This window comes from Marmota flaviventris, chromosome 13, assembly GCF_047511675.1.
Source record: "Marmota flaviventris isolate mMarFla1 chromosome 13, mMarFla1.hap1, whole genome shotgun sequence".
Lineage (NCBI taxonomy): Eukaryota > Metazoa > Chordata > Mammalia > Rodentia > Sciuridae > Marmota > Marmota flaviventris.
The window spans coordinates 57,196,916-57,269,004 of record NC_092510.1 but is presented as its reverse complement, the minus strand read 5'-3'; the positions used below and the strand labels follow the sequence as shown (position 1 = coordinate 57,269,004).

The window sequence follows — 72,089 nt, the reverse complement described above, 5'->3', positions numbered from 1 at the left end:
AACAAAGATATCAAATTTTTTAAAAATTTATAATAGCTTAAAATATCAAACACTTGGGAGTAAACTTGTGAAACTGAAAACTGCAAATTTTATATAATATATTTACAGGAATTCAGTGCACATCAACACTGGATGCTCTTTTAGAAATAACAATCATAAACATTCATCTAGGGACCAAGTACATGAAAAGAAAGAAGGAGAAAGAGGTGTTAAAATAATTGAGATTTTCATTCTGAACAGTTGAGAGGGTATAGATGCCATCACTTGACATTACATGTCCCTCTGTAAACTTTAGGTAACAAAATGCTGGCATATGGAATTAGTCCCATTCTATGCTGGTTGCAAACTCAGTCCACATTATGGCAGGTTTTGCTTTATAAAACACATCACTGATCTTTGACCACTCAAGTTATTGTACCTCAAGTAAGATATCAAATGCTGTCAGGACTTTGATAATGAAAACAAACAGTCCAGTTGTATTAAGGAATTTGGAGCCTTCAAATATTATTACATTCAGGAACAAATAAGAAGTTTTAGAAATAATAATCAGAAAACAATGGCTCAAATGATCCAAACAATCATCAATCATAATCAATGATAAAACTATTTTATCATGGATGAAATCATGGATTTTATATTAATATAAAATCCGTTAATGATTAATGTGCAATCCCTTCGGTTTTATAGTCTATGAAACTTTTTCTCAAAGGCTCTCTCATTGAATTCTCAGCTAATCTGGTAAAGTACATTTTATTATATATAGATGCAGAATAGAGTGCAGAGAGATTAAATGGTTTGTTAAATTATCACATAGATTCTGATTTGAAGTCAGTTTCAAAACCAAAGATTCACCCTACAAAGCATTTTTTTTTTAGTCTGTGCTTCTATGACATAATGAAGACTTTGAACAGGTCTTTAAAACTTTATTTTCTGGAAGATCAACACTCTGTCATGTCAACATATTCAGTCCCTTGAAATTCTATTTTAATTCAAAAGTGGGGCTGCAGAGGGTAAGTTAGATTGGTTGGTATGATGACATATTCTGATCATTTTGTAAGTTTGACAATCACCACTAGCTCTGGTTGTCTCTTGCTGTTTTTTCCACACTAAAATATCCTAAGCTCTTGAGATGCAATAAAATTTGAATGTAGGGAGAAAATGAATTTTTGTGTGTGTTTATGATTCACAATGCTCTGTACAAAAATAGCCTTAATGAAAGAGGATCAGAGTTTTTCATATCAATACAACAAAACGGAGCATTTATGCAAATATCCCCATTGAGTGTTTCCATTATCAGACTATTCTTCATTGATTCATGCAACAACAATATCAACTTGATACCATAACGACTCAAAAAGAGCAGCTCTAAAGTATGCTTTTCCTTGAATAAATAGAACTCAGTGACTAGCTTTATTACAAGATACTCTTAGACCCTCTGAATATCTTACAGCTGCTTCCATTCATAAAAATAAAGGTAAATTAGATCAGATGTAGGAAGATGTAAAGTGTTTTCTCTGGCCTCATTCAGTATGACAGGTCAGCAGAATCAGCACATGCAATATTAGTTCTCCAGTTGCCATAAACTATAGCTCAGTCATTTTATTAAGATGTTTCTTCTGTCACTCTTAGATTTATTTTAAGCTATTTATTGAGATGCAAAATTCTATGGGCTATCAAGACTTACAAAGATAATCAGAAGATACTGAGCAAATGATTCAATTATGCTTGGGGAATCTTAAATTAAAATATAGTACAGCACAAAAAGTAAAGTAATTAAAGTTACTTAAGGGGTTTCTCAAAGGAGGGCATATACAGGCTGTGTAGTAAAAGATCAAAAGGAGTAAGTATAATGAACTTGGAGAAATTGAAGTGCAAAACAGTCTAAATGGGTATGTTCTGGGAACTGGACGTATTCAGCAAGTGTGGTGTAAATGCATGCCCATGACAGGAGGCAGAATCAAAGAGGTTAGCAGAGGTTCAGATCATGGGAACTGGAGGCTGCAGATCAGATGTTTGAGAACAGTCATTTCCCAAATATATGGATAGAGTAGAGCTTGGTGAGAATGGAAACAATGTGAGTTTGAACATTTCAAGAGCACATATTCAATACATGGTAGGCCTGAATTAAGGTAGCAACCACAGACCTGAGGAGAATGAAAGGAGGTGAAATACCAGAACCTACAACCATGAAATCATTCAAGTGCTCATCTAGGTGGCCTTTGAAGAGTTAACCCTTTGAAGGGTTTTCTTGCTTATTTGTTGTTATGGTTGTTGTTACTTTATTCTAAAGTCAACTGGGTAAAACCTTACAGAGAGCAAAGTTTGATTATGAATTTCCTCCTATTTTCCAGTTACCCAGTATTCTTTTGACTTGCTGCCTACCGAGTTTTCCTCAAATTAGTCCTATATGTTCAAGACTTTCTCCAAAGACCTGAACAGGATCTCCGCAACTTAAGCTCAAAGTTTCTTCCCCCTAATCAAGTTAACTGTTTTTTAAATGCCTCTTCTACAATAGATGAAAACAATAAGCAAGCTAAATCAGGGATTTCCAAGATTGACCTCTCATTAGAATCACCTATGTTACTAAATTGTGGGAAAAAAAAAAATAAGAGTCTGCTATAGGAGTGGCATGATAGCCAAGTGTGAGACTCACTCTTTAAAACCTTTAGATGTTAATTACCCAGCAAGTCATTAGGATTTTAATATAATCATCACCACAAAGTAAATATTGATTTGTCAGGATAAACCCAACTACTACTCTGCATAACCATAAAGATCTAATTTTTTTAAAAAAGTAAATACTGGCTTACAAGCTACCATGGATGCTGCTGTATTTCCCTCTTTAAAAATCTATTTCACTTGGAAATCATGATTATTTATTTGAAGAGTACATAAGGTAGAAGAAACATGTGTAAATTGAAGGAAGGCACTGTATTAATTATCAAATGTGAAATCAGGTGCCTGCTCTGTTGGGGTACAGGTGGTGTCCCGGATTCTGCCACCTCACTTTGTCCTTCACTGTTGTTTTCTCCCTTTTGGTGTTAAGATCAACCACTCTGTCTTATTGCTAAGGCTTGTTTTCTACAGATTATTTTGGGTTTCCACTATTCTTAACTTCAATTGGCTTCTCTCTAGAGCAAATCTAAAAGAAAATTGATATCAACTGCAATCAAGAATGCAGAGTTACAGTTTCCTTTGTTTCCAGAGTAACTAATGGATGTGCTCAGGAGAAAGCCACAGTGAAAAGCCTAATCTCTTGAAATCTTCATTAGGGTGCTACAGCAATAAAGCCCTGGTGTTTTAAAGCATTGTTGATATGTTTTGAGGGTATTGGGCATATGTTATTACTGTCACCATTTGTACCAGCTCCTACTAGTCTGCAAAAGGACTTACTTACTCTTCAACCATCCCCTTAGTGTACTTCCTCAATGGAAATCAGTCCCATATCGTTATGGAAAACTAGATGTAGTCTGCAGATTCAGTTCAGTTAGTTGAAACGATAGTTTTTCACCTTACATGAGAAAGAAAGGAAATGGGCTACTTAACAAGGGCCTACCACATTCCCACTATATTCGCAAAACCCCCAGAGTATCCTTAGATTATCAAAGAGGAAATTGGGCTAAATGAATGGATAGTTTTTTTTCCCTAAAGTTACACAAAAAATAAAGCAATGATATTTAATGTTTGCCTACCTGCAAAGCTGTGTCCTATCATCTGTAGGGAAGCCTTGTATACACTAGCCCAGTGGCTGTTTTCTATTCGTTTCTTGCAGTTTTCGTCTTCAGGTTGTTGTCAGGATCGTCTGCCCCATGATGCATTAATCCTGAACGTCTTCACCTGCTCCTTCAAACCCTTCCCCTAATCAGATGAACTGCTTAGGAATTGTAAGGTTAGTTTCTCATGATTCTCTTGGAATGGATCTCTGATTATATTTTTGGTGGGGTAGAGTTGAGAGGGAAAGCTGTCAAGGCTATGCCAGCATTTCCCACAGTGCCAAGATTCCTTTTAACTCTCCTTCTTCTTGGTTCCTTTTCTGCTGATGTTTTGATAAAGCCATGCTACATTGCAATCTATAAGTCAACCACCCAATTTCAGCTATCCATAAGAGTACTTAAGACAAAACAAATATGAAGACCTGAACACAGAAGTATTTCTATAGATTCATTAAAGCAGATGGGATAGTCTAATTAATCATACTTCATAAAATATAGCATTTGCTCCAGCAAACTCTATTATTAGTTTTTTCCTGACAAAGTGTTTTATTCTGTTAGTGCTGCTACAATGAAATACCTGATGATTTATAAAGAACAACAATTTGTTTTCTCACAGCTTGGCGACCTGGGAAATCCAAGATCAAGGCACTGGCAGGTTTAGTCTCCATCGAAGGCTCATTTTCTGCTTTCCAGATGGTGCCTTCTCACATGGCAGAAGGTGTAATGCTGTATCCAATACTGCAGAAGGCAGAAGGATGAAAAGCCTGAACATATTCTCTCTCAAAACCTTTAGTAAGGATACTAGTCTCATTCCCGAGGGCATAGGCCTCCTGGTCGAACCCCTCTTAAAGTCCCCACCTCTTAATACTAATGCACTGGGATTCATTCTCAACATGAATTATGAGGTCTCAATGTTGGTCCCACCTCTACAGTTCTACTAAGCATTGCCCTTTTGAGGACTCTCTGAAGTGGTTGCAGTCCCATGGTAACATCTTAGTAGGTGCTCTTAGTAGCAGCCTTGGTCCTGTGACATTTCTTTCCCTGGGTCTGGAGTCTCTGCAAGGCACCCTTTGAAGTCTAGGTGGAGACAGCTATGCAGTCATGGTTTGTGCACTCTACTTACCTGCAGAGTTAGCACAATGTGGATGCTACACAAAGTTTCCCTCTGGTACCATCTGGATTGGTGGATTAAGCCACACCTGGGTTTACTTGAGCCATAGCTGAAGTAACCAAGGAGCACTATACCAGAAGGTATGAAGCAGAAACTTGATACAGCCCTGGACAGTGAGCCCTGAGGTCTTCTGGGTCCCCTGGGTCCCTCCCTTGAAACTGTCTTCTATCAGGACTCAAGCAGTCTGGATCTGTGATGGGAGGGACAGGATCCAGGATGTCTTTGTGGTCATCTTTCCATTGGCCTAATCATAGTATCTGGCTTCTTTCTATTAATACTAATTTCCTTACCAAATATTCACTTGCCACACCCTTATTGTTTTCTTCCTAACACATTTTGTTATTACTTACAACCTAACAGGCTGAGAATTTTTCCAAGTCTCTCAATTCTGTTTTCCTTTGTATGATGAATTCCACCATTAAATAATCTATTTTCTTACATTTAACTAAGTCCATGCAGCTCTTTTTGGTGAGATATCTCTTCCACCAAATATCACTCACAATTTCTGCCTTCCTCAAAGTATTTAGACACAGGTACAAGTCAGCCAACTTCTTTGCCCCTTTATAATAAAAATGGTCTCTTCCCCTATCTTGTTTCTCATTTACATCTAAGATTCCATCACAATTTCCTGTACTGTTCATACATCTACCAACATTCTGAACACAAAAATTTAAGGAATTTCTAAGAAAATTCAAGCTTTCCTTACATCTCTCTCCTTTTTCTGAGCCATCACCAGTATCACTCTTTATGGTCTAGATTCTACACATTATCCTGCTCCAAAGTCACTTCCAAATTTTTCAGTATTTGTTATAACAACACCCCACTTCTCAACATCAACTTTTCTTAGTCTGTTTGTACTCCCAGAATGAAACACCTGAGACTGGGTAGTTTATAAATAATGCAATTTTATTTCTCATAGTGTGGAGACTGGAAGTCCAAGATCAAGGTGCTGAGAGGCTCAGTGTCTGAAAAAGATCTGATTTTTGCTTCCAGTATGGTGCCTGTTGCTACATCCTTGAATGGTGTAATGGTTTGATGATATAACCTCACTTGGTGAAAGGCAGAAAGGCCAAAAGAATCTGAATTCATTCCCTTAAGTTCTTCTAAAAGGTGGTGATTCCATCCAGGAAAGCAAACCCCTCATGGCCTATACTCACTTAATACTATTGATTAGGGATTGACTTTCTATATGAATTTTGCAGGGTTCACAAATATGCAAATAATAGCATCAAAAAAAGGTAATATATTTAATGTTTTTTCAAATAAACATGGGCGGTTAGGTACTTGCATAAATTGACTGTTTTTCATATCTAAGTAAACTTCCATTGAAAGAAATGAACTGAATTTTAGATATGATACTATCAAGTTCACTCAAAACTAATTAAACAAATTGTTGATCACTTGTACTTCATTGAAAATGTAAATGATCTTCTGGGATTTGAAAATTCTCTAGGGATCCAGGAGAGTCATGATGAATGTACTTAGTAAAGATAACTAAGCATTAGAGGTAGAAAAGAATGACCCATATGATTCTGAAATAAAACATCAATTATTTGAAGTAGTTTATAATCATTTATTGAATTATCAGATAGTCATCATAACTTTATCCTTCACATTGACTCTTCATTCCTTAATTCATATATTTTTCATTCATTCATTTATTCTTTTAATTAGTTAATAAAATGCCTGACATAAAAAACTTTTGTTTCCTCTGTATCATAAACTAAATTAGGGTTTAGTAATAGAACAGTCAGTAAAATAGATATGGTTTTCACTCTCACAGATGCTAGAGTCTGGCTGAAGAGAGACATTAAAGGAGTAATGATATAAAAGGCTACACAATTATAATTGTTAGAAATGCCATGGTAAAAATGATTCCTGGATGCCATTAGACTATATAATAGGGAAAACAAATCTAAATGAAGATGGGTGAATTAGGCAGTTTAATGCATCAAAATGGTGATGGGTGCTGAGAGAGCTCAGATCTAAAAGATCTTAGTCAAGCTATCAGTATAACAGAATCAAATAATTAGAATACTGGGTAGTGGACATTAGAGTAGAGTTAAGTGAATGATCAGGCACCATATTGTGATTGAGAGGAATAGGACTTTTTATGGGCATCTCAAATAAACAGCAGAATTTAATCATGTGAAGAAAGGGATAATTGATATTCCAGTCCTGGAGAAAATGGCAAGAAGCACAAAGGTTAAGACAAGGCACTGTAAATGTCATATAGCACAAGTGCTCTTCACAGAACTGACAAGGAGCACTGCCGGAAGGCAGGCAGGCAGAGACAGAGAGTGTGAGTTTTGATGTCTAGCTTGACTATGGAGGCCAGATGTTCGTGGTCTTGCTATATCATCAGAGTTGTAATGTGTGTTCCAATACATGGGTCTCAGAGGGCAACTTAAAGATGGGTTTTTCACAGGATTCTGAATTCCCTAGAGTATTTAGCCTTATCACACACTGATCTTGGTATAGCAGAAATTTCCATTGCATGGCGATACAAAGCATTTGCCAGTTCTTTCCCTTGATGTAATAGCTACTTACTGCCACCATGTGGAAGTCTTCAAATTTAAACAAACATTAAGGTCTGACATGTTCATTCTTTTAGACCTACAATATGAATGTTAATTTTTAAAGAAGTAAGGAAAAGTCCTGTGGGTTTTTCAACAAGGATCATCAGTGTCATTTGAATGTCTGAGATTTAAATCTTCAGTATTAGGTATCATACTAGGCTACTCCTAAATCTGCAGTAGAGTGTATTGTGTGTGCTTAATACACAAAGTAAAATTGCTTTCTCAAAAATCTTTATTTCTTACCCTTTTTACTAATATAATCTTTGAGCTATTTAATAACAAATATTAAGTGAGAGACACATAGGTAATTAAACCTGAGGTACATTATGACCAAAGGTTTAATTAATTGAAAGCAATTGACCAAAACTGTAACTAACAAAGAACATAGATATATAGAAGACTATTTAAGACCTAATTCTACAAGTCTAAGTTATGGTTTGGTCTCAAGTGTCCCCAAAAGGACGTGTGCTAATGGCTTTGTTTGTCAGCCTATGGAAAGGTGATAGAAACTTTCACAGGTGGGGTCTTGTTGGAGGAAGTAGGTTCCTGGGGGTACAACCTTGAAGGGGGTATTCTGTCCCCGGTCCCCTACTCTTCTCTCTATTTGCTTTTGGGCAGCCATGAATTGAGCAGCTTTGTACTTCTACACCCTCCTTGCCATGATGTTCTGCCTTGCCACAGACACAAAACAAGAGGGTCAAGTGATCATGGAACTGAAAGCTCTGAACCTGTGAACTGAAATAAGTCATGCCACTTTTAAGTTGTTTATCTCAGGTATATTGTCACAGCAACAGAAAGCTGACTAACACAATTTATGTAGTCTATTTACTCTAGGACCTGAATCTTATAATGGTATTATCTTATTAAGTCTTCCTTGTCTGGGAATCCCTGCATAACAATGCAACTGTAGGTGCACATTAAAATAAATGCAAGCATTTTAAAAAATATAATAAATGAATAGTCCATACTCTAGATCAATTAAATCAGAATTCTGGTGTCATTGTTAATTTCTAACTATTTCCCAAGTGATTCTAATATGTATTAAGAGAAGCACTGCTTTATATCAAAAGTCTTTAATTTAGAATATTATGTAATAACAAAATGATTGAAAACAATTGGAAAAAAATATTGAATGATATTACATAAAATTCAATATTGTTAGTGGAAATCTATAAATGTATGATGCAATAAAGTATGAATTTCCTACTTTTCCTTCCAAGAAATTAGAAAAACCCCTAGAAACCAGTAACTAGTAGAACTGATTCAGTTTCAATATATTTCAAATTTACCTTACGATTATATTAGATTATATTATCCAGATACTGTGTATCTGTTCACTGAGTTTCAGTGTATTCTAGAATTGTAGAAATTTGCTGTTTCAGAATTAGTTCAGTTTATAGAAGCCCTCATTTCTACTTAAAATTGTATCCTTCTGCAGTAATTACAAGTTTCTATTTTAAATGCTCTAGCACTGAGACCTGCATTCTCCAAAACGTATTTAAAACATGTCAGCTGCTTCTTTTACACAACGTAGGCATTTCTGAGCACACTCTGTACATAGGTTACACATTTATTGTTCTTGACCCCATTTGGAGGGGGATCTGATAATAATTCTCCTTTTGCAATAATTGTAATTTCTAAATTTCATGTTGAAAAAAGAAATACTTTCTCTGTCTCACAGGCTGACACATGGTTGCTATGATATTGTCTAACTCATATTTGAATCACTCATACCTACAGATATGTAAAATCTCACTAACCAAATTCTTGTCATTTGGATGTATATGCAATAACCACTAAATTTTTCATCTCTAATTAAATATTAATATCAAATAATTTGTTGTTTGCCTTTGGAATGCATACTTTTATCTTGTAGTCCTCTAATTCTCTCTTCCATCTGTTTATGTCACCACAACTGAATTTAATGTTTAAAAAAATTCTGGTAAATTAATTCTAAAGTATTAGGTGATAATTAGAGCATTTCTTCTGGTAGTAGTATAATGGGCTCTTACAGACCAGCGAAACTTTGATTATTAAAAGAATGAATCTGTAAAAGTAGAATGTACTTAGAATAATAGGATGGTTAGAGCAGAGAGGAGTTACTTTGTTATGAAATTTTTATCACAGACCCCTTTATTCCTAATAATGCTCACTTAACCCTTAACTCATAATTGGATCCCCAAACATTTATAGATCATTTAAAACATGTCATGTACTGGGAATCCATAGCACAGAGATCTGCTATTGAAGATACATATGTTAAAAGACAACTAAAATAATAATAATAATAATAATAATAATAATAATACACAGTGTGATATAGATACAGCTCAGATTTATAGGAATGCATGTCAGCCATTTAGAGTTAGAAAAGATTCATAATAGAATACACATACAGTATATCTTAAAAGATAGATAGAAACTACTCCAATGAATCAATATAGCAAAAGCAGAGATAATTCTGAAAAGATACACTATCTTTCAGACACTACTAGTAATTTGGGCTTTACTGAAATGTAAAAAGAAGGCAGAAAGTTGCTAGAGATAAGGCTACAGGGGATATTAAAACTCACAGGCCACGTTAAAGAACTTGAAATTCTTGCCCTCTCCCCCATTTTTTTTTTCCCTAATCATGACTTTTAGTAACCCATTCAAAGACATCAACAAATAATGAGCAGCTCAATTTTTGTGTGTTGGTATTCATTTATATTGACACCTAATATTTTACATAAAGCTTGTGGAAACTAAAACTGGAAATTCATTCCTATGCTGTCAACAATAAGGAACCAGATTTAAAAAAAAAACAACAGAGGATTATCATGAGGTTTAAGCAATCTCTCTGGTAGTCTTTGTAGATAATTAATTCAAGGTCAAGATATGTGCTGGGAGATCAGTTAGCAGATGAGGCTTAGAACATTAAGGGACTTGCCTAAATGGCCAAAATCACCACAAAAAAAGTTAAGATTAATTTTCCAATTTATCATTTGCTTATTATTCCCTGAAAAGTCTCTTCTCCTTTGTTTAATAAGGGATATGTCTGTAGTAAAATCAGAATTGAATCAAGATGATTATGTTTCTGTTTTTACTATTCTCATGTTATCTAACACCTCTAGGCTATGACCATATTAAATGTGTAATTTTGACTCCTATACTTTGTATTACAGTGCTGTCTCAGTACAGCTTGGTCCTATTCTGAAGAGCTTCACTGAATAGGGCAATGGGGGGGACTGGGCACATGTCTCTAGCACCTACTAGACCAGTTGTGGTTCTTCACCTGGTTCTAGCGTCCCAACAGCAAGAGTGCAAGCCCCAATGCACCAGCCTCTTGTGTCAGGTTTGTTAACATCATTGAACAAATCCACATCAAATAATCAAATTCTAATAGAAAGGGATAGGAAGAGGTAAAGAAAAAGATTTCACAGTTTATAGGAAAAATAACAGTCACATTGCAAAGGAGACACATTCAGAAATGCAAAGAATTTGTGGCTTTTTTTTTTTTGCAATCTTCCAGAGTATGTTTTTGTACAAATGTTTCATTTGAAATTATTTCTTTGCAAATTATTACTCAGTAGTCTTTTTTTTTTTTGCTTTTCTTTTTAGAATACTTAATATTCTTTGATGTGCAGATAGTAATATTACTAGTTTTGAGGCACTAATATTCAGACTATTTGTTTTGATTGTAGTGGCTAACCTTGATTCTGATTTCTTCACACTTTGTCAAGTCTTCACAGACCATCTACTTATTGATAAGTGGATTAAATTTAGATTAAAACCACAACCTTGACCTCATCAAGCATGGTTCTCAAAACATTTGCAATTTCTGTCCTAACTTGATTATTGACATGAATTAGGTTATGATCATCATAATTTTGAATATGACTCTGAACATGATTTTGATATCCTTACTAATAATCTAAAGATTGCATTCATGCAATACTCTTTAAAAACTCAAGTCTTTTAACCACTCTGTCATTAAAAGTGTCAAATTACACTGTTTTCTAAATATGTCTCCATGGAATGTCTCCCCTTTTCCCTCAGCCCTACTCATGAATCTATATTTACGTTTTTAGTAACAAATTAAATGTTATGCTAAGAAAAAAAGAATGATATAACCCAAAGTTATAATATTTTGATGAAGAAACTCAAGTTTAAATAATTGACTTACCCAAAGTCACACAGATAGGAGACTGTAACTGGGCTTTCTCATTTCCTTCTCCAGCATTTTTCTTGTAAAGCACAAGCTTCCTCTTTTACGTTCACTAATGCAACCATAGCAATATTTAATCATGGCAAGCTAATAAGGATATAGGGTATAAAAGTAATAATTTGTATTCAAGAAGGAAACCTTCCAGAGTGATTAAAGTGTGTGTGTGTGTGTGAGTGTATACCCTTTTTACCATTTAGATATGAGGTGTTCCCCAAAAGTTCATGAATGAGGTAATGCAGGAAAATTAAGAAGTGGAATGATTGAGTTATGAGAGCCTTAACCTAATCAGTATGTTGATCTCCTAATAGGGATTAACTGGGTGGAAACTATAGGCAGGTGACTGAAGGAAGTGGGTCCCTGAGGGGTTTATATTTTGTTCCTGGTGAGAACGAGTTCTTTCTCTCTGCTTCCTGATTGTCATGTCGTGAGCTGCTTTCCTTCAAGATGCCCTTCTGCCATAATGTTCTGCTTCACTTTGGGCCCAGAATAATGAAGTTGGCCATTATGAAGTGAAACCTCTGAAACTATGAGCTCCAAATAAACCTTTTCCCGTCTACAGTTGTTCTTGTCAGGTCTTTTGGATAGAGCAGTGGAAAAGCTGCCATATATACATTATACGTATACATATATAAATATACACAAATGTGTAAATATATAAAATAAAGTATGTAAACTATATATAATACACATACTTCCTGATTAACTAAATTAGTCTCTCAAATAATCTGTATTTTATTTAAATACAAAACTGTATTTTATATATTGTAGTTTCCCAGTGCAAGATACTTCCCAAAGCATGAAAGTAACATTACTTAGGCCAGGTGCTGTGGCACCTGCCTGTATCCCAGCACATAGGGAGTCTGAGGCAGGAGTATCATAAACTCAAAGCTGGCCTCAGCAATTTAGTGAGGCTCTAAGCAACTTACCAAGACCCTGTCTCAAAATAAAATAAAATAAAATAAAAGGGCTGGGAATGTGGCTCAATTTTTAAGCACCGCTGGGTGCAATCTCTGGTACAAAAAAAAAAATGATTATTTTATTTGTAGATCGTAAAATTACTCCTTGTTTTTCAATCACTTAGTGTAAGGCAGGTATTTAAAGAGATTAGGACTTTTGTGACGTTTTCTAAGATTGAACACATTCTTTGATCTCCAAAGCATCTAACATTTGTTGAACATCACATATCAGGCTTTCTATAATTTAGGCATTAAAGCCCAACCTCTGATAATACCTATCAATATATCTATAATAGTAGAGTATCTGTGGTTCAGCTTTTACTGAAAGCCTCATTAAAATAGTAATAATTGTGAGGAATTACCTTTTGGACATGCAGTTCACTTCACCCACTAGACAATTTATGTTCATTGTTGGATCAAGCTATACCAACTGAGAAAAAGGTTGGAGTACTTAGGCTTGGAGTCCTGCAAAACTCTGTTTAATAATTTGCATTTTAAGGAAATCGTAAATTTCTTAGAGCATTATTACACAGTACATTCTTGGCATATCCTGTCAAGTGATTCTATGTAACTTAGTGCCTCCGCATGATAGATTTCTGTTGAAAGAAAGAAAGAGAGAAAGAAAGAATTGTGCTGCTATAAACATTGATGTATTTGTGTCCCTATGATATGCTGTTTTTAAGTCCTTTGGGTATAAACTGAGGAGTGGAATAGCTGGGTCAAATGGTTGCTCCACTGCCAGTTTTCCAAGGAATCTAAACACTGCTTTCCAGATTGGCTGCACCAATTTGCAGTCCCACCAGCAATGTATGAGCATGCCTTTTCCCCACATCCTTGTCAACACTTAATGCTGTTTGTATTCTTAATAGCTGCCATTCTGACTGGAGTGAGATGAAATCTTAGGGTAGTTTTGATTTACATTTCTCTAATTGCTAGAATTGTTGAACATTTTTTCATATATTTGTTGTTTGATTGTATAATATCTTCTGAGAAGTGTCTGTTTAGTTCCTTGGCCCAATTATTGATTGGGTTATTTGGTTTTTTTTGTTGTTGTTGTTAAAATTTTTGAGTTCTTTATATATCCTAGAGTTAGTGTGGTAGTTGCACAACATTGTGAACCTACTAAAAACCAGTGAATTGTACGATTTTGGGGTACACTTCAAAATCGTGCATTTTATGGTTATTTGAATTTCTTTTCAAAAAAGTAAAAAAATAAAATGCTTTTCAAGGGAAAAAAGATAGCAAGTATGAAAATATTTTAGAGCTGTGTCAATAAAAAATGATACAGTTTTTCTTTTCTTTTTTTTTTTTTTGGAATGACTAATTAGAACCATGAAGCTAAATATGCTTCCTTTTTTCACCTTAACTTTCAGGAAATAAGTGAAGCATATGACTAACGTGTGTGATTTTATTAGTCCTTAAGACCTGTTTAACTGTGTATTGTTTGACTCTCCCTAACACAGTCTAAATTTCCTGATCTATTTTTTATTTCCCCCAAACTTAATATTCTGTTCTTTCAATTCATAAGGGCCGTTTCTAGTTTGTTGTAGAATAAGCAGGGTTGAATAAATGAATGGATTCTCAAGTTCATATCAGTAAAAAAAAAAAAAAAAAACAACTCAGGGTTACTAATTATAAATCTGTTTTATTGTGTCATAATGCTAAAAAAAAGTTATTGTGAATTAAAGTAAAATCATTGACTGAGGTCGAATGCTTTCAGTAGCATAAATCCTATGCAACACAGCAATTTGAATACAATGTCAAGTCTGTGGGTTCTGCTTTTCCTGTATAGAATTAAGATATGCTTTAAAATTTTGTAGTACAGTATGTCATTAAATGTATATTTTAATTTTCAAGTTCTAATACCAAAATTGATTTTATGTGTGTGTTTTTCAACTAGTAGAAAATATTCTACCAAACACTTTTTCTATTCTTAAAGAACACATTAAATTAGTTTGTGGTTTTATGTAACTTACTGATCTAATTCTTAAGTTTCTAAAGCTTTCAGATGAAAATTATATATCTTGTAGTTGAAAAATCAAGTTCTTGACTAATAATAATGATGGTAATTATGATAGCAATAGTGGTTAGAGTTTTCTTTATGCTTTATGCCAAACATTTAAAATGTATTTTCTCATTTAAAAATTATTAATAGATATTTGTTGTCATTTTAAATAAGGAGAAACAGGTTTGGAATGGCTATATAATGGGCTGCAACAAACAGATTTGAATCTGTCTGACTTTAATGTTCAAATCAGATATATGAGGGTTTTCACTAGTACCACTAAACATTATAGAATGCTTACCCTAGCCAGACATTGTTCTAAGAGATTTGTGAACATTAACTTATCATATTCTGAGCATAATCAAAGATTTATCCTCACATTCCAGAAAAGAAAGTAGATATTCAAAGAGTTTAACTACTGCAAAATTTCAGTTATTCAGTTACAGAACTTATATTCTAACCTTTGCAATCTGACTTCAGAGAATATTCATTTAGCTACAGTTCCTTCTTTCACTGCCTAAAGAATTGCTGTGTCATGATTGATTATCAGAAAGAACTATGTTCTCATTTCATGATATGCAGACCAGTTATAAGCCATCTGGCATATTTAATCCCCAAATTCCTCATTTTAGAAAATTTTTAGTAAACAATATAGTGTTATGTTGTACATTAGATTTCCAGAACTTGTACCTGAAATGTTGTAACTTTTGACCAATATCTTCCCATTTCCCCCACCTACCAGCCCCCATCAACCACCATTTTATACTCTGCTTTTATGAACTTGACTTTTTAAAATTACAAATATAAGTGAAATTATGCAGAATTTACCTTTCTGTGTTTTTATTATTTTACTTAGCCCAATGTCCTCTAAATTCAGCCATATTGTTAAAAATGGCAGGATTTTTATTTTCTTTTTTTCTGTGGCCCAATAACATTCTATTATAGGGTACTGTTATGGTTTAGATATTAGGTGTTCCCTAAAAGCTCATGTGTGAGAGAATGCAAAAATACTTAGAGGAGAAATGATTGGGTTATGAAAGTCTTAATCCAATCAGTGAATTAATCCCCTGATAGGGATTAATTAACTGGGTGGTAGCTGTAGGCTGATAGGGTATGGCTGAAGAAGGTGGGCATTGGGAACATGACTTTGGGGTGTATATTTTTTATCTGGCCAGTAGAATCTCCCTCTATCTGTTTTCTGATCATTATGTGAGCTGCTTCTCTCCACCACACTCTTATGCTATGATGTTCAGCCTCACCTTGAGTTCTAAGGGACAGCTGTCTATGGACTGAGCTCTCTGAAACCATAGCTACCCTATAAACTTTTTCCCCTCTAAAATTGTTCTTGTCAGGTCTTTTAGTCACAGCAGCAAAAAAGCTGACTAAAACAGCTACAAATGGTCCCCATCTTAACCATGACTAAACTTAGAACTTTTTGATTTTAAATGGTAAAAAAAATAATATGCACTTATTAGAAACTACACTTTGAATATTTTTCTTTTCCTGGACTTGCAATATGTGATAAGATTCCCTCTCAAGCAAGTATGAGGGTTTCCACTAGTACCACTAAACATTAGTGGTACTAATATTTAGCAGGATTACCTTCATTGGGTATATGATTTATAAATATCTTTTCCATTTCATGAGCTACTTTATTATTTGGTTATTTATTTCCTTTGCCATTAAGAAATTTGGGGATTGATAAAGATTCATTTATTTCTGATTTTGTTGCCTATATTTTAGTGGCATATCCAAAAAATCACTGCCAAGATCAATGACAAGAAGCTTTTCCCCTATGTTGTCTCTTAGGATTTTTTCGGTTCCAGGTCTTACATGTAAGTCTTTAATCATTTCAACTTAATTTTTCTGCATGGTGTAAAACAAGGGTCCAGCTAATTCTTTCACATGTAAATATCCAGGTTTCTCAACACCACTTATTTGAAGAACTATTTTTCTGTATTTTGTGTTCTTATAAACTTGATCAAAGATAAGTTAATTATTTACACATAAGTTTATCCCTGGTTTCTCTATTCTGTTAGTTTATGTGCCTGTTCCTATGCTAGTACCATAATATTTGTATTATTATAGTTTTGTAATGTAGTTTGAAATCAGAAACTTATGCCTCCAGCTTTGTTCTTCATACACAAGGTTTAAAGATATTTTTAGGATATAGAATTATGGGGTAATAGCTTTTTACTTTGATACTTTAAAAATACCATGCCACTTCTTTCTAATCCCATAAAAATAGGCTGATATTTTAATCATTGTTCCATATTAGTATGATGTCATTTTTCTGGATGTTTTTCAGTACTTTTTTGTTTTCCATTTTTCAATATTTTGATTATGCTGTATCTAGTAAGGAATTTCTTTGGGATTATCTTATTTAAGGTATTCTAAAGCTGTTGAATCTATAAGCTTATACATTTTCTAAACTTTGCAAGTTTTTTGTTTTCTTTTATTTGTTCTAATTAGTTATACATGATAGTAGAATGAATTTTGACACATTATACATAAATGGAGTATAACTTCTCATTCTTCAGGTTGTTCATGATGTAGAGCTACACAGGTCATGTAATTATATATGCTCATAGGGAAGATCCATCCTACTATCATTCCTACCCCCATACACGCTCCCCTCCCTCCACTCCCCTCTGTCTAATCCAAAGTACCTCTATTCTTCCCTAGCCCTCCCCATTGTGAATTAGCATCCATATATCAGAGAAAACATTTGGTTAACTTTGCAAGTTTTAAGGCATTATTTTTTCAAAGTTTTTTAGCACTATACTTTTTGTTTGTTTGTTTGTTTTTGCTTTTCTTGGACCCTGTTAACACATTTTTTAAAATATTTTAATATTAAAAAGTTTGTGATATTTTGCTTATTTCTTAAAACCATTATTCTCTCTGTTGTTAAGGTTTGAAAGTATTTATTGATCTATCTTCAAATTTCCAGATTATTACTTTTATTTTTCTGCACTGTCCTTTCAATGAGTTTTTTTTAAATTTTATTTTTGTTATTATATTGTCAGCTGGTGACATATTTTGATTTTTTTATATCTTCTACATTTTCACTCTTTTATTTTAAATGTGTTTCAAGGCTGAACATCATTGCTTACACAGCATTTTTTAAATAACTGCTTTAAATTCTTTCTTTGATAATTCTACAATCTGTAGCATCTTGTCATCAGCATCTGTTGATTATCTTTTGACATGCACATTGAGATTTTCATGATTCTTTGTATGTTGAATAATTTCTAACTGAATCCTAAACATTTTGAATATAATATTATGAGATGTAGGGTCCTATTGAAATCCTACAGATAATATGATGATTTTGTAGGCAGTTGACATGGTTAGGTTCAGGCCACAGTATCTGACTCAACTCTGTGGGTCACGTTTAAGTGTGTCCAGCTATTGAGGATAGTCCTTGATGCCACTAGACTTCATCCTGAGAACCAAGTGAATAATATATACATTAATTTGGTTTCCAAATTCTTTTCCAATTAGGATCAGATCCATTCATTAGCAAGTCATGGACTTACTTTGGTTTTTCTGACTTTGGGCAGATGTTTACATTTATCTTGCAATCGGAAAGAGAATATGAAAGAAAAAGAACCTGATTGGTTCTAAGTCTAATATGTTAAAATCAGGACATGCAAGCATGAGAACATAAATGTTTTGAAGAAATATCTAAGTGTAAATACATATATAAGCATTTGGAATTGAATATCTATATTGCAGGAGAAAGCACAGTACTACTCTTATCCTAAAAGAATTTATATTCCCAGAAAAGTAAAGAGTATTCTTTCATATACAAACCTCTGTGTTAAAATCTGATTTGGAGCAAATATTTGAATGTGTGCTTCAAGTGACTGATTTGAATATGGCAGTAGTAATGTATTTCCAGAGTCCCTTTTAGGTCTTAATGAAAGGCCTTATTTGCTTGCCAATAATAATTAATACATGTTTTTTTGACTCACCACCCTTTGGGGAAAAGAAATAGTCTGTCCTGTGACCACTGTGCTATTGCTGTGCTTTTGAACCAAATGGCAAGTCTTTGTAAAAGCTGGAGGAGTTACTGATTATGAATCTCAAGGGTTCTTGTTCACATTTGGCTCCTTTGAAGTGCAGGACATATACACACACAGCAGGCCCAGTTATTGGATGGAGACCACGCTGAGTGGTTAAGTCTCTGCTTGCTGTGTCTAAACCATTTGGCAGGCACAACAGTCTTCTTTTTCTTCACAAGCCTAAATGTGTCCCATTTGGCAAACAAATAGTAGACCTCCATCAATGCAGAAATTCATCCAATCATGCTTATTGGCAACTAAAAATAATCATACAAAGGTGTGAATCAATTTAGCATCTGGAATTTCAGTTACAAGCCTTGAATGCCTATCTCAATTATCTTTCCAAATATGTTGGAAAGATTATATGTCAAGGAAAGATGAACATTCTTACTAATGCTACCTATTGTAGTTTGGCAATGAATACTTCTAAAACTTAATGTGCCTTTATTTGTTCTCATACATTTTAGTTGTTAAGTGATAAAGTTGTCCTCCATAAAGATGCAAAAACAAAGTTTTTTGAAATACAAATCTGACTGTATTTATCTCTTGCTCATAAGAATTCTTGAAAAAAAAAAAAAAACAGCTATTGTTACCTGCGGGGTTGTTAGAAATGCAGAATATCAGGCTCTTCCCCAAACTTTTCAAAGCGGATCCTCTTTAGAAGGAAAATCCTAGGTAACACACATGCACATTAATATTTATTTTAATTTTAATTTATTCTAATTAGTTATTCATAACAGTAGAATGCATTTTGACACATAATACATAAATGGAGTATAGCTTCTCCTTCTAGTTGTACATGATATAGAGTTATACAGGTCATGTAATCATATATGTGCATAGGATAGTAATGTCTGATTCATTCTACTAGCATTTCTACCCCCAAGCCCCCTCCCATCCTTTCACTCCCCTCTGTATAGTCCAAACATGCACATTAATATTTGAGAAGCACTGCTATATGATCCTGTAGAATCTTTCCCTGATTTGATACTTCTGGATTAATATCTAGTGTTTTTCCTTCATATTCCCCAGCCTAGCCTGACTAGCCAAACTAATTCCATCTTTTTTTTAATTCACATATGTCAGCAAAATGCGTTACAATTCTTATTACACATATAGAACACAACTGTTCATATCTCTGGTAGTATGCATAGTATATTCATACCAATTCATGTCTTCATATATGTACTTTGGATAATGATGTCCATCTCATTCCACCATCGTTTCTAACCCCATGTCCAGCACATATCTCATTGGGTTGTTATGACATTTAATTTACATTCTGAATACAGGGCACAGTACATGCCACCTAATAATAAGAGAATAGTTCTCATTTTCACCATGACTGTGAACTTACATGCGTATGTTCTCACTGCATTGTGTAAGACTAGGAGTTCTTTAAGGAAAAATATTCTGTGTTAATCATTTTTTAACCCCTCCAACTCTGCTCCAAATACATAGTAAGCCTTTAAAAAAGTGAAAAAGTAGGAATAAGTGAGTTGACAAAAAAAAAATGTTGTAAAGCTATGAATAGCATCAGATCTAGAATCCATGTCAAGAAACTCCTAGTTTAACATTGAAAAGAGAACCTAAAGTCTCTGCTTAATGTTCTTCTTTCCCCTATACACTCTATACACAGTGCCCATATACAGCATATATGCATATGAAAAATTAGTAGTTCAGACAAGACCCAGCCAAATATGTAGAAATAGCTGAGAAATAAGCTGTCCTAGATATTTTTTATTATACCAAATTCTGTGGGATAAGGGAAAGATTCAATTTGATAATTCATAGATGAGATAATGAAGATAATAAGAGTAAAACCAGGGTAAAAACACATCAGGAACAAGAAAGATGTGATCCCAAGACACTGCCATTGTTTGACACTCATCTTATGGTATGACAGGGAGAAGTAGGTGCTGGGGGTTCCTGGTTTGAACTGCCTAAACTGGCATTTTGTCTGCCTCTTATGTAAACCTCTTTTGGATTCTGGACTTCCCATGATTACTTCCATCAGACACTAGGAAGGTGAATTAAGGAGGAAAGTTAAAATAAGTTGACTGTTTGCTGATAGTTCTAATAAGATGTCTAGATATAGACGAATATGTGCATTTTATTCTGCATAAGAAGATTTCCTGATGAACCTCATAGTCTGGTTCCAGTCCCTGCTGACATATAAAGAGACCGCACTTTTTCCATTAAGATCATCGTTACTATTTGCTATTAATACACTGAAAATTTAAGTACTCTTAATCAAAGGGTTTAAATATAAACAGTGTTTTTATAATCAGCTGGTTTTCTTGAACCGTAACTCCATTTTCTTAGTAAAATACATGATTGATACAACTCAAAATTGAGAGAATAATAATAGTTTGCATTTATTAAGTACTTACTAGAAGCCAGAATGATTTGAGTTCTATTGATCTTCTATGGACAGAGATAATATGTAGCTTTGTTGTTTGCTTTTAAAGGTAAAAGAAAAATGCCATTAACCCATACTGGTAATTCAAATTCAAATTCAGGACACTAGAATTTTAATTAATCTCAGCAATCCTGTATGTTCTTTCTTTCAAGGTAAGAAATTCAAGAATCCAGAAACACAACATAACTATTCATTCATTCTCTTCCATTTTACACATATAACATAATTACTAAAAACATAACATAATTGTTAAAAAATTAGTAAATATTAAAATTAGTAAAAATTAGTAAATATTAATTTGTGTATTTTGAAAATATACAAATTTTTATGTCTTAGAATCATTTATTATACTATTTTCTATGTTGTCTTGTCACCATCTTGAAAAATAAGTTCACTTTATTATACTTCCAACTTTCATTTTAGAGATTGCTTTTGTACATTTAATTTTCTTATGAAATTATTTAAAATATTTTTTATGGTTCCAGAGTCAAATCTATAAATCAATTTAATTAAGAGAAGACCTACTTTTCTTCAAACTCAATCACCTTCTCTCTTCTATAAGTAACTATTTTTTTTTTCAGTAAAACAGCATTTCTAGCCAGATGCAATGGGGCATGCCTGTAATCCCAGCAGCTCAGGAGTCTGAGACAGGAGGATCACAAGTTCAAAGCCAGCTTCAGCAAAAGCGAGGTACTAAGCAACTCAGTGAGACCCTGTCTCTAAATAAAATACAAAATAGATCTGGGGATGTGGCTCAGTGGTCAAGTGCCCCTGAGTTCAATCCCCAGTACCCTCTCAAAAAAAAGAGAACAACATTTCTAGTGTTGATTTTATTTTTTTCTTCTTTTAAAAAGATACATAATTCCTACTCTCTAGACAGATGCATATTTGTATTCTTTCCTTTTTTACTATCATAGTTTATTATACATATCTTGTATATAACATATGTATAAATACACACACATATATATGTATATGTATATGTATATATATATATATATATATATATACACACACACACACACACACAAATACACACACGCACACACAAATATATATATATATATATATATTTTTTTTTTTTTTTGGGGGGGGACGGGTACCAGGGATTGAACCCAGGGGCATTTTACCACTGAACCACATCTCCAGCCCTTTCTTTATTTTGGGACAGGGTCTCACTAAGTTGCTAGGGTCTTCACTAAGTTGTTGAGGATAGCTTGAAATTGTAGTCCCCCTGCCTCAGCTTCCTGAGTTGCTGGGATTACAGGTGTGATCCATCATGCCCAGCTGTATACTGTATTTTGTTAATACTCTTATATATGAATTTCTACAATGGGTAAAATAGGGATTTTACTCCTATTAATAAGTCAATATAGGATTTACTGGGTGCAATAACATGCAGAAAGTGCCAAGCCTAGGCAGCATGCAGTCATCATTCAGTGACAGTAGAAGTTGAATAGGGAGGGAGATTTTGACATGTCTTAGGAGAAATTAGAAGAGATAAATAATAACCTTGTCCTCATATTTGCTGTGTTGTTGTTGACAAGCTTGACAAGGCCTATAGGGTATAGCCCCATCTGATAAAACTGAAAAATCTCAGGGAAACAATCTATCCAAGTGCGAAATTTGCAAACTGTATGAAGTAGATCAAACAGATAGCGAAGAATTTTCTATATCTGGTTTCTGTAGTACTTCTTCTAGCTAAATCATAACCCTTAAATTGGTAAGACATATATCATGAAGACTCATGACATTAGAGATGATTTCTTGGCAGTAAGAGAAGTCTTATGTATTTCCAAACAACTGTGCTTCTATCCCATGGACATCACTGGCATTCTCTAATTCTCTAGGCATTTGGTGTTAAGTGTTCATAGCACTCCTATTTCTAATAAAAAAAGAAGGAAAGAAGGAAGGATGGAAGAAAAGTAGGGGAACAAAAGGAGGAAGGCAGGTATGAGAGGAAAGAAGGGAGGATGAGAACATAGGAAGTCAGGTGTAAGGGAGGCAAGAGAAAATTTAGTGATTACTATTATGGAAAACACATCTCATTCATTCATTTATTAACCAAATAACGCTCATTCTGTGCTTACTCTGGGTCAGGATCTAAATCAAATATTGGACATATTGTGGTGAAGGAGACAGACATATTCCAGTGGTGAACACACACATGAAACAAAATGAACAGGTTATGTCACTATCCTCTCTAAAACCTTCATGAGACTCCTTATAATAATAAAAATAAAATTAGCTTTGGATAAAGGCTCTACTTGACTTAAATATTGCTTATTTCTGTAAAATCATCAACTTATTATTCTCTTCTCATTCATTCCACTTCAGGCATACTAGTCTGATAGATTGAATTATATGTCTTTTATGTTCTCCACTGTATTTATACATGTTTAAATCTACCTTAAAAGTTATTTTCTGGAGACAGAATAATTTTACATACAGACACACACACACACACATAGAATATATATATTCTGTTTGTATATATATATATATATATAGATAGATAGATATATAGATATATAGATATAGATATAGATATAGATATGGATATAGATATATAGATATAGATATACGTGTGTGTGTGTGTGTCTATCTTTTCTTCTGTGGTGGGCACTCTAGCATACCCTATGCTTAATACATGTCTTCATGTCTGTGAATTTGTTACCAAACACGATGAAAGGTACTTTGAAGATGTGATTAACATTACAGACTTGAAAAGGTGAGATTATCTGATAAAGATATGATGGAAGAAATGTCAGGGAATTACAGCATGAAAAGACTACACCCATAGGTGGACAAAGGGGGATGGCCTCTAGAGGTGGAAGACAGAGCTTCTTCAATAAGGACAAAGAGGAAGACAATCTGAGTTTACCTCTGAGAACCTTGTCAGACCTGTCACCTACAATCTCTGTGTTGTTTTAAGCTGCTGCTTGTGGCAATTTGTTCCAACAACAATAGAAAACCAATACAATCTTCTTCAGATCTCTAACTAATGTCACTTCCTAAAATAGGTTCTTCGTAACATATCTATCCATAGAAATCTCTGTTTATTCCTGTGCCCTGTTTGTTTTTCTTCTTAACAGCTACTACTGCTTGAGGTTTTATTAATGGCTTATTTTTCTTTCTCCAAAAACAAGAGATAAACTCAATGAAGGCAGTGAAATATACTAATTGGCACTCAAAACTTTATTGTATGAACAAATGAATGACCTTTGGCCACTTGGCCACATGAAGATGAGTGTAAGGTGATCTAGTGAGGTTAAACAAGAACCACCAAATCTGAGAGTGATGGAAAGGTGATTTGGGATCAGAAAATTCAAAATCTCATTAGGAGTTGGGTACAGAGACACCCACCTATAAAAAAGAAGGAAAGAAGGAAGGATGGAAGAAAAAGTAGGGGAACAAAAGGAGGAAGGCAGGTATCAGAGGAAAGAAGGGATAAAATCCCAGCGGCTTGAAAGGCTGAGACAGGAGAATCTCCAGTTCAAAGCCTACCGCAGCAACAACAAGGCACCAAGCAACTCAGTGAGACCTGTCTCTCAATAAAATCCAAAATAGGACTCAGGATATGGCTCAGTGGTTGAGTGCCCCTGAGTTCAATCCCCAGTACCACACCCCCCAAAAAAACCCAACTCTTTAGGTGTTTTAATTGTATGCTTACATGTCTATCTCCCATAATGGGCTATAAAGCTTATGGCAGAAAGTTGATTTTAACTTCCCAGGGATCCCCAGTCTATAGTAGAGTATAAGGAAATATTTATTTGTTAAATGAAGTTTGTAGGCCAATTTTTGTAGCAGTCATGTCATGGAGGAAGCTGATAAATGTTCATTTTTAGCTGAATGTTACTACCTTATCCTGATATAGAAAAGTGTTTTCTTTTTCTTTTTTCTGCTACTGATAATATATAAGCTGGTGGAAATAATTAGGATATTTTTTCCCAAGAAAGGGTAAACACAGCTATATTGAAGTCAGTACATTTTTTAAAGGGGAAGAAATGAGTCTTTTTCACTCAGAAAGCCATTTTTTTTTCAAATAACTACTAATTTTTAAAGTATTTTTTAAAAGAAGGAATCTAAGTTGTCATCGAAAAAAGGAAAGACCAGGACTGGCCAAAGAAAGACTTGAAAATGTAAGTGGACTCCCCAGTAACTACCTGGATAACAATTGTCATAGGTTGGCTTTTTATCCAGAAAGGTGTTTGGGACTGCTGTTACCTGAGTGTGGAACCTCCTGGGATGTGTGTTTAGTTATGTTTGCAGTGTTGTCTTCCGGTTCCACACTGCTGATTGGCTAAATGCTGAGTCTGTGTGTGAACCATGGTTACAGAGCTCTCTCCTCTGCCTCCTTGTTGCTACTCTTCTTGTTCTTTTCCCACTTTCTATTTACTATGATTTCTGTGCTCCATATTAGATACATGATTGCTAATTCTGCCAGAAGGGAGCTCATTGTCTATTTTTACCACGAGTGACAGTCATTAGCAAAATTAACTGATTTGTATTGACTTGATACTGTTTTGTTAATCACGTGTTTTGTGACTTATGTTCTCTGATGGCACCATGTGGCTGTTCTTGGGTCTGTGCTATTTTTACTCACATACAAAATGAGGAAAAATTACTCTTAAAGCAACAACCAAATTCCCTTAAATATATATATATATTTGTCTATTTTAGAAAATTCATATATATATATATATATATCATGTATACTCATTTCAAAGTTTTTTTTGGTGGATGTACATTTATAACCACACTGCAATTATTTGGATTATGGTTTTTATACCAAGTTTTTAAAATAATTGTTCACTTCATTAGTTTTTCAACATCTATGAAAATAAATTTTTGTCTCTAAAATGTCAAGGTAATAGAAAAGTTGAGTGTTTCATTTTAGTAAATGAATTTACTCTGAAATGTGCTCATAGAACATCTTGAGTGTCAAGTTAACTCAAGGAACATGAACAAATACTCATTTTCTAAAAATAAACCTGAATTTGAAGATCTTAAAAAAAAGACTCATTTCCCATATGATATGTTCTGACGTTATTCTCCACATAAGAGGTGCAGCAATTCCATTAAAATGGGTTATGCCATGTTATTATTTTGCCCAAACTCTCCAATAGCAGTCCCTTTTATTCAGAGTAAGCCTAGCCATCTTTGAATGCACTCTGTCTGCCCTTCCCCATCTATCTTACTATCACCTATATAACATCATTTCTTACCACTCATTTAGATTCCCTCATCCCAGCCACATTGGTCTCATGAGTATTCCTCAAATACACCAAGCTGGATTTTTTTATTATTAGGGCATATATATTTTCTTTTTCTGCTCCATAGAATATTCTTCACCAATATATTTACTTTCTCTCTTGCTTATTTCATGTCTGTAGTGAAATGCCATCTTATTCAAGAAACTTTCTTTACCACTTTACATGAAATAATATGTCACCCCCATATTACTTATCTCACACTAATATAATTTTTCCTTTTAAATCACCTTTTGAGATATTTTTGCATAAAATAAAATGTTTAAGTGCCAAGTTACATAAAATTTGATTAACGTACAGACCTCTATAATCACCACTACAATTAACATGTAAAACATTTCATTATTTCTCAAACAATTCCCTTCTGACCTTTAGCATTCAAAACTCTTATCTTGGTATCAGACTCACTGATCAGCTTTCTGTCAAGAGATTAGAAGTTGTCTATTTTAGGAGAAGGAAGATGGCGGCGAGGGGAGTGCATTGTCCCCGTGTGCTGCTTCACTGTGTGGGAGTATGACAAGTCAGGACGGCTAAAGGATATTTTGTTAGGAATTTCCAGCAATAGTGGGGTGCTCCGGAACCTGGAGGAAGGATTTCCATCACAAGAGGATCGGCTACGGGGACTCAAACGCGAGAGGTTTGTTGCACGGAGGGTAACACTGCTTATTCAGCAAATCGCCCCGCGGCTAAAGTCTGCAGAGCGCGCTGGGATAGAGACACAGGGTTACAGCGCTGCAGTTTCTGCCAGCCGCGCAAGCACCGTACTCAGGGCTGAATTCTGGGTTCGAGACGGGGGAAGGAAGCGGTCCATCTCGGTTCTCCACACCGGTCAGACCACAGAGGAGGCCAGCAGCCACCATGTTGGTAAACTGACGTCACCACCCCTGTTTTCGACTGACCGCAGCTCATTCAGCCATAGATCAGGTAATTTCAGGCTGCAATTCGCCTGCGGCTTGCAGACAGATTGCTAGGGTTCAGCGCCTGGGTGCTTCTTAGAACCTGATCCTATCGGAGCGAACACGGAGCGCGGGGCGGCCGAGTTCCGGCTCCCGGAACCGTCCCGGAACCGCCCTGGCCCAGGGCTGCGGAGCCTGCGGAGGCTGCTTCTTGGACCCTGCGCCTATCAGAGCATACACCAAGCACTAAGCAGCCGAATTCCGGCTCCCGGAACTGAGCCCGCGGGGACTGCTTCTTAGAGCTTACACTTATAGGAGCTTACACAGAGCACGGAGCGGCCGAGTTCCGGCTCCCGGAACCGACCCGGAACCGCCCTGGCCCAGGGCTGCGGAGCCTGCGGAGGCTGCTTCTTGGACCCTGCTCCTATCAGAGCATACACCAAGCACTAAGCAGCCGAATTCCAGCTCCTGGAACTGATCCCGCGGGGACTGCTTCTTGGAGCTTACACTTATAGGAGCTTACACAGAGCACGGAGCGGCCGAGTTCCGGCTCCCGGAACTTCCCTGGCCCGGGGCTAGGAGCCCGCGGAAACTGCTTCTTGGTCCGGGTCCTGCTGAGGGCCGGTCAGGACTCACCCGTTGCTTTGGTTGCCTGGCAAGGGGAACAAAATGCTGCCATTCGCATAGGATACCAACATGGCAGAGATCTGATGTCAGCAGAAAGCGGCGGAGGAGAGAACTTCATCAATACCAGCGGTGACATAAGCAGTTGGTCTCCTGGTAGGGGGGGTGAGGCACAGTCACCCGAGTCTCCTCAATTTGTCGTCGAGCCAGAGGGGAGGAGCCAGAGCAGGCCCAGCGGCTCGCCAGCGTGGTGACCGCGTGACCCCAATTGGAGAGGGGGCGGAGCGGAGCCGCCACCCGCACCCGCAAGGTGGGCAGACCCGTGACCCAGTGGTACATGGGCGTGGTAGGAGGGGCAGGGCAGAGCCGCCGTTCGCGCTGGCAAGGTAAACAGACCTGTGACAGCCTGGCGGGTCAGGCCCAGTGGCCTGCCAGTGTGGTACACACGTCACCCCAACTGGAGTAGGGGCAGAGCAGATCCTTCTGCCACGCCCGGATCAGGCCCTGCCGGTGTGGTGGTCACGTGAACCCAATTGGAGTGGGGGCGGAGCGGAACCGCCACCCGTGCCCGCAGGGTGAGCAGACCAGTGATCAACCTGCAGATCAGGCCCAGGGGTCCGCAGGCGTGGTAAGAGGGGCAGGGCAGATCCGCCGCCCGTGCCTCCAAGGTAGGCAGACCTACAACAGACCGGCGGATCAGGCCCAGGAGCCTGCCGGCGTGGTACAAACACCACCCTAATTGGAGTAGTGGCAGAGCAGAGTCGCCACCCGTGCCAGGAACAGGCCCAGCATCCTGCAGGCGGGGTAGTCACGACACCCCAATTGGAGTAGGGGCAGAGCAGAGCCGCCACCCGTGCCCGAAAGGTGGGCAGATCTGCGACCGACCAGCGGGACAGGCCCAGTGGCCTGCCGGTACGACAGACACGTCACCCCATTTGGAGTAGGGGCAGAGTAGAGCCGCCTCCCGCGCCTGCAGGGTAGGCAAACCTGCAACCGACCGGCGGATCAGGCCCGGTGGCCTGCCGGCGTGGTACACTCGTCACCCCAATCGGAGCAGGGGCAGAACAGAGCCGCCGCCAGCTCCCAGAACAGGCCCAGTGACCTGCCGGCGTGGTAGCCACGAAACCCCAATTGGAATAAGGAGAGAGCAGAGCCGCTGCCCGCACCTGCAGGAAAGATACGCAAGCAGTATGAAAAGAAAAGGAAAGAAAGGACCACAAGCAATGCAGGTCAACGCAACTTTAGAAGAGGTAACAGCTGCAGCAGATGGAATGTCAGATAAAGAATTCAGGATATACATGCTTCAAATGATCTGGAGTATCAAGGAAGACATTAAACAGCAAAATCAGACAATGAAAGATCACTTCAACAACGAATTACGCAAACAAATCCAGGAAGCAAAGGATCAACTATACAGGGAGATAAACAAACAAACAGAAATCCTAGAAATGCAGGAAGCAATAAACCAACTTAAAAACTCAATGGAGAATACTACCAGAAGAGTAGAACACTTAGAAGATAGAACATCAGACAATGAAGACAAAGTATTTCAACTGGAAAAGAACATAGACAGCTCAGCAAGACTGTTAAGAAACCATGAGCAGAACATCCAAGAAATATGGGATAACATTAAGAGACCAAACTTAAGAGTCATTGGGATACAGGAAGGTACAGAGCTCCAAACCAAAGGAATGAGAAGTCTATTCAATGAAATAATACAAGAAAACTTCCCAGACTTGAAGAATGAGACAGAATCCCAAATCCTAGAAGCCTACAGGACGCCGAATGTGCAAAATCATAAGAGATCCACACCTAGACACATTATAATGAAGATGCCCAACATACAGAATAAGGAGAGAATTTTAAAAGCTACAAGAGAAAGGAAGCAGATTACATTTAGGGGTAAGCCAATCAGGATAACAGCTGATCTTTCAACACAGACTCTGAAAGCTAGAAGATCCTGGAATACACTGAAAGAAAATGGGTTCCAACCAAGAATTGTGTATCCAGCGAAATTAAGCTTCAGGATGGAGGATGAAATTAAAACCTTCCACGATAAACAAAAGTTTAAAGAATTCGCAGCTAGAAAACCATCTCTTCAAAACATCCTTGGCAAAACATTACAGGAAGAGGAAATGGAAAATAACAATGAAAACCAACAGTGGGAGGTAGGACAGTAAAGGGGGGGGGGGGAAATAATCAAAGAGGAAAACAAACCATGTTTAGTAACAGAAATAAACAAATATGGCTGGAAGAACAACCCATATCTCAATAATAACCCTAAATGTTAATGGCTTAAAGTCACCAATTAAGAGACACAGGCTAGTAGAATGGATCACAAAACAAGACCCAACAATATGCTGCCTACAGGAGACGCATTTGATAGGAAAAGACATACATAGGCTGAAGGTGAAAGGTTGGGAAAAATCATACCACTCATATGGACTTCGGAAACAAGCAGGAGTGTCCATACTCATATCAAATAAAATAGATTTCAAGCCAAAGCTAATCAAATGGGATAAAGAGGGACACTACATACTGCTTAAGGGAACCATACAACAACAAGACATAACAATCATAAATATTTATGCCCCAAACAATGGTGCAGCTATGTTCGTCAAACAAACTCTTCTCAAGTTCAAGAGTCTAATAGACCACCATACCATAATCATGGGAGACTTCAACACACCTCTCTCACCACTGGACAGATCTTCCAAACAAAAGTTGAATAAGGAAACTATAGAACTCAATAACACTATTAATAACCTAGACCTAATTGACATATATAGAGTATACCACCCAACATCAAGCAGTTACACTTTTTTCTCAGCAGCACATGGATCCTTCTCTAAAATAGATCATATATTATGTCACAGGGCAACTCTTAGACAATATAAAGGAGTAGAGATAATACCATGCATCTTATCTGATCATAATGGAATGAAACTGAAAATCAACGATAAAAGAAGGAAGGAAAAAGCATTCATCACTTGGAGAATGAACAATAGGTTACTGAATGATCAATGGGTTATAGAAGACATCAAGGAGGAAATTAAAAAATTCTTAGAGATTAATGAAAACACAGACACAACATATCGGATTCTATGGGACGCTTTGAAAGCAGTTCTAAGAGGAAAATTCATTGCTTGGAGTTCATTCCTTAAAAAAAGAAAAAACCAACAAATAAATGATCTCATACTTCATCTCAAAATCCTTGAAAAAGAAGAGCAAAACAACAGCAAAAGAAGTAGAAGGCAAGAAATAATTAAAATCAGAGCTGAAATTAATGAAATTGAAACAAAAGAAACAATTGAAAAAATTGACAAAACTAAAAGTTGGTTCTTTGAAAAAATAAACAAAATCGACAGACCCTTAGCCATGCTAGCGAAGAGAAGAAGACAGAGAACTCAAATTACTAGCATACGGGATGAAAAAGGCAATATCACAACAGACACTTCAGAAATACAGAAGATAATCAAAAACTATTTTGAATCCTTATACTCCAACAAATTAGAAGATAGTGAAGGCATAGATAAATTTCTTAAGTCATATGATCTGCCCAGATTGAGTCAGGAGGATATAGAAAACCTAAACAGACCAATATCAATTGAGGAAATAGAAGAAACCATAAAAAGACTACCAACTAAGAAAAGCCCAGGTCCAGATGGGTATACAGCAGAATTTTACAAAACCTTTAAAGAAGAACTAATACCAATACTTTTCAAGCTACTTCAGGAAATAGAAAAGGAGGGAGAACTTCCAAATTCATTCTATGAGGCCAACATCACCCTGATACCTAAACCAGACAAAGACACTTCAAAGAAAGAAAACTACAGACCAATATCTCTAATGAACCTAGATGCAAAAATCCTCAATAAAATTCTGGCGAATCGGATACAAAAACATATCAAAAAAATTGTACACCATGATCAAGTAGGATTCATCCCTGGGATGCAAGTCTGGTTCAATATACGGAAATCAATAAATGTTATTCACCACATCAATAGACTTAAAAATAAGAACCATATGATCATCTCGATAGATGCGGAAAAAGCATTCGACAAAGTACAGCATCCCTTTATGTTCAAAGCTCTAGAAAAACTAGGGATAACGGGAATATACCTCAATATTGTAAAAGCAATCTATGCTAAGCCTCAGGCTAGCATTATTCTGAATGGAGAAAAAACTGAAGGCATTCCCTCTAAAATCTGGAACAAGACAGGGATGCCCTCTCTATCCACTTCTGTTCAACATAGTTCTCGAAACATTGGCCAGAGCAATTAGACAGACGAAAGAAATTAAAGGCATAAAAATAGGAAAAGAAGAACTTAAATTATCACTATTTGCAGATGATATGATTCTATACCTAGCAGACCCAAAAGGCTCTACAAAGAAACTATTAGAGCTAATAAATGAATTCAGCAAAGTGGCAGGATATAAAATCAACACGCATAAATCAAAGGCATTCCTGTATATCAGTGACAAATCCTCTGAAATGGAAATGAGGACAACCACTCCATTCAAAATATCTTCAAAAAAAATAAAATACTTGGGAATCAACCTAACAAAAGAGGTGAAAGACTTATACAATGAAAACTACAGAACCCTAAAGAGAGAAATAGAAGAAGATCTTAGAAGATGGAAAAATATACCCTGTTCATGTATAGGCAGAACTAACATCATCAAAATGGCGATATTACCAAAAGTTCTCTATAGGTTTAATGCAATGCCAATCAAAATCCCAACGGCATTTCTTGTAGAAATAGAGAAAGCAATCATGAAATTCATATGGAAAAATAAAAGACCCAGAATAGCAAAAACAGTGCTAATGAGGAAGTGTGAATCAGGCGGTATAGCGATACCAGACTTCAAACTATACTACAGAGCAATAGTAACAAAAACAGCATGGTACTGGTACCAAAACAGATGGGTGGACCAATGGTACAGAATAGAGGACACAGAAACCAATCCACAAAACTACAACTTTCTTATATTTGATAAAGGGGCTAAAAACATGCAATGGAGGAAGGATAGCATCTTCAACAAATGGTGCTGGGAAAACTGGAAATCCATATGCAACAAAATGAAACTGAATCCCTTTCTCTCGCCATGCACAAAAGTGAATTCAAAATGGATCAAGGAGCTTGATATCAAATCAGAGACGCGCCGTCTGATAGAAGAAAAAGTTGGCTACGATCTACATTCGGTGGGGTCGGGCTCCAAATTCCTCAATAGGACACCCATAGCACAAAAGTTAATAACTAGAATCAACAAATGGGACTTAATCAAACTAAAAAGTTTTTTCTCAGCAAAAGAAACAATAAGAGAGGTAAATAGGGAGCCTACACCCTGGGAACAAATCTTTACTCCTCACACTTCAGATAGAGCCCTAATATCCAGAGTATACAAAGAACTCAAAAAATTAGACAATAAGAGAACAAACAACCCAATCAACAAATGGGCCAAGGACCTGAACAGACACTTCTCAGAGGAGGACATACAGTCAATCAACAAGTACATGAAAAAATGCTCAACATCTCTAGCTGTCAGAGAAATGCAAATCAAAACCACCCTAAGATACCAGGAAAGCAGTATGGAGATTTCTTGGAAAGTTGGGAATGGAGCCATCATTTGACCCAGCTATTCCCCTTCTTGGTCTATTCCCTAAAGACCTAAAAAGGGCATGCTACAGGGACACTGCTACATCGATGTTCATAGCAGCACAGTTCACAATAGCAAGACTGTGGAACCAACCTAGATGCCCTTCAATAGACGAATGGATTAAAAAAATGTGGCATTTATACACAATGGAGTATTACTCTGCATTTAAAAATGACAAAATCATAGAATTTACAGGGAAATGGATGGCATTAGAGCAGATTATGCTAAGTGAAGCTAGCCAATCCCTAAAAAACAAATGCCAAATGTCTTCTTTGATATAAGGAGAGTAACTAAGAACAGAGTAGGGATGAAGAGCAGGAGAAGAAGATTAACATTTAACAGGGATGAGAGGTGGGAGGGAAAGGGAGAGAGAAGGGAAATTGCATGGTAATGGAAGGAGACCCTCAGGGTTATACAGTGGAGGAGGTAGAGAGAGAGGAGGGGAGGGGAGGGGAGAGGTGGGGAGGGGGGAGGGGGGAGGACGGGAAAGGCAGCGGAGCACAACAGACACTAGTATGGCAATTTGTAAATCAATGGATGTGTAACTGTTGTGATTCTGCAATCTGGGTATGGGGTGAAGGTGGGAGTTCATAACCCACTTGAATCAAAGTGTGGAATATGATATGTCAAGAAATTTGTAATGTTTTGAACAACCCACAATAAAAAATTTAAAAAAAAAAAAGTAGTTGTCTATTTTAGAAAATTCATATTATTGGCTTTATATAGGACATGTTCTTTTGCTTCTTTTACTTGATATGATGTTAAGATTCATCCGGGTTATTTTGTGTTCCAGTAGTTTGTTCTTTTTATTGCAAATACAATTCAATAATAGTGTCATTGTCTTTAGCCAATGACTCATTTGGCAGGGTAACTCTTTGAAAAAATTTCTTTGGCTTTTTACCTATTTGATAGCAATTACAGTCTGAGGATGTAGCTTAGTGGTAGAACACATGCCTAGTACATGCACCACAAAAACAAACAAACAAACAAACAAAAATCCAAAAAGGCAATTATCTCTACAAGCCAATAGCCAAACTGAAAATTATTTTGAGACATACTTTAGAAGTTATCTACTCATTATCTTGAATCTTTCAGGATAATGTGAAAAAACCAACTATTAGTTTCTTTTCATTAAGCCATTTTAACTAATTAAAAAGTTATCAGGGGTCAATTTGGTTTATTCAGAAGTTATAGAGAATATAACTGTCATTCCCTTTATTCAGTCATTGTTTTAAAGCTTTATTAATTTATCTTAGTTTTGCAAAGCACTTCTCAATCATGTTCACATCCATTAGTTTTGATGGTTGCATCTTTCTTTACTGTAGATCCAGAAATTTAGGGGTTCTCTTTTCCTTTCTATCATGTTTGCCTAATACTTTTCTTAGTTTCTCTCTATTTTTCCAAAGACATGCCTGCATTCCTATATTTATTTTTGCCTTCTATTAATTTAACTGGTACATTATAATTATATCTAAAAGTTGGATTCATTATGATATATTCATTCTTTCATATGGCATAATTTGGTTGCTTTCACTCTGCAGTTCCTCTATCTTGATCCCCTTCCTCTACTCTGCAGTTCTCCCTTCTGATTTCATGAGAGTCCCCTTTTCTATTCCATATTCTTCTTTATTTTCCACATATAATAGGAAATATTTGGCCCTTGACTTTCTGTGTCTGACTTGTGATGTTCCATCAACTAATAAATGAATAAAGAACTCGTGGTACATGTACACAATGAAGTTCTAGTCAACCATAAAGAAGAATGAAATAGTGTCATTTTCTGAAAAAGAGAGAGAACTGATGTCAATCTATTTTTTGAAGTGCCCTATCACATATATCAAATAGCAACTCCTTATATCATGTATTCATCAACATGTTATGTGTATTCCAAACTAGGATTCATGACAGTTTCTTTCTGTTGCTGATTAAATGTTCTGTCACTGGTTAACATGATGCTGTGGTTTGGATGTGAGGTGTCCCCCAAAATCTCATGTGTGAGACAATGCAAGAAAGCTCAGAAGTGAAATAATTGGATTATGATAGTCTTAACCTAATCAGTGTGTTGATTCATTAATAGAGATTAACCTGATGATAACTGTAAGCAGGTAGAATGTAGCTGGAGGAGGTGGGTCCCTGGGGATGTGTCTTTGGGATTTATATTTTGTTCCCAGGGAGCAAGAGCTGTCTCTGCTCTCAGATCTTCATGTCTGAAACTGCTTTCCTCCACCACATAGGCTCTGAGGAATAGAGTCTATGGACTGAGACCTCTCAAACCACAAGCCTCCAAATAAGCCTTTTCTCCTCTAGTTATTCTTGTCAGATCGTTTAGTCCCAGAGGTAAAAAAGCTGACTGAAACACATAATTTGCTATCTTTTAAGCCTTCAATAAGTACTTGCTGAAGACTTGCCTTTAGTCTCATGTATTGTAGGATTTATCTCAGAATCCTATTTATAACTACCATTTTCTTTTTTATAACTACCATTTTCTTTATCAGTCAAATTGTACTACTTTATATGGTAGTAAAACAAATGGTTTTACAAGAGTAAAGTTTTATTCTCTTATATTTAATTGGATCAAAACTGTTCTAGTTTGCTATGGTTCCTCGCATGTCTTCTTTATTTCAGGGTTATGGCCTAAAGTCTATACATATCACCAGCAGAGTGGAAAAGAATGGGAACTTACTATTTCAGTAAATGCAAAATATTCTTCAAGAATGTGTACATTATGTATTTCATTGGCATATGTGGCATAGTAGAGATCACTCTTGGTTTTGTGCATTCTATGTGCTTGGACAAACATTTAAAGATGTGTATCCATTATTATAGTATTGTATTTTCTCTCTCTCTCCTCTATGCTCTTCAAGTTCACTTCTCCTTCTACTAAACCTTTGTCCTGATCTTTCTTCTGTCTCTGTAGTTTTGACTTTTCTAGAATGCCATATAGAGGGAACCATACAAAGTATAGCCTTTTCTTTTGCTTTGCATTATGTATTCAAGTTTCCTTCATGTCCTTTCATGGCTTGATTGCTCATTTCTACACTTAGCTCTGAATAATATTCCATTTTACAGATGTGCCACTGTTTATTTAACTTTTCTTTTACTGAAGGACATCTTGGTTGCTTCTAAATTTTGGCAACTCTGGACAAAATTGCTTTAAATATCTATATGCAGGTGGTTATGTGGACTCAAGTTTCCACTCCTTTGAGTAAATACAAAGGAGTTCAATTGGATCAGATGGTAAGAGTATATTTAATTTTGTAAGAAACTACCAAACTGCCTTCCAAAGTTGCTCACCATTTTGACCTCCCACCAGCAGTGAATCAGAGGTGTTATTGCTTTATATCTTGCCAGCATTTGGTGTTGTCAGTATTCTATATTTCAACCATTCTGATAGGTATATAGTGGCATTTCTCTGTTTTAATTTGCATTTCACTGATGACATATATTGTTAAGCATCTTGCTATATGCTTATTTGCCATCTGCACTTCTTCTTTAGTGAGGTGTCTGTTAAAGTCTTGGTACCATTTTTAACTTGAGTGTTTCATTTCCTCATTATCCAGTTTTAGAGTTCTTTATATATTTTATGTAACAGTCTTTTATCAAATAGATCTTTGAAATCTTTTCTTTTGACCTGTGCCTTGCCTTTTCATTCCCTTGACAGAGTCTTTCAGAGCAGAAATTTTTAAAATTTTAATGAAATTCAGTTTATCATTTCTTTTTTTCTCACAATTTTGCCTTTGGTATCCTGTCTGAAAATTTATTGCCAAACACAAGATTAGTTCGATTTTCTCTTATATTATCCTCTAGGAGGTTTGTAGCTTTGCATTTTACCCTTAGGCCTGTGATCCATTCTTGAGTTAATTTTTGTGAAGGCAGTAAGGTATGTGTCTGGATTCTCTTAATTGCATATGGATTTCCAGTTGCTTTAACATCATTTGTTGAAAAAGGCTATGTTTCTCCATTGTATTACCTTTGCTCTTTTGTCAAAGGTCAATCAACTATATTTATGCAGGTTTATTTTGGGACTCTCTGTCCTGTTCCTTCCATCTATTTGCCCATTAGTTTACCATTATCACACAGTCTTAATTACTGACCTTTATAGTAAATCTTTAGGGAGGTAGCATCAGTCCTGCAATTAATTACAATGTCTTAATGATAAGAAATAATGAACATTTATTTTTAACTCGTGAGTCTATGGATAACCAGGATCATGTGTGTGGGTTAGTGTTGAATCAGATTCACATAAGCTGAGGTCCATTATTGGGCTGGGTAACAACAGTCTGGTTCATGATGGACTTTTGGCTTGCTCTTACCAGAGAGTAGCACTCAGAGAGGGCAAAATTGGGCAAGCCTTCTTGAGGGGACTACATTTGGAACAGCAAACTGTTACCACCATTGCATTCTATTTTCCAAAACAAATTTAGCCTAAATTCAAAAGTTGTGCAAAGTCACCATATCCAAGGATTTTGGATATAGTAAGATAATTAATTAATTGAAACAAAAAAATGTAATCAATCTATTATACTACATGTTTATGTAGAAACTTTGCTTATCATCATGCTTCTTTTTTGGATCATAAACTCTAAAAGGGTGAGAATTTTGTCTATTTTGTTAAATGTTTGATTCAAAACTCCTAAAATGTGCCTGACACTTAACAGGAACTCAGTAACTGTTTGTTGTATAAATACCAGAATAGATTTATGTGATTTACTGCTCCATAACACCTTTATAGAGACTGAGAGCTCCCTGTAGTCAGGTACTCTGCCACCCTTTTGGGGAGGATTGGGAGCTGATACAAAACTATTCATATAGAGGACATGGAGTAAACAGCTTTAGGAAGAATAAATGAATAAAAATAATAGACAGCTGTATGGAAACAGCAACGGAAAATAGACTTCACCTGAATAGACAGGTGAAGTGCCATAGTTTTGGGCTGGAGGAGATGAGTTGGAAGTCTCAGGCAAGAAGAGAAGGTCTGTGGAGATGGTTGGGAGGTGCAGAAGACCTGGAGCCACCCATGACTGGACATTGGTACATAAAGTAAAGAGGATGCCTCAAGAGAAGTGGGGACCACCCTGTATCTTCAGCCACTTAGAGTTTGCAGAAAGGGGTCACAAAAGAATTTTTTTTCTTATTCAGCTGGCCCATGGGGAGAAACACGCTTTTCTAGCTCCAGGAGTCAACCTCACTAAAGAGGTTTGAGGGACCACAAATTCCTCTTTTGCCAGTGCAGATGTGGAATCATTCAAAGATTTCAACTCTTTTTACTTTATGCATCAGTCAGTTAATTGTTTACCTAGCTTCACTAAAAAGGAAAAAGGGACAAAAAATTAAGTATTTTACTATGTGATGAGTACTGTACAAAGCATAGATGTGTATCTTCTCTTATCTTCTCAATTTCTATACAACTTTGTGATAGAAATTCCTCCTATCTTACAGATAAAACAACAAGGATTAGAAACGACAATTCATCCAAGTGTTACTGGAGTTTAAGAACAAGCAGATGCCCCTCACTTTAATACATGGCAGTCTTATTCATGTTTTTAGGACACAACATGCTTGGGATATAAGCAGCACCAGACTTGTTCAAAAAGCAATAAGATCAGCTTAACCAGAGTTCAAATTTGCCTTGGATGGAGTAGATAGAATGTTCATGCAGATCAAAGAACTCTAAAAGTTAAAACATAAGTGGAAGTGAAAGCTGGGGATATCATTCTGTGGAAAGTGCTTGCCTAGCATGTGCAGGGCCCTGGGTTCCATCCCCAGCACTGCAAAAAGAGCAACAACAACAACAAAATGAGAGGTGAGTATTGGGGAGAGTAAAAAGAAATATTAATGCAAATATTTCACAACAAACTCCAACTAACAACTGTTTGCTATACTCAATGTGAGTCTGTGTCAATTTTAAATATAGGACAGAGGCAGTGAAAGTTATATGTAATTTTTGACAAAGACATTCAGCTATTTAAACCCTGACTAGTATGTCCAACCTCTTGTCCACTAATTTAATATTATAAAGCAACTAATAAAAGTAATAGGTTCAAGAAAAATAAATAAATAATATAATAGGTTATAGAAGAGAAATGAAAAGAAAGTTGTCTTTTGACAATTTTTTTAGCTTGCTTTTATAGATGATTTTATAGATTATTTTCTTCTGATTCAAATGACTGGAGAACCAGTCTTTCAAATGCAGACTGGAGTGCAGTGCTTCTGAAATAGTTATGGCAGTCTTCAGATGTATACACATAGAAAGATTAGAAAGCAGCATCTGTAAAAAAGCTATGAAGGGAAATGTGTACACATTATGATGTGCTATGTCTGCCTAATTTGGGAGATTAATAGTAATTATAGAAATTAAACTATATTTTGGGTTCCAAGATCATCCTTCGAGTTTCATTAAGATTAACACGACTCACCCATAATTGCTTCTAACAACATGACTTTGCCAAACTGCCAGACAGAAGAGCCTATTGGTTTGGTTTACATCCGGTGTCTTGCAGACGAATGACCTAGAGAAGCATCACTTTTATTTTACTTTAAAATTACCTTGGAGATGATTTTAACCTATGTCACTTACTCCTTAACTCTCATATTAAAGGAAAGGAGTTGAAAAAAACAGACAACATAGAATATTTTGGTAGCCTTAGTTTTTTTGAAAGTCATATAATTTTTATAGAATAATTTAAAAACTCAAAATGTATGGTTGTGTCCACTTTATGAACAGTCTGTAAGCTTGCACTGTTTATTTATATTTTTAAAAATACTTTCACACTTGTTTGCTTTTATATACTTATGCCATGTTTTAACAAAACATTAATTTTAAAAACTAACATTTTTGTGTATATTCCTAGAGAATTAAAACCCTTGAGGACTATTATGTGAAAGTTTGAAACTAATTTAAGTATGTGCCTTAGTTCCAATTTTTATTCCTTTAAAGCCTATTTACCAATCTGAACTGCCTTGTAGTACCTTAAAGTGATGATATGAATGAACTTTTAAATACACCTTAATTTTTTTAAAAAAGACTTAATTATTCTTTCCACTGAATATTTTGAAATGCTTAATTGATTTGACACATCTGTTCTTAGCCTCTACTTAAGCATAACGAAAAGGTTTATGATGCAATTTTTTAAATTTCTTTTTCACTCCAGCCAGTTTTTTCCATCATACTGAGGAAAAGAAATTAAACCTAAAGTTTATTTTCCCTGTTATTTACATTTACTTTTTGTGGAAGATCTGATATATTTAAATTTTGAAGTCAGTTTTCTACATTATTTAAGGATAATTTTTAGATTCTGTCAATACATTCCAAAGAGGATTTGTCAAGATTGTGGAGAGAGTGGCATGTCACAATGGGGGAAAATACTAGAGATGACTCCACTGAGGGAATGATATTTAAGGTAATTATTACCCACAGCTATAAAGTACCTCTCAGAGGTACTCAGTCTCAGAGAGAGACTAAAATATTGGTCATGTAAAGGGACTGACAAGAGAACTACTGCATTTAGAAGTTAGTTTTAACTGACTGCCAATGTTTACTTTAAAGCTGAAAAAGACTTTAAGGACTGAATTCAAAAAGGGCTAAATTCATCTGACTGCACTGTGACAATGGCATAAACACGCAAACCTCTTATTCAGGCCCATAGCTAAGTTCCCATTTCGTGAGTTAGACATTCCAAGACAAAGCAGAAAGAGAGGTGTTAAAGATTAGACTTGCAAATTTCAAAATACATAGTGTCAGTCTAGTGATGTTTAAACATCCATTTAGAATAACTCACAGAGGAACTGTAGCATATTACAAAGTGGAATCATGAATATGCAATCAGCAAATGGTTCTGGAGCCTGATCACCATCTCTGTCAATTACAGCAGTCACTTTCTGTGATGGTACCTTGGCACTTTGACAGTGATTATACCTTTACATGATGTATTGCAGATATTATGCTTCAGTTGTTTACAAATAGAACCATATCTTAGACTTTAACTGTGAGAATAGAGTGTTTTAAGTAAGAAAAATATTCCCCATAATAAATCTTCCACTTAAGTCACTCATGCATGATCAGACTGGGAATATTGTACAATGCCACTACCACATGACAAAAGCAAACTGCCCCTAAATCCTTCTTTTTATTATTCCTAAAAGTGAAGTAATGTGAGCTTTTTGCAAGTTAACTGAAAAGAAACTATAAAAAGGATTAATTCATAGCATAATGTCCATCATTCTAAAGGAACAGTCTAGTTAAAAAGAAAAAATCCATCTTTAAGTCTGGAGCAAAACACCAATAAAGAAGTGTAGATGCCAATCAAGAAAAAAAATATCTAGATATAGTTTGGCTTGGTTTGTATACTACCAAAATCGCTTGTTTGCTTATGCATAGTCATCAATTTTGTCAAAATATGGAAACTGAAGTGGTTTACTTACTTAGTAATATTATCCAATGTCTATTAGCCTACATTTTTAGGTAAGAGTCACAAAAAGATTAAATTATCAGATTTTTTCTCAGTTTTTTTCCTAGGTATGTATATGAATAAAAGCTCTAATACTGAAGACAGCTGGTATAGATCTGATACTTCTAAATACCTAGGTATTTCCTATCATGTAAGTAGTATATTTGAATGTTAGACTTATTTTTTGTAATTTTCTACCCATATAATGTAGTGTAGATTCAACACCTAATAGTTTAAAGAATTTTAGACCTTTATGGTTATGGAATAATAAAGCAAAAATAAACTGTGAAGATGATACTGCTAAAATTACTTTACTCTGACCAGCTTTTCTTTTTAATTTCAGTGTATCTTTTTTCTCATTTTTTATTAGATCATTATAATTATACGTAGTAGTTGGGTTCATTTGAACAAAGTTACACAAGTATGGAATTTGATTTACTCCATTTCAGTCCCCATACCCCACCCCCACTTTCCCTTCCTTTCTCCCTCCCTCTATTCTCCTTCATAGCTCTACTGATCTTCCTTTTATTTATTTATTTATTTATTTTTGATTAATGCTTTTTACATGAACATAAATGTGGAATTTCCTGTGGTATATTCATATGTGCACATAGTATGATTTTGCTAAATCCATTCCACATTTCCTCCTCTTTCCCATCTCTTCTCCCTCCCTATCTCTTTTTTCTATTCCACTGATCTCCACTATATATCCACTATATATTTATGACATCTGAGTTCCCCCATTTTTTCCCCTTATTTATTTTTAGCTTTCATACAAGAAACAAGACATTCAACCCATGATTATCTGAGTCTGGCTTATTTCACTTAGCAAAATGTTCTCTATTTCTATTCATTTACTGGCAAATGCCATAATTTCATTCTTCTTTATAACTGAGTCAGTCTCCATTGTGCATATATACACCATCTTATTCCTAAAAGTGAAGGAATCTTTTCTTTTCTTAGTCCAATCATCTATTAATGAGCATCTGAGCTGGTTCCATAATTTGGCTGTTGTGAATTGTGCCACTATAAACATTGAATCACTATAGTATGTCTGATCAACTTCTTGGTCAAACATTATTCAAGGGAGAATGGATCTTGGGCTTGTGAGTCTGTGTCAAATCTAGGTCTTCCAATCAGAATTTTTGATTCACAATCAAGTGCCATTTTCACTAAATCACAGTCTGCCTATATGTTTAATATACTAGCATAAAAGAATGATTACCAGGGTAGAAGGGAAGTAAGGGGACCTGTAGTAAACCATGGGGCAACTGTCTCACTGATTAAATTGAAATATTAGACCTATTCACAAAACTGAGAATGATCCTGGGCTTGAAAAAGTCCTCTCACATTAGAGGTATTTTCCTCCCAGATAAATTAAACCCTAGCACAGGATACTAAATAACAAATAGTAAGTGAAAACAAAACAAAACCCTTAGAAGAAAAAAAAATTAAGATATACTAAAAATAAATGCTGTACAACCCGTCTTTTTCTGTAACATTTCTGCACCATCCACTCCATTAGGCCATAGAAGAGGTGATAATTGGCAAAAACAACCTTTCACAAAATAGTGTTTCTGTTAGGGAAATGGTTTCAAATCCAATGGGAAGAGAGGTATAAATTCACCAACACTGCTTCAGAGAAAAAAAAAATTAAACTGAAGCCCCAAATGGATAATATAAAGGAAATTGATGTGGAATTCTGCTCCGTAGGTATCAAATAAAAAAAAAAAAAGTAGGAAAAGCACAGTGAGCAAAAGGTGAAGTACACAGCTCTGAAGAGAATATTCATGAATCAAGAGTTAACCCTAATCACTTCAAAATCTAAAACAATTTGGCAAGAATAATCTGATAAAATTAGATTTCAAACATGAGTTTTAACAGTATATTTAACTAAGATTGCAGACTTGTCAAACCATGAAAAATTCACCAAAAATCAATAATCCCAAACTGACAAATAAATTAAAAACAGCAATGAAAAACTAATCTCTACTGAAATTGAAATCTTTTCATAGAGAAAAAGACTGAAATAGCTTATGAATGTAGGGAAAAAGTCAAATTGATTAAGGCATTCAGAGAGAACTTGATAAATATGAATATAAAGTTAAGGAAAATAGGTATGTTTGAGGTAGAAAACTCATCAAAGGAAATGTAGAACACATTAAATATTTATGTTTACTAAAGTGAGGAAGAAACTAAAGGGGCAAATTAAGAATATGTATAGCATTCAAGTAAAATGTAAAATTAGACATGCAACAAAATGTTTTAGCTAAACTGCTATTAAAAAGAAAATAGTCAACCAAGGTACATATCAAAATAGTATTAGAGTCACTGTAGAAATCGTCAATGTAAGATGGCAAAACAAAGTTTACCAAGTTCTAATGCACAACAATTGTTATCCAACTTTAAACCCCAACAAAACCTCATTCTAGTGTGAGGACAAAACTGGAGATGCAAAACAATGGAAAAATTAGCATGAATAGTATTGAATAATATAGTATGTGACCTTCTTAAAAACAAATAAAATAAGCAAAAACCTAGAAGTGCTAAAAGGGCTAATTAAAAGGTACATAAAACATCAAAACAAAAAATCAAGTGGAAAAGTCATAATCAAATTATTGTAGATGAAGATTGACTCCACTTAACTATGGAACTCATGCAGGATGATTTTTAAGTTATTATTACATGATCAAATATTAATGTTACAAACATATATGATGAAACATGTCATTCGAGGTCATCTGAGGTAATGTAATATCCTCATTTTCCAAATCACAGTATGAAGATGTGTGTACATTTGAGACACCATATTAAAAATAAAGAAAAATGTTTTACAGTCACTTACTCTTGTTTACAATCTCAATTCTTGCCTTAGAAAAGCTTTTAAGATATAATTTTATGTGTTAAAGTCACATTTAATGCTTTTCTTTTCACTTAAGTGTTTTATTTAAGTAAGCAATTTTTTGTTTTTATTTGCTTAATTTGCTAATTAATGTTACCTAAAATTAAAATTAAATACCAACTTCTAGGCATTATGGAGTAGTAACAGGTTAGAGTTAACCCTTTGTTTAAAACTTGAAAATATAGAGGAAAAAAAAATCTCTATATTTTGGACACCAAACAGCAGAAGACCATAGTCACTGAAAGAAAGCAAAGGAGCAGGATTGGCCCAAAGATCAAAATTTCTCCATATAGAGGCAAATTCTAAGCACAACTTTATACCCCAACAAAAAAGGGGTATAATTAAATAAAGAGGATGAGAAATACAACCAAGTGGATGTGGTGAGTTGAGGAGACAGGAATTGGAGTTGAGGGATGCTGGCATGTCACCTTTGAATGACAGAAACTTAGGTTGAGTTGTATAGAGAAGGGAATTGTTCAGGAAATAGAACTTCTAGAATGGAAAACAATCTAAAATAAAAAATTTGCTGGATGGACTTAAACTTATGTGTTTATTAGAAAAAAAGGACAAGATAGGCAAAAATACTTTAAAAATTGTACACAGCTTCAATGATGTGTGAGGCAATATCAAGTATTCTAACATCTGGGTCTTTATAAGTTAAAGGGTGGAAGAGCATAATATATGAAAAGAGAAATTTAATGGTTTTCAAATTTAAATAAAATTTTGAACTAACTTATCAGAGAAGTTCAAATCCTAAGTAGTATAAACACAATGGGAACCACACTAAGTCAGATTTTAATCAAATTGCTATGAAATAGTGACCAAAAAAAAATCTTAATAACTTTTGGGTTTAGATCTTTCCAAGAAAGTTCTGAGAAGTAGTAACTTTCATTCTTGCACCAAAGAAAATAAATGAACAAAATGAAAATCAATGAGTTTTCTTGGATTCATTTATCCCCCAAATTAGGAGGGACAATCAAGAGAGTCACAGCCAAATCTGCCTACCCAGAGTGAAAGACACTAACTTCGTAAACTGATCGCCAGTTAACTGGTCATTTTGATGAAATGCTACAGGTTGAGTACAGATGAGCCTGAGAGAGAAGGGGCTGCCATCTCAGATAAGGAGCACACTTTGTGGGGTTTAGTTTCAGGAAGCATACCAAGAGTTGCAGGGAAGATCTAAGATCCCACTGTGGTGCTAGCAGTAGTAGAGGCAGAATAATAAACCAAGAGAACATTCTATTTCACAGTCCTCTTCATATAAAATTTGATGAGAGTATTATCCTGTTTGTGGCAAAAGATTTATGCTTTCTCCAGCCTTCTCCAACCAGCCTTCCTGTATCATGGATGATGAAGAAAAAGGAAAAAAAAACCCACTGTGAATATCACAGGCCAAGAGCATTGATTAAAAAAAAAAAAAAAGACTAAAATTTAGTCCTAATATTATAGAAGTCTTCCTCTTCTCTACACCTTGTCACCATGCCAACAGGGTTCTAATATAATAACACTGGATTGAAAATAACTGTGATATATAAATTCTCTGAAGAGTAATGCTTAGAGAAGCTCAAGTCAACAGGGGAGACAAGATATCAGAAGAATGTGAAATCTCTAAGACCTATAAAGACAGGACCCAGCAAACATTTCACACAGCAAAAACCAGAGCCACACTAACAACAAATCTTCACATTGAAGGCCTATTTGCCTCAGTTTGTATTATCTGATACACCCTGTGTGTTCTTAAACATGGGAGAAGATAGAGACAGTCTGAAAATACCAGAAACTATTACAGATATAAAACAGACATTGAAATTATGAGGGAAAGAGTTTGAAATAATTATGATTAATAGGTTAAAGAACTTATTAGAAAACATACAAGAAAGGTGGGTTATAGACATATAGGGATTGAAACCCTGAGAAAGACTCAAAAGAAAAGGGTGTCAAAAACACCAAAATTGAAATGGAGAATGTCTTTGGTGGGCTCATCAAATTCTGGACATGGCCAAGGAAAAAATAAATAAGCCTGGAAAACAAGTTAGATATTATAACTAGAATATAAGAAGAGAGAAGACAATCTGGAACAGAAGAACTATTTGAAATAATAACAGCTGACTTAAAAAAAATTAATGATAGGTCTTAATTAGATCACAGATCCAGGATGCTCAGAGAACAAAAGATAAATACAAAAAAAAAAAAAAACCCTACACCAAGGTATGTCATATTTAAACTACAGACAATCAAGGCAAAGAGAAAATATTACTGAAAGTATGGGAGGGATGCCAACAACTATTGAGGAACAGAGAAATTCATCATTATAAAACTAAACTGGAGTATTTCATATTGACAAACTAGTTTTGTCCTATATGAAAAGGCCAAAGACCTGCGATAGTCAATACAATACTGAATAGCAGGACAAAGTTGAAGGACACATCCTACCAATAAAAGGAATCATGGCTGGTTAAGGAAATTTCTGATTCTCTAACTTTGGCAAATAATATGTAAGATGAGCCTTAATCATCTCCTAGTTTCTGAAAATTGAGAGTTAAAAGTTAAGCAACCTAAAAATAGCAATATAGTATGTCAAAGGGACATGACTCAACTGAAATGGCCTGTAATGAATCAAATTCAAACTATATGAACATAAAAGTAATTAAAGTAGTATTAGACTATAAGCCAAAGCAAAAATAAATAAATAAATATTCATGCAATTACCCATAAATTCATATGAATAAAAATAAATTATTGAAGTAAATACAAAATGGGGAACAATTGCAAATATAATGGTAGCTACCCTTAAAACGACAAAGCTAAGTCTTCATTCACTAAATGTGAATTGTGCCTAGTGACTTCCTTCCAAATAGTACAGTATGATAAAGTACAAGTAGGACTTGACAAAGAAGAAACAAACAACAATCTCTATCTCAGCCAGGTAATTAGGCTTGATTGACATCAACATTGATATGGCATGTTGATTGTCTGTCCTTTTAACATGTTGCGATATAATAGCTTTTCCTCCATGATTCACCTTGATATTTTCCCTCCATGCATACCCAGAATCCCAGGCTATTCATGAGAAAGCATCAAATTTTTTAAAAGGGACATCCTTGAAAATACCTGACCTATTGTTATGGTTTAGATATGAAGTGTCCCCCAAAAAACTCATTGTAAGACAGCAAAAAAAAAAAAAACAATTAAAGGTGAAATGATTGGATTATGAGAATTTTAACATAATTTGTGCCATAATTCTCTGATAGGTATTAACCAGATGGTAACAGTAGGCAGGTAGGTTGTGGCCAGAGGAGGTGGGTCCCTGAGGGACATATTTTGGGGGTTTATATTTTGTATCTAGCAAGCAAGAGCTCTCTCTGCTTTTGGGTGTGATGTCCTGAGCCACTTTCCTCCACCACACCTTTTCGCCATGATGTTCTGCCTCACCTCAGGCCCTCAGGAATGGAGTTGGCTATCTATGGACTGAGACCTCTGAAATTATGAGCCGCAAAATAAACTTTTCCTCCTCTAATTGGTCTTGTCAGGTCTTTTGGTCACAGAAGCAAAAAAAAAAAATGACTAAAACAACTGTGCTTCTAAAAATTATCAAGATTTCTAAAACATTGTCATAAAAAATAAAGTCTGAGGGGCTGGAGTTGTGGCTCAATGGTAAAGCATTCACCTAACATGCTTGAGGCACTGGATTCAATCCTCAGCACCATATAAAAATAAAATAAAAGGTTATTGTGTCCAAAAAACAACTAAAAAACAAATATTAAAAAATAAATAAATAAAGTATGAGAGATTGTCTTAGTCAAGAGGGGCTTATAGAGATATGATAACTAACCATGGTTTGAGATCCTGGAACAGAAAAAGGACATTATGTAAAAACTAAAAAATCTGATTAAAGTATGAGCATAGTTAATTAATAATGAATAAATACTGCTTAATTAATTATTACAAATGTACAATGCTAATATAAGATGTCATAATTAGAGAAACTGCCTATATGGAAGCAATGAAACCTCTCTGTACTATCTTTATAATTTTTCTGTGAATTTAAAACTGCTCTAAAATTAGAGGTTTACTTTTAAGAAAAAGAATACACTTATATAAATAGGAACAAAAATAAAGTAAATGCAGACTGCTCACTAGACAACAGGAAAAATTAAAAAACCAGAAGAAAACTGTCAATCTAGAATTCTATATCCATCAAAAATATCCTCAGCTTGGTCTATATCCAAAAGACTTAAAATCAGCATATTATAGTAATGCAGTCACATCAATATTTATAGCAGCTCAATTCACAATAGCTAAACTATGAAACCAACCTTGATGCCCTTCAATAGATGAATGGATAAAGAAACTGTGGTATATATACACAATAGAATATTACTCAGCATTAAAAGAGGATAAAATCATGGCATTTGCAGGTAAATGGATGAAATTGGAGAATAGCATGCTAAGCAAAGTAAGCCAATCCCCAAAACCAAAGGCCGAATGTTCTCTCTGATAAGTGGATGCTGATCCATAATGTGGAGGGGTCATGAGAAAAATGGAAGATTGGGCAAAGAGGAGGGCGAGATGGGGAGGGGGATGGGGCAGGAAAGATGGTGGAATGAGATGGACATCATTAGCCTAGGTATATGTATGACTGCACATACGGTGTGACACTATATCGTATTCAAGCAGAGAAATGAAAAATTGTGCTGCAATTGGTTACAATGAACAAAAATGTATTCTGCTGTCATATATACCTAATTAAAATAAATAAATTAATTAATTTTTGAAAATCCTTAGGTCCTTCCATAAGAGAAGAATCATAAATAAAACACATGTCCTTTATCAGTACTTTTATTAACATAGTACTAACAACATAACCAATCTATCCAAAAGAAACAGAAGTTATCAGGTTTACAAAAGCATTGTAGATAGCATTAATGACCTAGATTCTTCACCCCTTCCTATGTCTGTATGCTGTGTATATAACTTTCAAGTTCTCTCCCATTTTGGGTAAGGGATTGTATCCAAACTTATATGCTGTGAGTAGCTATGTGATGTGCTTTGACCAGTGGGCTATGAGGGAATGAAACTCAAGCAAAGGCTTTAAACATATTTTCACTGTTGAACTTGTCTTCCTCTGCACCTCTACTTTCACCATGAGAACTTGCCCAAGTTATCCTGTTGATGGATGGGAGAAACCTATGGAGTTGAGCTGCTCTGCAGTGGATGATAGCCAGCCAATCTCAGCAAATAGCCAACTCCAGACATGAGAGTTAGCTCAGTGAAGACTGGAAAAAACACCCAAGACTAAAACTCTGGTTTGACAAGTCACAGTCTGAGTTTTTATTATTCGACCATTTAGTTTAGTGAAACTAAAGAATATCTCAATTACTGGAGAGCTCAGTGTAAGGCTCAATATTATTAAGATGCTGTGTCACTAAAAGTTGACCTATAAATTCAATGTAGTTGATATCAACCTCTCAGCAAATTTTTTTTGGGGGGTTGTAGATCGATGAGCTCAACATACAACTTACATGAAAGCACAAAGATCTGAGAAAAGGTGATCTTAAGTAACAAAGACATTTGAAATTTTATACTCGGATAACACATTTAAAAATTAATCATCTGAATTTCACTAAAATTTATTAACATCGAACTTTCATTTCTCAATTGGAATTGGGGCTGGAGTTGTGGCTCAGTGGCAGAGCACTTGCCTAGAATGGGTGAGGCACTTGGTTCAATTATCAGCACCACATGTCAATAAATAAATTAAAAAAATAAATAATGGTCCATTAACAACTAAAAAAATATTTATTTTAAATAAATAAATAAAATTGGAATTGGCAGGCCACAGACATGGAAAGTTTGTATAGTACAAGTACCTGGTACAGTGTCAATATACAGAATATATAATGCACCCCTAAAAATCCATAAGGAAAACATAATGTTAATTTTAAAATGGTAAAGATGAGCAGAAAATTTGCAAATTATATGAAAAGAAACTGTCATCATTATCATTACTCATTGTAAAAGTGAAAATTAAACTTGAATTGAGATCATAATCAAACACTTTTCAGAATGTTTAAATAAAAAGAACTGACTTAAGTGTAAGTGAAGAAATGGAGAAAATACAACCTTGTACATTGCTAGTAGACAGGAAATTTTTTTGCAACTATTTTGGAGAACTCAATGACATTATCTAATGAAACTGAGCATAGACTACCATATGCCACAGCAATTTCTCTCCTCAGTACAGACTCAGGTAAATCTGTGCCTGTACCCACTAAGTCCATGTACAAAAATCCAAACAGCTTCATTCGAAACAGCTGGCACCTAGAAATAATCCATATGTCCAATAAAAGATTTTAAAATGTGGCATTTTCATACAGTGTGACACTGCACAATAGCTTGTTTTTGTTTATTATCATTACTGTTGTGCAGTGTCTCCAGTAACCATTCAGTTAATCCCATCAGGCATTCATTCACTAATTAGGCTAAGGCTATAACCCAATCATTTCTCCTCCAACCTTTTTGCATTGTCTTACATGTAAGCTTTTTGGGGACACCTCTCATCCAAACCATAAAAACATTCCAGTGTATTAATGCTACAATTTTTTTTTTTTTGCTCTTCATTGTAGGACCATCAAAAATTTCCTTGTTTTTCTGTCTTTTGTTAAGAATCCTGTCTATCAAAAGCATGACCTACTTCAGATTCTAAACTGATATTAAGGAATAGAATGACGTCACGGAAATGAAAATCTTGAAATCCTCACAACTTAAAACTTCTTCCCTCTCTATAAATTTTACTTCTGGAGTCCTCATTGCTTCCACACCTCATGGATTCTTTCAATTTATTTTTTCCCAGCATTATTGAGGTATAACTAATAAATAAAATTATACACATTTAAGGTGGATAGTATGATGCTTTGATACTATGAAGTGATTACCAAGCTGATTAACATATCCACCACCTCCAATAGCTGTGTGTGGTGAGAACAATTAAAATCTATTTTCAGTGAATTTCAAGTTTGTAATCATTATTATTAATTATATTCACATGCTATACATCACATCTCCAGAAATAATTCATTTTATTACTAAAAGCTTATACACTTTGATCAAAATCTCTCCATTTTCCCTAACTCCCAGCCCCTGGTGACCACCATTCTGTTTCTATGAGTTTTTGTTTTTGTTTTTGTTTTAGATTTCATATATAAGTACATGTAAGTGAGGTCATAACAGCACTGTTTTTCTGTGGCATGTTTTGCTTAATATAGTGTATTCCAAGTTCATCCATGTAGTCCCAAATCACAAGCTTTCTTTTTTCTCTTGTGGCTGAATAATATTCTATCATGTCCATACACTGCATTTTCTAATTCATCCATCCACTGCGGGACAATTAGCTTGTTTCCATATGTTGGCTAGCCCACATTTAAAAATACAAAAAAGTTGAAAGTATCTGTTTTAATACCAAAGAGAAACTATGACAGCCTCTTTTCCTAAGAACACCCAAGCCTGCTAAGAGACATGTGTTCCCAGAGAAGCTGGACCATATGGGATTGGGAATTTAGTGTAAACAAGTCATTTATAACTAGAATTCAGAGACAATACCTAATTCCAAAAACAATTTGTTGAATTCATTTTGGTGAACTGAACTTAGGAATCTGTAACAAACAGTTTTCTTTAGCTAAAGATAGGAGATTATGAAGTCTGCCACTAAGACATCCAAGTAACAGCCTGCAGCTTTCTTACAAATACCACCTGATTGGATCATTTTGAGGGGCTGTCTGTCTTCAATACTCATGCGCTACATCACAGACTGAAGTGGGAGAAAATTAGGGAACTTTCAAAATGAAAACTGATTTCATAAATTACAGCCCAGAAAATAACAAAAAGAGCTGTCATGCCCTTTAGCAGCTTTTCCTTTAATTTCTGCAGAATCTTTTGTCTTCAACCTTTTGCGATTGTCTCCATTGTACTCAAACCAGGGCTTTTTTCCCCTCAGTTCAAGTGCTAGAAAAGATACATGATGATTTTTATGATGATTAGAGGGGAACTTGGGCGTACAGATAACTTTTGCAAGACACAAATTGTGTAAGACAGAATACATGAAAGCCTGGGGAAACCAAGGAATGACTATTAACAAAGTAAAGTTATATCATCACACTGTATAATAAGCAAATAAAATACAGGCCCAATCCATTACCATGTTATCAGAAGGACAGTTATGTAAAACCTTGGCCAAATATCAAATGTTCGGATGAATGGAAATTGCAGTGTCTCAAATTCAACTTTTGAAAGACTATACCTGCAAATATAGAAAAATTTCTGCAAGTAATCATTTACTTAAAAAAAAATTCAGTACTGGGGATTGGAGGTTGAATTCAGGGTCTAGCAAATGCTAAGCAAGCATTTTACCACTGAGCTACATACCCATCCTGAGGAAAAATTTCTTAAGGGTTTGTTTGATTTTTTAATTCAATGTATATTACTCTTGTTTATTTGCTTTGTTTTAAAATAGATTTTTGTTCAAAGAGATAAAATATACCAAAGTAAAAGGCAAAGTATATGTTGTTGCCTAAAAGTTACTTATCTCATTCATTCATTCATTTATGCATTTATTCACTCAATAATCCTGTATCAAGTACATGTATATGCCAGGTATGGTTGATAACGCAAAGAATAACAAATTCCTACCTTGAAAGAATACAGGTGAAATGTTACATACACAAAAGCATATTTGTTTTATTAATGAAATGTTCTATAAGGGTTGACTAGAATGGAAAGGTGTAGTGAAATTGCTTATCATCAAATGAAGTTTTCGCTTAAAGAAGTCACTTTTTTTATTAGTTGTTCAAGACAATACAATGATCTTGACATATCATACATTTAATTCAAATAGAGTATGAATTCTCATTTTTCCATGTGTACAGATTGCAGGATCACATTGGTTGTACATCCATGTGTATACATATAGCAATCCTAGTGTCAATTGTATTCTGCTGCCCTCCCTATCCCCCAAAGTCACTTTTTTAAAAAGTATTAAACGTTTATAGACTAATAAAAGATTTAAATGAAATGAACAAACATAAAGAGAAAAGTAAATAAAAACATTTCCCGAAATCACAAACTCAGGAAATTGGAAAAAATAAAATCTTTGGTATCAAAGGACTATCTTTTCAAGAGTGTGTGTGTGTGTGTGTGTGTGTGTGTGTGTGTGTGTGTAGAGAGAGAGAGAGAGAGAGAGAGAGAGAGAGAGAGAGAGAGAGAGAATATCTTGACTGGCTATAGAGTCGGTTTAGACTTTTGAAAATCTTTGATTGTTAGCCCCCTGTCTAAAATATTACTGGAGCCAGTAGGAGGTATAACACTAGACTTCTAAATTCCCCCACGCCACCCCAGTTCACTTTTCTTCCTGCACACCTAATTAATTCTTTTTTTTTTTTGAAAATTGCTTAAATATTCAGCTATGCAAAGAGAAAATGTTTTGGTTTGCAACATTCACTGTCAGATTTTTCTGGATCATGGTGTTCATTTTGATTTTAAAATCTAATAATTATTTCAGGGGTTTTAATATTTTATTTGGCCTTTTGATTCATTATACTTTTCCTTCACTTATTTAAATCTCTAACCCACAGATACAAACTACAGATACTGGACTGTATGTTTTATTAGATCCTTTCATTTTTTTATCTTTTTAATATGTATGGTCATCTCAAACTTCTTCCTATTATCATGATTTGGCTTTTAGTTTCTTAATGTTTTCAATTTATTTTTTTAAGTCCTTTAATAATCATTTTCCTAAATATTTTTTGTTAGTCAATTAATCCTTTATTATTACACACTCACATTACCTCAAGTCATTTCCTCCTTGAGAATCAGTTTTCTGAAATAATGCTCTTTTTCATAAACATGAAATGAATTTCTCTTTCTTAAGTTATATTTTCTTCTAGACTGGGTTTTTTTATTTTAATGTTATATCCCTGTCTTCTTATTGTTTTCTCATTTTGTCTGTGTTCCTACTACTAGTCAATAACACAATACTTCCATATTAATTGTACCATTTCCTTTCACCTCAATCATGTTTAAGGGGCTCTATTTTCTGTTTTAGTGGGGGTGTTATTATTGACTTTCTGCTCCATGTGATGCTTGTTTTTGTTCTGAAGTTCAGTTTGAAGACAAATGTGACTGCTTTCTATTCCTTTTCCACTATCCTAAAGCATGACACATGCCTATGTATTTATGTGAGAGATAAAGTTTATTTGGGGCACATACACAGTATACTAATAGTTTTAAATGACCTCTATTGATGCTCACTCCAATTGAGGAAGAAGAGGGCTCTTGATATTTTTTTTTTCTCTGTGTAAAAAAACTTTAGTACCCATTGACCAGCCTCTCTCCATCTCTACCCCACTTACTTTCCCCATATTCTGGTAACCACCATTCCAGTCTCAACTTCTATGAAATCATTCAGTCATCCTTTTCAATGGCTGAATAGTGTTTCATGATGTAGATGTACCTCATTTTATTTATCCACTCATCAGTTGATGGAAAACTTGTATTATTTCCATTTCTTGGCTATTGTGAATAGTTGCTGCAACAAACAGGAATGCAGATGTCTCTTCAACATACTGATTTCATTTCTTCTGGAAACATATCCAGTAGTGGGATTGCTAGACCATAGCAAGACTAGTTCTAGTTTTAATTTTTTGAAGGAAATCCCATACTGCTTTTTATAATGACTCTACTAATTTACATTACCACCAACAGTGTACAAGCGTTCCATTTTTTCCACATCCTTGTTAGCACTTTTTATTTTCAAACTTTTTTATAATAGCCATTCTTACTAAGGTGAGATGACAACTCACTGTGATTTTGATATGCATTTCCCTGATAATTAATGAGGTTAAGCATTTCTTCACACACCAGTTGCCCATTTGCATGTCTTCTTTTGAGAAATATCTATTTAGGTCTATTGCCTATTTTTTAATCAGGTTATCTGATACATTACTATTGAGTTTTGTAGTCCCTTATGTATTCTGGGTACCAATGCTTTGTCAAATGTATACATTAGGAATATTTTCTCCCGTTATGTAGGTTGCCTTTGCACTCTGTTGAGTGTTTCCCGTGTTCTAAGGAAGATTTTTAGTTTTACATAATCTTAAGTGAGTATTTTTCTTCTGTTTCTTGTGCTTTGGGTGTCTTGTCCAAAAAATCCTTCCCCTTTCCCATGTCCTGAAACATTTCCCCCATATTTTTTTCTAGTAGTTTCAAGTTTTTTGTTTAAGTTTTAATCTATTTTTGAGTTTATCTTTGCAACTAGTGAGAAATGAGGGTCATTCTTCTTCATGAGGATATCCAATTTCCCCAACACCACTTGTTGAATAGGCTGTTCTTTCTCCAATGTTTGTTCTGAGCATCTTTAGTAAAAAGAGTTTGCTAAAAATGCATGGGTATACTTCCAGGCTTTCTATTCTGTTGCACTGGTCTAAGTATCACACTGTTTGGATTATTATAACTGTGTATTATATTTTGGGGTCAGATTAGTAATGCTTCTTTTTGCTCAAAATATGTTTGGCTCTTCTTGGGCGAAAAGGTTGTTGCTCCATATTAATTTTAGAATTGTTTTTTCTAGTACTGTAAAGAATGTCAATAGGATTTTGATAGGGATTTCACTGAATATATAAATCACTTTGAGTAGTATGGTCATTTATTTTTTATTTTTTATTGTTGGTTGTTCAAAACATTACAAATTTCTTGACATATCATATTCCACACTTTGATTCAAGTGGGTTATGAACTCCCACCTTCACCCCATACACAGATTGCAGAATCACATCAGTTACACATCCATTGATTTACATATTGCCATACTAGTGTCTGTTGTGCTCCGCTGCCTTTCCCATCCTCCCCCCTCCCCCCTCCCCACCTCTCCCCTCCCCTCCCCTCCTCTCTCTCTACCCCCTCCACTGTATAACCCTGAGGGTCTCCTTCCATTTCCATACAATTTCCCTTCTCTCCCCCTTTCCCTCCCACCTCTCATCCCTGTTAAATGTTAATCTTCTTCTCCTGCTCTTCGTCCCTACTCTGATCTTAGTTACTCTCCTTATATCAAAGAAGACATTTGGCATTTATTTTTTAGGGATTGGCTAGCTTCACTTAGCATAATCTGCTCTAATGCCATCCATTTCCCTGCAAATTCTATGATTTTGTCATTTTTTAATGCAGAGTAATACTCCATTGTGTATAAATGCCACATTTTTTTTATTCATTCGTCTATTGAAGGGCATCTAGGTTGGTTCCACAGTCTTGCTATTGTGAATTGTGCTGCTATGAACATAGATGTAGCAGTGTCCCTGTAGCATGCTCTTTTTAGGTCTTTAGGGAATAGACCGAGAAGGGGAATAGCTGGGTCAAATGGTGGCTCCATTCCCAGCTTTCCAAGAAATCTCCATACTGCTTTCCAAATTGGCTGCACCAATCTGCAGTCCCACCAGCAATGTACAAGTGTACCCTTTTCCCCACATCCTCGCCAGCACTTGTTGTTGTTTGACTTCATAATGGCTGCCAATCTTACTGGAGTGAGATGGTATCTTAGGGTGGTTTTGATTTGCATTTCTCTGACAGCTAGAGATGTTGAGCATTTTTTCATGTACTTGTTGATTGACTGTATGTCCTCCTCTGAGAAGTGTCTGTTCAGGTCTTGGCCCATTTGTTGATTGGGTTGTTTGTTCTCTTATTGTCTAATTTTTTGAGTTCTTTGTATACTCTGGATATAAGGGCTCTATCTGAAGTGTGAGGAGTAAAGATTTGTTCCCAGGGTGTAGGCTCCCTATTTACTTCTCTTATTGTTTCTTTTGCTGAGAAAAAAACTTTTTAGTTTGAGTAAGTCCCATTTGTTGATTGTAGTTATTAACTTTTGTGCTATGGGTGTCCTATTGAGGAATTTGGAGCCCGACCCCACCGAATGTAGATCGTAGCCAACTTTTTCTTCTATCAGACGGCGTGTCTCTGATTTGATATCAAGCTCCTTGATCCATTTTGAATTCACTTTTGTGCATGGCGAGAGAAAGGGATTCAGTTTCATTTTGTTGCATATGGATTTCCAGTTTTCCCAGCACCATTTGTTGAAGATGCTATCCTTCCTCCATTGCATGCTTTTAGCCCCTTTATCAAATATAAGATAGTTGTAGTTTTGTGGATTGGTTTCTGTGTCCTCTATTCTGTACCATTGGTCCACCCGCCTGTTTTGGTACCAGTACCATGCTGTTTTTGTTACTATTTCTCTGTAGTATAGTTTGAAGTCTGGTATCGCTATACCGCCTGATTCACACTTCCTGCTTAGCATTGTTTTTGCTATTCTGGGTCTTTTATTTTTCCATATGAATTTCATGATTGCTTTCTCTATTTCTACAAGAAATGCCATTGGGATTTTGATTGGCATTGCATTAAACCTATAGAGAACTTTTGGTAATATCGCCATTTTGATGATGTTAGTTCTGCCTATACATGAACAGGGTATATTTTTTCCATCTTCTAAGATCTTCTTCTATTTCTCTCTTTAGGGTTCTGTAGTTTTCATTGTATAAGTCTTTCACCTCTTTTGTTAGGTTGATTCCCAAGTATTTTATTTTTTTGAAGATATTGTGAATGGAGTGGTTGTCCTCATTTCCATTTCAGAGGATTTGTCGCTGATATACAGGAATGCCTTTGATTTATGCGTGTTGATTTTATATCCTGCCACTTTGCTGAATTCATTTATTAGCCCTAATAGTTTCTTTGTAGAGCCTTTTGGGTCTGCTAGGTATAGAATCATATCATCTGCAAATAGTGATAATTTAAGTTCTTCTTTTCCTATTTTTATGCCTTTAATTTCTTTTGTCTGTCTAATTGCTCTGGCCAGTGTTTCGAGAACTATGTTGAACAGAAGTGGAGAGAGAGGGCATCCCTGTCTTGTTCCAGATTTTAGAGGGAATGCCTTCAGTTTTTCTCCATTCAGAATGATGCTAGCCTGAGGCTTAGCATAGATTGCTTTTACAATATTGAGGTATGTTCCTGTTATCCCTAGTTTTTCTAGAGTTTTGAACATAAAGGGATGCTGTACTTTGTTGAATGCTTTTTCCGCATCTATCGAGATGATCATATGGTTCTTATTTTTAAGTCTATTGATGTGGTGAATAACATTTATTGATTTCCATATATTGAACCAGCCTTGCATCCCAGGGATGAATCCTACTTGATCATGGTGCACAATTTTTTTGATATGTTTTGTATCCGATTCGCCAGAATTTGATTGAGGATTTTTGCATCTAGGTTCATTAGAGATATTGGTCTGTAGTTTTCTTTCTTTGAAGTGTCTTTGTCTGGTTTAGGTATCAGAGTGATGTTGGCCTCCTGGAATGAATTTGGAAGTTCTCCCTCTTTTTCTATTTCCTGAAGTAGCTTGAAAAGTATTGGTATTAGTTCCTCTTTAAAGGTTTTGTAAAACTCTGCTGTATACCCATCCGGTCCTGGGCTTTTCTTAGTTGGTAGTCTTTTGATGGTTTCTTCTATTTCCTCAATTGATATTGGTCTGTTTAGATTGTCTATATCCTCCTGACTCAATCTGGGCAGATCATATGACTTAAGAAATTTATCTATGCCTTCACTATCTTCTAATTTATTGGAGTATGAGGATTCAAAATAGTTTTTGATTATCTTCTGTATTTCTGAAGTGTCTGTTGTGATATTGCCTTTTTCATCCCATATGCTAGTAATTTGAGTTCCCTCTCTTCTTCTCTTCGCTAGCATCGCTAAGGGTCTGTCGATTTTGTTTATTTTTTCAAAGAACCAACTTTTAGTTTTGTCAATTTTTTCAATTGTTTCTTTTGTTTCGATTTCATTAATTTCAGCTCTGATTTTAATTATTTCTTGCCTTCTACTTCTTTTGCTGTTGTTTTGCTCTTCTTTTTCAAGGATTTTGAGATGAAGTATGAGGTCATTTGTTGGTTTTTTCTTTTTTTAAGGAATGAACTCCAAGCAATGAATTTTCCTCTTAGAACTGCTTTCAATGTGTCCCATAGATTCCGATATGTTGTGTTTGTGTTTTCATTTATCTCTAAGAATTTTTTAATTTCCTCCTTGATGTCGTCTATAACCCACTGATCATTCAGTAACCTATTGTTCATTCTCCAAGTGATGTATGCTTTTTCCTTCCTTCTTTTATCGTTGATTTTCAGTTTCATTCCATTATGATCAGATAAGATGCATGGTATTATCTCTATTCCTTTATATTGTCTAAGAGTTGCCCTGTGACATAATATATGATCTATTTTTGAGAAGGATCCATGTGCTGCTGAGAAAAAAGTATAACTGCTTGATGTTGGGTGGTATACTCTATATATGTCAATTAAGTCTAGGTTATTAATTGTGTTATTGAGTTCTATAGTTTCCTTATTCAACTTTTGTTTGGAAGATCTGTCCAGTGGCGAGAGAGATGTGTTGAAGTCTCCCATGATTATGGTATGGTGGTCTATTAGACTCTTGAACTTGAGAATAGTTTGTTTGACGAACATAGCTGCACCATTGTTTGGGGCATAAATATTTATGATTGTTATGTCTTGTTGGTGTATGGTTCCCTTAAGCAGTATGTAGTGTCCCTCTTTATCCCATTTGATTAACTTTGGCTTGAAATCTACTTTATTTGATATGAGTATGGACACTCCTGCTTGTTTCCGAAGTCCATATGAGTGATATGATTTTTCCCAACCTTTCACCTTCAGCCTATGTATGTCTTTTCCTATCAAATGCATCTCCTGTAGGCAGCATATTGTTGGGTCTTATTTTGTGATCCATTCTACTAGCCTGTGTCTCTTAATTGGTGAGTTTAAGCCATTAACATTTAGGGTTATTATTGAGATATGGGTTGTTCTTCCAGCCATATTTGTTTATTTCTGTTACTAAACATGGTTTGTTTTCCTCTTTGATTATTCCCCCCCCTTTACTGTCCTACCTCCCACTGTTGGTTTTCATTGTTATTTTCCATTTCCTCTTCCTGTAATGTTTTGCCAAGGATGTTTTGAAGAGATGGTTTTCTAGCTGCGAATTCTTTAAACTTTTGTTTATCGTGGAAGGTTTTAATTTCATCTTCCATCCTGAAGCTTAATTTCGCTGGATACACAATTCTTGGTTGGAACCCATTTTCTTTCAGTGTTTGAAATATGTTATTCCAGGATCTTCTAGCTTTCAGAGTCTGTGTTGAAAGATCAGCTGTTATCCTGATTGGCTTACCCCTAAATGTAATCTGCTTCCTTTCTCTTGTAGCTTTTAAAATTCTCTCCTTATTCTGTATGTTGGGCATCTTCATTATAATGTGTCTAGGTGTGGATCTCTTATGATTTTGCACATTCGGCGTCTTGTAGGCTTCTAGGATTTGGGATTCTGTCTCATTCTTCAAGTCTGGGAAGTTTTCTTGTATTATTTCATTGAATAGACTGCTCATTCCTTTGGTTTGGAGCTCTGTACCTTCCTGTATCCCAATGACTCTTAAGTTTGGTCTCTTAATGTTATCCCATATTTCTTGGATGTTCTGCTCATGGTTTCTTAACAGTCTTGCTGAGCTGTCTATGTTCTTTTCCAGTTGAAATACTTTGTCTTCATTGTCTGATGTTCTATCTTCTAAGTGTTCTACTCTTCTGGTAGTATTCTCCATTGAGTTTTTAAGTTGGTTTATTGCTTCCTGCATTTCTAGGATTTCTGTTTGTTTGTTTTTTATAACCTCTATCTCCCTGTATAGTTGATCCTTTGCTTCCTGGATTTGTTTGCGTAATTCATTGTCGAAGTGATCTTTCATTGTCTGATTTTGCTGTCTAATGTCTTCCTTGATACTCCAGATCATCTGAAGCATGTATATCCTGAATTCTTTATCTGACATTCCATCTGCTGCAGCTGTTACCTCTTCTAAAGTTGCGTTGACCTGCATTGCTTGTGGTCCTTTCTTTCCTTGTCTTTTCATACTGCTTGCGTATCTTTCCTGCAGGCGCGGGCGGCGGCTCTGCTCTCTCCTTATTCCAATTGGGGTGTCGTGGCTACCACGCCAGCAGGTCACTGGGCCTGTTCTGGGCACTGGCGGCGGCTCTGTTCTGCCCCTACTCCGATTGGGGTGACGAGTGTACCACGCCGGCAAGCCACCGGGCCTGATCCGCCGGTCCGTTGCAGGTTTGCCTACCCTGCAGGCGCGGGCGGCGGCCCTACTCTGCCCCTACTCCAAATGGGGTGACGTGTCTGTCGTACCGGCAGGCCACTGGGCCTGTCCCGCTGGTCGGTCGCAGATCTGCCCACCTTTCGGGTACGGGTGGCGGCTCTGCTCTGCCCCTACTCCAATTGGGGTGTCGTGACTACCCCGCCTGCAGGTCGCTGGGCCTGTTCCTGGCACGGGCGGCGACTCTGCTCTGCCCATACTCCAATTAGGGTGGTGTGTGTACCACGCCGGCAGGCTCCTGGGCCTGATCCGCCGGTCTGTCGCAAGTCTGCCTACCTTGGAGGCGCGGGCGGCGTATCTGCCCTGCCCCTCCTACCACGCCTGCGGACCCCTGGGCCTGATCTGCAGGTTGGTCACAGGTCTGCTCACCCTGCGGGCATGGGTGGCGGTTCCGCTCCGCCCCCACTCCAATTGGGGTCACGTGGCCACCACACCGGCAGGGCCTGATCCGGGCGTGGGAGAAGGATCTGCTCTGCCCCTACTCCAGTTGGGGTGACGTGTGTACCACACTGTCAGGCCACTGGGCCTGACCCGCCAGTCTGTGACAGGTCTGTTTACCTTGCAAGCGCGGGCGGCGGCTCTGCCCTGCCCCTCCTACCACGCCCATGTACCACTGGGTCGCGAGTCTGCCCACCTTGCGGGTGCGGGTGGCGGCTCCGCTCCGCCCCCTCTCCCATTGGGGTCACGCGGTCACCACGCTGGCGAGCCGCTGGGCCTGCTCCGGGCGCTGGCGGCGGCCCGGCTCTTCCCCTCTGGCTCGACGACAATTGAGGAGACTCGGGTGTCTGTGCCTCACCCCCCCTACCAGGAGACCAACTGTTTCTGTCGCCGCTGGTATTGATGAAGTTCTCTCCTCCGCCGCTTTCTGATGACATCAGATCTCTGCCATGTTGGTATCCTATGCGAATGGCAGCATTTCGTTCCCCTTGCCGGGCAACCAAAGCAACGGGTGAGTCCTGACCTGCCCTCAGCAGGACCCGGACCAAGAAGCAGTTTCCGTGGGCTCCTAGCCCTGAGCCAGGGCAGTTCCGGGAGCCGGAACTCGGCCGCTCCGTGCTCGGTGTAAGCTCCGATAAGAGTAGGCTCCAAGAAGCAGTCCCCGCGGGCTCAGTTCCGGGAGCCGGAATTCGGCCGCTTAGTGCTTGGTGTATGCTCTGATAGGAGCAGGGTCCAAGAAGCAGCCTCCGCAGGCTCCCCAGCCCTGTGCCAGATCGGTTCCGGGAGCTGGAACTCGGCCGCCCCTCGCTCGGTGTTCGCTCCGATAAGATCAGGTTCTAAGAAGCCCCCAGGCACTGAACCCTAGCAATCTGTCTGCAAGCCACAGGCGAATGGCAGCCTGAAATTACCTGTTCTATGGCTGAATGAGCTGCGGTCAGTCGAAAACAGGGATGGTGACGTCAGCTTTCCAACATGGTGGCTGCTGGCCTCCTCTGTGGTCTGACCGGTGTGGAGAACCGAGATGGACCGCTTCCTTCCCCCGTCTCAAACCCAGAATTCAGCCCTGAGTACGGTGCTTGCACGGCTGGCAGAAACTGCAGCGCTGTATCCCTGCGTTGCTATCTCCTCGTTTCCCAGCGCGCGCTGCAGACTCTAGCCGCGGGGCGATTTGCTGAATAAGCAGTGTTACCCTCTGTGCGACAAACCTCTCGCGTTTGAGTCCCCGTAGCCGATCCTCGTGCGATGGAAATCCTTCCTCCAGGTTCCGGAGCACCCCACTATTGCTGGAAATTCCTAACAAGATAGCCTTTAGCCGTCCTGACTTGTCATACTCCCACACAGTGAAGCAGCACACGGGGGCAATGCACTCCCCTCGCCGCCATCTTCCTCTCCCTGTATAGTATGGACATTTTAACAATATTGATTTTTCCCAATTCATGAACACAGAATGTCTTTTCAATTTTTGGTGTCCTCTCCAATTTCTCTCAACAATGTTTTATAATTTTCATCATTGCAATCTTTTACCTCTTTGGTTGAATTTATTCCTAAGTCTCTGTTTTTGTTTTAGTTATTGTACATCAGGTTGTTTTCTTGATTTCTACTTAAGGTAAGTTTCTATTGGCATATAGAAATGCCATTTGTTTTGTGTATTAATTTTGTATCCAGCAACTTTGCTAAATTCATTTATTCATTCTAATAGATTTTTATAGGTAATCGTGGGGCTATCCTTATGTAAGGTCATTTCATCTTCAAAGAGTGACAAGTTGACTTCTTTTCCAATTTGGATGCCCTTTATAGGGAGAGGATGCTTATCCCATTCAGATGGTCAGATAGGCTAGACAATCAATTGCTGGTTTGGGTTTTCCCTGAAAATGAGGGCACTGGGATACCTCTCTTATTGTCTCCTTGTCATGTTCCATATTTTTCTTCATGATAACCATTTTCATCACCCTCTAGTAAAACACACATGCACACACACATACGGGGAGAGAGAGAGAGAGAGAGAGAGAGATATTACAAAAAGAAGTTCTATTGCTTCCTTGCAGTTTTGGAATATTTCTGAGAAGGGTTAAGAATTTGCACTCATCAAATCAGTTTGGAATATTTCTGAGAAGGGTTAAGAATTTGCACTCATCAATTCAGTTCAAAGGAGAAGGTAAACTCTGTAGACCAAGCCATCCTGTGCTCTTCAGCTCTGCCTTAAAACCTAAGTCCTATTTTTTTCCTTATTCTAATTTTCCATTGCTGGATTTTTTTCTTTCTTTCTTATTTTAGGGAACTTATTTTTTACATAATTTGGAAGGCATATTTCTTTTCTAAGTCCTTTCAAGAATGTTTTTTTATGAGACAGTATAAACAAAATTAAATTTAAAAAATGGCTGGTGACATCTTGGAAGTAAAATAAGGTATCAATTATTAAATATTTATGAAAAGAATAATTAAGCTTACCAAAAATACAAATACTCTAGGATGGAGTACATAATTTGGGCAAACAAGCTACAAATAACTATATGTCAAATAAACAATGCATAAAGTTTTACTATAAAATCCATGAACAGAGACAGAACATATTCACCACATTTTTAGACTAATATAGCATCCTAAGCAAGGGGTTCTGAGCAAGTAAGACCTAATGAAGAACTAAAGGAATGTAGGAAATACTGCACTGAGGGTTAGATCTCTATAAAGACTGTGGAGAAGGACTTTGAGCAGAACAAAGAGCCACCATGTAAATTAATATACATATTTTATTTCTGATACATTCTATGTCCTGAAATGATATTTGAAAGGGAGAAGTCTTAAATCATAAAATCAAAGGATACCTTTGAATATTAAGCTTAGAGCAGTAAACAACTGAATTCAAATTCCACCTATGTGACCTTGAGTACTTTGTTTATTCTGTCTGAACATCAGTTTTAGAAATGGTGAAATGAAAATGATGCTTATCTCACAGAAATTTGTAAAAAAAAATTAGTTGTAGCATAAATGTGAGGAGCTGAGCACAATATTAAGCATGCATTCAATAAATATACCACATAATGCTATTAGTGGTAGTTAAACTACTTGCAACTATTAAAATTCTTTTATTACTATTATTCTACTATCTGAATTGTCAGTAATTTTCAGCTTTCCCCATATTGTCAGCAATGGTCATAGTTTGACAAATGGGCAGTATAATTGCAAAGTTGCTCGAGGCAGTGGGTAGAGTCTGCCCAAAGCAGGCATTCTGTTCTGTGTTCCATCTTTGTTTAAAGTACTAATAATTTAACTACTTCTTAAAATCTACTATTTAATTTATGCTTATCTGGGGGAAATGAGTTGGAAGAAGTAAACAGGGGGAAAAAAATCTACTTTCCATCTCCATGTAGGCTTTACTCTTAAAAAAATCACCTGTCATGCTGGATACTTCCATCTTAATGAGGGTGCTTCCTTGGATCATCTAAAAGTAAGAAAACAGAATTAAGTAGTGCTCTACTTTTGCATATTTACAAAGGCCTTATTTATTTCCAAAATATAAATGAGATCTAAGTAGATCCCTCTAGCTTAGTAAATTTGTCTTCATACATTTGTGAAGTAGTATAGAAGCAAGCCAGGTGTTTCAATACCCAAAATGTAAAGTGAACCCTAAACAACATTGTGAAAGAAATCAAGTTTTTCTTGCCCCAACCTCTTCACTTTAGTTCTGGCCCACTGAAGTATTTTCTAAACCACTATATTTCTTCTTTATTAACATTCATTTCTTGCAGGGAGCTTCCCACTGGCCTGCCCTTCCAAACTCTTTCTGTTGAGAATTCTAATAAAGCCTATTCGTGTTTCTCAGTTTCAAGACTTGTTTTTGAATATATCATTCTCAGGAAGACACATACATGATTTTCAAGGTAACAGCTACTTAAATTTTTATTAATTAGCTCTTTTGTTTTCTACCTTCATCTTAGAGCCTATAAGCTTTATGATGCCAGGTAATTTGTCTTTTTTTTTTTTTTTTGTAGTTATAGATGGACAGCATACCTTTATTTTGTTTATTTTTATGTGGTGCTGAGGATGGAACCCAGTGCCTCACAGGTGTAAGGCAAGCACTCTACCACTGAGCTACAGCCCACTGTCTTGACTTTTTAGGACCTAAGTTTCAAGCATATTTCTTGGTATTTTTTAAAATTTCATTCTTTTTAGATATACATGACAGTAGAGTGTGTGCTGACATATTATATGTACATGGTGTATAACTTATTCTAATTAGGATCCCATTCTTAGGGTTGTACATGGTGTGGAGTTTCACTGGTGGTGTATCTATACAAGAACATAAGAAAGTTTTTACATTCATGATTTCTTTATATTCTTACATTAAATCCATTAGGCACAACATGAACCCCACCATCATGAAAACACCATATGTAGTGTACTGGCAACTGTGATGAACTGGAGCCACCACCCAGGAACGATTTGGAAATAAAGAGCCTCTTGATGCAACCTCCATTAACCTGGTCTGCTGCTCACATTTGGAGAGCTTAAACATGGGCCTGCATATATTTGATGACCAAGTGCCAAACACGAGATCTTCATCGCCTCAGAGAATTCAAGGACAAAAGTATGGGGATATGGAGAAAGTCTGGCTTGCTAATCCCCCTCAAGAAACAGCTCCTTCCACCACCTGATACTACTGAAAGTCAGGAGAGATCACCTATCTCTTACTCAGACATATCTTTTCAACCCAGCATCCACACCATTCTCCTGGACTTCTCCATAGTGCAATATGTTGATTTTCACACTTTGGTGGTATTAAGACAGATGTGCAAATGCTTTCCAAAATGCCAACATTTTGGTGCTCATTGCAGGGTGTCACCCCTCTGTGGTCAGGATATTTAAAAAGAATGACTTCTTTGATGAAGGCACCACCAAGGCCCAGCTGTTCCTCAGCCTCCACTATGCCGTGCTGCTTGCCTTATCAAGGAAGTTTCCAGAGCTCTCTGAGTTAAGCGAGGATGAATCTGAGATAGTGATACAGGAAACCTAATCAGACATGAAAAAGAATGACTTTCCAAGACATAAAATGAGGAGTAACTTTCCAGAGAGCCACAAAAATCCAAGTCTAAGCCTCGCCAAGGCCCAGGAGCCAGTAGAAGAGGAGGGGTCGGAGTTTGATTTGGAAATGGAGCCCATGCTGGGGTCAGAACAAGATGCGGGGCTGTATTTGTCCCTAGACCTAGATCAGGAGCTGGAGAATGAGACAGAACTGGACCCTCAATCTGAGATGTACCCTGGAACTGAGCCCTACTCAGTTTGAGTAGGAACTGGAAGCCCAGAGTGATCTGGAGTCCAAAACCCCACCAGAGATGGAGACAGAGACTGATCCCAAGATACAGCTGAAGATGGAGAGAGAGCCCCAGCCCAAATCCAGGTCAAGGGCTTACACGCGTACCCTCAGTGGCAGCAATGGCAATCTCACCCTAATGCTGCCCATACTCAGTCTCAGACTCGGCCTTAGACATCAGTGGAGAGGAGAGGGCAACATGCAGATTCGTACTCACCCAATGCCTATGTAATGAGTATCCCTGGGAGGTGAACTGGCAATAAGGGGTCAGAAAATCCAGGCAAATCCTTCCCACCCAAAAGGGGCCGCTTGGTCAAGAAACCTAGCAGTACTTGGATTTGTGACTCCTCCGCCTACTGACTCCTCACTGGGGGGATCACTCTCCCAGGCCACATTACCAAATAAATGCCAAGGACGCTCTCTACCTTCCCTGTCCAGGCTCACCTTCAGCAGATATTCCAGCAAAGGGTTTCCTTCTTCAAGGGCCCCACATCTCTGGGCTTCATGGCAGACTACCTCTGACTGACTTCTTTTATTTCTGTTTCCCCTTCTCCAAAGATATGAGGCTCAAATAAAATATATAACTTTAATTTTAAAAGTCCATTATGCAAACTACTTTGTTGTTGTTGTTGTTGTCGTCATACTGGGAATTGAACCCAGGGGTCCTTTACCACTGAGCTACTTCCCCAACCCTTTTTATTTTGAGATAAGGTTTGTCTAACTTGCTTAGGGTCTCACTAAATGGCTGAGGCTGGCTGTGAACTTGCTATCCTCCTATCTCACCCTCCTGAGCCACAGGGATTACAGCCGTGTGCCATCATACCAGGTATTTATTATTCCCAGCTGTTATACACAGAAAAAACAACAAGATTCATAAATATAAATTTCAAGATGTTGCAGACATGAGGTAATGTGGCCATGGACTTGAAAGTTATCCAATTAAACAGTTTGTTGTTGTTGTTGTTGTTTGGGGGGTATCAGGAATTGAACTCAGGGGCACTAGACCACTGAGCCACATCCTCAGCCCTATTTTGTATTTTATTTAGACACAGGTTCTCACTGAGTTGGTTAGTACCTTGCTTTTTGCTGAGGCTAGCTTTGAACTTGTGATCCTCCTGCCTCAGTCTCTGGAGCCGCTGGGATTATAGGCGTGGGCCACCAATCCTGGCTTAATTGAGCAGTTTATAGACTTTGTTACACCATGGTAAAAATACTACTGGGCTAAATCAAAGAACACATGAAGGGTGTTGATCTCCATGATAGACAATTCAGAATGCTATTTGATGGTTGTTTCATTTTGCAGTTGGTCAATAACTTTATCAAAAGTTGCTCTAGCTATTGTGTATGTAGATATAAATATTAAATTATTTATATACTGGTCAGAAGTTCCTGGTGTTCATTTTATTTTATTTTGCTTATTTGCTTCTCAGTTAACTTATATCATTTCTCCAACTAATATATACTTTTTCTTATGTTATGCTCTTTTGAAGGGAAAAATGTTTTATGCTCAATCATTAAAAATATGATGATGCTAGAAATACTAGCACTCCCAATCTTTTTCAACTAGAATAAATTAGTGTGATGTGGAATAATATTTAAAACCTCAAAATGTTTTGCATATTGATTAATACATGCCAGAAAAGCAGAATTGTTTTGGCTGGAAAATTTAAATCATAGATATTTTGGACATTTCCCAAAACAAATGTCTCACTGCCTTTATGACGGGTAAAATAAAACATGATCACATTTGTTTGGAAAGAATCTATCTTCTCACTTGAGAAATTATATATTTCTAAAACCAGAGCTGGTTTTTTTTCCCTTATCAGTTCTAAAATCTTAATCACTCCATTTTTCACCAACTATTTCTGAAATGGATACCCAGACAATTCTAGACACTGCAAATAGCTTACATGTTCACTGGTGCAGAAGTAGATTATGACATGATACTACTTTTAGCCTTACTGCCATCTTGTTGTTGTTTTAATATCATTTTATTCTTTCCATTAATCTTGCAAAATACCCATGGAAGTTCCTGGAGTTCTATTTGTTTGTTTGTTTTCTTCTGTTTTCTGTTTGTCGGCAAACAATTTACTCTATTACACTTTTCTTCAAAGAATAATATAAATCCATTCAAACACCATTTATCTGAATACATATTTCCTGTATTAGTCATTTTATTGAGATAAAATTTATGTATGGTGAAATTCTCAGATCATAAGTTTAGTTCAATGAGCTTTGACAAATATAATCAACCCCCAATCAAAATTTAGGATCACAAAAATTCTTTCATGCTGTATTCCAGTTACTAGATGAGAATCACAGAAAATATACCCTATTCTGTCTAACTTCATTCATTTAATATAATATAGTATTTTTGCAATTCATCTATATCATTATGTGTATCAGCAGTTTGTTATTTATTGCTGAGTAGATGTTTCCTTAATGAACTTTCAATTACTGGCAATTTGGACTACTTTGCTCAAAGTTGTTATAAACATTTTTATATAAGTCTTTTTGTGCACATATGCGTTCCTTTTTTCCGGATAAATACCAAAATGTGAAATAGCTGGCTCACAGTCTAGATGCATGTTTATCTTGAGAAACTGCCAAAGAGTTGTCCAAAGTGGTTGGTCTGTTTTATACTTCCACCAGCAATATTAAAGTCCCACTTGTTATGCTCCATCTTCAACATTTATGGTTGTCAATCTTTTTAATTCGATATGTTCTAGTTACTGTGAAGTATCTTGTAGTGTAGAATAAATTGCCTTGCAATGATACTATTTATATTGAAGACATTTTCATGAATTTAATTGGATTTGTGTATCTTTTTATAAAGATCTTTTAAAAATTATTTGGGATAATTAAGTGTGTTATCAATAAATAAAAATCCTTTTTATTCTGATCATTGATCTTTTGGTGTATGCAAATATTTCTCCAAGTATGTGTCTTGCCTTTTCATTGTTCTAACAATGTATTTGATGCAAAATTTTTGTTTCAAAATGAGTGTAGTTTACCAATTTTTTATGATTAGTACTTTTGTGTCTTTTCTACCTTCTCCAAGTTTATGAATGTATTCTATTATGCATAGTAGATTCAGCTTTTTTGTTAACCCAGTTATTCCAGCACTAGCTATTGAAATTCTTCTCATTTTCGCATTGGATTACCTTGTTGTTTTGCCTTGGTATGGAATCTCTGTTTGTTTTTTTTTCATTTGTCTGTTTATACTTATACTTTAAGAACATGCTTAGCTTGATTACTATAACTTTATTCTTAGACTTCAATTGAGGATAAATAAATCTTCACAAAACTGAGTCTTCTTATTCATGAACTTGGTGCATCTATCTGATGTCTTCAGTTGCACTTAGCATTATTTGTAGTTTTCATTGTATAGATTTTGTTAATATGCCATTTGCTTTATTCCTAAATATTTTGTCTTCAATGGCATATATTTAAAATTTAATGTACTAATTATTTGCTGCTAGTTCACAAAAATGCAGATGACTTTGAGTATTGATTTGTGTATGAGATCAAAAGCATATCAATGCAAATAAGTTTTGTTTATCAATTATTATTAAAGTATATAGATTTCATCTTTTATGCAGTAAGAAAATTTTCTCCAAGAAAGCAAATTATAATAAATCGTTTTCATTTATTCCTTTATTGAACATGTATTTTTTCTATGAACAGAATCATTGTTGTTTTTATGGTTCCAACCTAAATTTATATGCTATTATTTGCATTTTTTTACCCTTTCTAGGATTTTTCACATAATCCATCTGTTGTCTGCAAATACAAACCTTTTTTTTTACTTCTTTCTTCTTAAACTATGTATCTTTTGTAATTTTTTGTTGCCTTCATTTTCTGGTTATGACTTCTAACACAATGCTAAATATAAGTAGGGTACTTTTAATGTAAGAGGGTACTTTTTTAATGTTTGGGAAAAACATTCAATATTTAATTAATACTAAAATGTAATGGCACCTTTTTTTAGTAGGTATGCCCTTTATTAGATTAAAGAAGCTGTCTTCTACTTCCAGTTTGCTGAGAGTTTGTAAGAGAAAAATCTTAAAATTTGATGTTTTCTATTGATTTATTAGTAAATGAATTATTTCTGCTATTCTATTTATTGGTATAGTGATGAATTTTGAACATTAGACTAATCTTGCCTCTCTTCATAGATTCTACTTTGTGAA

General features: G+C 36.1%; 1 pseudogene; it reads left to right on the top strand.

The window, feature by feature from the left end:
- The first annotated feature begins 24,513 nt into the window (after window positions 1-24,513).
- LOC139701484 (testis anion transporter 1 pseudogene) lies at window positions 24,514-68,148 on the top strand (annotated as a pseudogene).
- Window positions 68,149-72,089: the final 3,941 nt, after the last annotated feature.